The 70,710-nt window shown below is 47.6% G+C and overlaps 1 protein-coding gene across 2 annotated transcripts; it reads right to left on the bottom strand.

Annotated features, from left to right (window-relative positions):
• Positions 1 to 29,026: 29,026 nt before the first annotated feature.
• CDH5 (cadherin 5) lies at positions 29,027 to 68,397 on the bottom strand. Of its 2 annotated transcripts, none has more exons than XM_066242840.1 (12): positions 68,240 to 68,397; positions 52,216 to 52,435; positions 47,016 to 47,304; positions 45,870 to 45,986; positions 44,760 to 44,924; positions 43,840 to 44,027; positions 42,241 to 42,491; positions 38,711 to 38,853; positions 36,598 to 36,722; positions 36,160 to 36,265; positions 33,195 to 33,440; positions 29,027 to 31,170 (listed from the first exon to the last, which is right to left on the bottom strand). In XM_066242840.1, exons 2-12 carry the CDS (start codon positions 52,414 to 52,416, stop codon positions 30,653 to 30,655), a joined length of 2,349 nt encoding a protein of 782 aa, XP_066098937.1. In that variant the 5' UTR covers positions 52,417 to 52,435; positions 68,240 to 68,397; the 3' UTR covers positions 29,027 to 30,652. The 2 variants fall into 2 exon arrangements, with proteins under 2 accessions (XP_066098937.1, XP_066098936.1); XM_066242839.1 differs by lacking the exon at positions 68,240 to 68,397 and adding an exon at positions 57,578 to 57,809.
• Between the last annotated feature and the right edge of the window lie 2,313 nt (positions 68,398 to 70,710).

Raw genomic sequence — 70,710 nt, 5'->3', positions numbered from 1 at the left:
CTGGTTTTCATTGGGGTTGGTGGTGATTTGTCTACTTTCAATAGATTGGGTTATGACTATTTGCCTGTCTGTCTGTCCATTCACAAATACAAGTGTAGGACACTTGGGGAACATCAAAAGGAGAAAGACCATAAAACTAGTCATTGTTAATATTGAGGTTTCTTGTTCTTTTTTTAATTGTATAACTCTATAAATGTCCTTATTTGGTATGAGTTTGCTGTTTATCTCTCCTCCCTACACAGCCAGCCTGATGCCCACACAGTGACAGGGCTTGTCACGGGGTTCGAGAGATGCAGGAGGCCAGTGAGCCAGCCAGACGTGTGAGGACAGACAGATGTGTGTAGAGAATGACATACAGACTGGAGGGAGCAGAGGAGGACATACTTTGTCATACTTTTAGTGGGTGCCTACCATTGCATCAAGTGGTTGTACTATATATTTTTTTCTTTTTTATTGAATCTATTGGGGTGACATTGGTTAATGAAATTATACATTTCAGGTGCACAATTCTACAGTCCATCATTTGTATATTGTGCTGTGTTCACCACCCCATGTCAAATTTTCTTCCATCACCATCCGTCCCCCTTCTACTGTCTACCTTCCTCTAAGTCCTCCCACACCTTTTCCCTCCTGCAATCCTCACACTGTTGGCTTTGTCTGTAAATTTTTTTTAATATTTCATTTATTGATTTTAGAGAAAGAAAGAGAGAAAGGCATAGGGGAGGGAAGAGCAGTAAGCATCAACTTGCAGTTGCTTCTCATATGTGTCTTGACTGGGCAAGCCCAGGGTTTGAACCGGGGACCTCAGCATTCGGATCAATGCCTTATCCTCTACACCATCACAGGTCAGGCTCTGTGTGTAAGTTTTTTTTTTTCTTTACTTAATCCCTTCACTTTTTACAACCAGCCTCCCAAACCCCCAACCCCTCTGACAACTGTCAGTCTGTTCTCCTATGAGTGTTTCCATTTTGTTACTTTATTTTGTTCATTAGATTCCACATATGAGTGAAATCATATGGTACTTATCTTTCTTTGACTGATTTATTTCACTTAACAATACTCTCCAGGTCCATTTGTGCTGTCATAAAAGGTAAAATTTTCTTCCTTTTTTATGGCTGAGTAATATTCCAATGTGTAAATGTATGACAGCTTTTGCATCTACTCATCTACTGATGGGCACTTGAGCTGCTTCCAAATCTTGCTATTGTAAATAATACTGCAGTGAACATAGGGGTGCACATATTCTTTCAAATTAGTGTTTTGAGTTTCTCTGGATATAGTCCCAGAAGTGGAATTGCTGGGTCATAAGGCAGTTTCATTTTTAATTTATTGAGGAAATTCCATACTGTTTTCACAGTGGCTGCACCAATCAGCATTCCCACTAACAGTGCATGAGAGTTCCCTTTTCTCCACATCCTTGCCAACGCTTGTTGTTTGTTGATTTATTGATGTAAGCCATTCTGACAGATGTGAGATGATATCTCATTTTGGTTTTAATTTGCATTTATTTGATGATTAGTGATGTTGAGCATCTTTTCAAATGTCTGTTGGCCATCTGTGTGTCTTCTTTGGAGAAATGTCTATTCAGATCCTTTGCCCATTTCCTAATTGGATTGTTTGTTTTTTGGTGTTGTATCAAGACACCAATCACATTTTTTATGAAACTATAACAACTGTTCCAAAAATTTTATGGAACCACAAAGACCCTGAATAGCAACAGTGATCTTGAGAAAGAACAAAGTTGGAGGAATCATACTACCTGTTATCAAACTATACTGCAAGGCCATAGTAATAAAAACAAATAGTATTAGCATAAAAACAGGCATGTGGATAAATGGAACAGAATAGAAGGCTCAGAAATAAACCCATGCTTATTTTTTTTAAAGATTTTATTTATTGATTTTTAGAGAGAGATAGAGAGAAAGTGGGGGAGGGGTGGGAAGCATCAACTCGTAGTTGTTTCTGGTATGTGCCTTCACCAGGCAAGCCTGAGGTTTTGAACCAGTGATCTCAGCATTCTAGGTTGATACTCTATCCACCGCACCACCACAGGTCAGGCATAAACCCATGCTTTTATAGTCAACATTTAACAAAGGAGCCAAAAACATACAATGGGGTAAAGATAGTCTATTCAACAATTGGTGTTGAGAAAATTGAACAGAAAGGTGCAAAAAAAAAAAGAAAAAAGAAAAAAAAAGTTGGGCCACGTTTTAACAGTATACACAAGAATTAACTCAGTGGATTAAAGACTTAAATGTTAGATTTGAAACCATAAAAATTCTAGAAGAAAACACAGGCAGTAAAATCTTGGACATTTCTTAAAGCAATGTTTTTTCTGGTGTATAACCTCAGGCAAGGTAAACAAAAGGAAAAATTAACAAATAGAACTACATCAAACTAAAAAGTTTCTGCACAGCAAAGGACAACATCAACAAAATGAAAAGACAACCCCCTGAATGGAAGAACATATTCACCAATGATACATCTGATAAGGAGTTAATATCCAAAACTTACAAGGAACCTGTAAAACTCAACACCGAAAATAAATAAATAAATAAATAAAATAAAAACAAAGCAATCCAATTAAGCAATGTACTATATTTTATGTAAGCAGCCCTCGATAGCTGGCATTTAGTCTGTTTTCAGTTTTTTACACTTCTAGACAACACTGCCATGAACATCCTGTGGGTAGCATTGTGCATGTTTGTGATGATTGTTTATGTCAATGTGCACATATTTTGGGTTTTTTATTTTCTGTATAGGGTCAGACTTTCAGGCGGGGCATCTCTTGGGCATCAGAGAAGCATAGTGGTGTTTCGTGTCTACTTGGCCAAGGGCAGGGTAGCAGGTTGGAAGGAAGTCATGCAGTGGCCTCTCAGGACATTGCGGTGCCTGAGAGATGCCGGGTGTCAGACTCTGGGGACTTGTGTATGACCCCTGTCACAGGATACGGTCAACTTATCATTTCAGTTGTCGAGGGAATCTTGTGATACTAAAGGGTGGAGAAGGGGAGGTGGGGGCGGGAAAGGCCAGCCATCAGGATGGTCTGCTCTCTTGGTGGAATATCTGTTTAAAACACTCACCAGACCTTTTGAGAAAGTTACTTCTTGCTAGTATATCCCTTTTATGGAATTTTGTCAAAAGGATCTTTCCAGCCTTGAATTACATAACAAAGGGCCTGGCTCTCTAGACAGCCCTGTTTGGGTTGGGGAGCCAGCGTGCTCTAAAAAGAAAGGCGGGTCGGGAGGAAAACATATCCCAACAGCTTTACAACGAGTTTTCCTCTTGCCCTCTGATTTTTGCCAACAGCCCCCTTGAATGTCTCGGTGGCGTTAAGGGGATTTTAAGGAAGAGGTCTTGGTTCTTCGTTGGTGTGGGGTGGGGTCAGGGGTAAGGCTTTCCTAGAGCCAACAAGCTCGGAGGCAGCACTCAAGTAGAAGGTTGGGGAAATACATGGAAAACTCTAAGCGGCTCCTTTAGCAGCTCTTCTCAGAGGACTTGGAGCATGTGTGTGAGTGTGTGTGTGTTTTTAATGGTTCCATTCCACTTTACAGATAAGGAGACCAAGGCCTTCTGAATTTAAGTGACTTTCCAGAGGTGCACAGGTGGTTAAGCGGCACCAGGTAAGATTATGAAACACTAAAATAGGCAGAAAAGATTACCAGGTGTCCTAATTGAATATTAGGTGTTATCTGGTACATATTTATTTGTTTCTCTAGAAGTCTGTGTCTCTCATGGTCTCTGAGCTATTTTATTATTTGGTAGGTTGTACAAAGCTGATTGTAATCAGTTGATTATAATTCTTTGAGATACATTTGAATTGTATCAGTTGAGGTCAACTGATAGCCTGAGGGTGGGGTGGTCAAAAAGCTATATTATGGCCCTTCAGATTCTTCTTGAATCATGTATACTGTATTTTTGGTTCCCTCATTGATTAAGGCATTTAATAAAATCTTTGACATACATCCCTCCATCCACCTAGCCTTCCTTTCATCTGTTTACCTTCCCATCCTTTCCATATTCACTATCCCCCCCTTACCTTCTTATCCATTCACCAATTCATTTATCCACCCAGATCCTCGTTTATCCACCCATCTATCCATCTGTGTACTCCACCTGCATCCAGCCCCCTGTATGTACTGATGCTTACTGCAGGCCCAGCACTCTGCTGTGTACTGGTGAGAAAAAAAAAATGATGTGGAAAACCAGGTCCCTGGCTTTGAGGATGTGCTCCTGGAGCGTCAAGTTCAGTGAAGATTTCACCAGCTAGATGGGACTGGGTGATGTCCTAGGAGAGAGAATACGTAACTTGTGTGACAGCAGTGGCATAGCTGCAGGGAGACTAAGGGGCTCCAGGGACGCAGGTAATTTGGAATATTGGGAGTGAAGCTGAGTGTGAATGAGTGTTTCATGAGAGAAGACTGGAATGGCAGGTCTGGAGTGGTTTTCAACTCCAACCAGCAATTCTCCAACCCTCCGGACACCAAGCGGCTGTCCAATGACCCGGTTCGATTCTGATGCTAACTACCCAGAGTTAGCACCCAGCCTCTTCAGATGTTGGTTGCAAAGTTGGTTACAAATGAAGAGTTCTCATGATCCCCAACCTGTGTTTAATATATAATTTGCTAGAGTGGCTTACAGAACTCAGGGAAACGCTTTACTTCTGTTTACCAGCGTATTGGAAAGACTACAACTCGGGAACAGCCAGATGGGAAAGATGCATCGGCAGGTACAGGGGTGTGGCACCCCGATGTGCTCCCTGGGCGTGCCCCCGCTCCGCACCTCCCTGTGCTTACCTACCTGGAAACCAGTCTCATTGAGTTTTTATACAGCTTAATCGCCAGCCCCCAGCCCCTCTGTACCCTTCTAGATGTCGGTGGTTGGGGCTGTAAATTCCAACCCTGATAAGACTTGGATTTTCTGTTGACCATAGCCTACCTGAGGCTGTGTAGAGGCCCCACCCTCACTCACCTCATTAGCATAAACCCAGGTAGAATCTGAAGGGCTTGGTATGAATAGCAAAAGACACTCCTGTCACTTAGGAAATTTCAGAAGTCTTAGGAGCTCTGTACAAAAACTGGATATGATAACAAAAAAGATGCTCCATCACTCTACACGCTCAGGAAATTACATGGGTTTTAGTTGCTCTGTGCCAGGAACTTGGAACAGAGACCAAAAGTATTTCTCATTATTTCACAAAGGCCTTGGGTGACAGGCTAAGGCCTTGACGAGCAGGCTGAGAGCCCCGGGGGCTATGTAAGGGCTTTAAATCAGAGGTGGCTGCGGTCAGATAAGTGTTTTAGAAAGCTCTCTGGCTGCCTTGTGGAAGATGGTGTGGGCAGTTTGTGCAGAGGAGATCAAATGGTCACCTCGGTGGAATAAGGACGTCGCCGGTGATGCGCTGGGCTTGGCCTAGCCACCCCTCTTTGGCCTGGACCCAGATCCAGACCTAATTCTTATTCCTGCCTGCTGAGGCTGAGGCAGGCAGGCTGGGCGTTGTGGCATGAGGAAGATTTAGGGGGTTTCTTCCTTTTTCCGGGCAGACATGGGCTTTTATCAGTTGCTCACTGCCTTGTCTGTCAAGGGCACTAGGAAGTATCTTGGTTCCATGCTTTCTCCCTCTCCTATCTGCATGTACAAAGCCCATTAACTTCCCATAAGTCTCACCGTGATGTTTGCTCTGGCTCCGTGAAATCTCCATCCCAGTGGCTTGTCAGCGATCCCTGATAGTGTTCAGCCCAGGTGGAGCTGTTACAGTGAGCCAGATGTGGCCCCAGCCCGCAAAAAGCTCGCAGCCTGGCATATAGATTTAGCTGGGGTCCCACCGATCTGGACCAAGACACATCACACCTCAGGCTGCAGAGTTGGGAGACTTGGGTTCGAGTCTCTGCCTACCACTTCCTGGGGAAAGTCACTCAACTTCCTCTCGGCTTCTATTGCTTCATATGTAGAAGGAGAAAAATTACCGATCTTTTTTTTTTTTTTTTTTTAGATTTTTTTTCTTTTTTTGTAACAACTAATGCAATTAGCTGGAACCAACTTGAACCATTTTAAGCAAAGAAGAAGATTTTGCTAGAACCTAAGTCTGGGCTTTTTGAAGTCCTGAAGTGGGGAACAGAGAAGCAGATGGGAACTCAGGGAGGACTCTGCCTCTTGTCTCTGTACCTCTCTGCTCTGTCTCCTAATGTTTCTCCCCCTGCCGGCCTCTTTCCCCATTATTCCATAATAAGTCCATACTGCAGCTTAGGACTGAGTTAAAACACCTCTGTTCTAGCCACAAGCAGACCTAATTGACCATCTTTCAACTACAAGTCCAAATTTCTAAGAGAAAATCTGATTGAGCTGTATTATATGTTCCTATTTGGTCCAACCAACGATGACCAGAGGGTTGGGGTTACATAGGACAAACATGGCAGTCTGTGGATATATGCATAAGCAGAGAAAGTAGGGACTTGTGAACTAGACAACCCTTCCCCTAAAGGTGTTACAACAGGTTTGTTGAGAAGATGAAATAGGATAATGAATGTAAGCGTGAATAGCACGCATACAATTTGGGCTCTAATAATGGTAGCGGCTATTGTTCATGCATTACCTTATTTAATAAGCACTTATTTATGGGGTATATGGATTGTAATAGATCCTACAACTGATGCTGAGGACAAAGCTTGAAAAATGAGAGTCATAAAAGTAACAGTGTTTCACAGGGTTGTCTTCAGGATTGAAGAAATGCTACATGCAAACTGTTGAGTACAGACTCTGACTCACAGTAACTTCTCAGGAAATGTTACCTGCCTAATTGCAAAAGGACAAAATAAAAAAAACTTAGGGCTTTTTCTATATGTTTTTTGGTTCCCTGGTCACAGGGCTGAGACATTTTTTTGTCACAAAAATAGATTTCAGTGGTCAGGATAATGCCAGGTGCTAGATTTGAAGTTTCAGATGCTGCATTTGGGTCTAATTAAAAGTTTAGAAAAATGACATTGGCACCTTCTGAGCTCAAGCCCGAAAGTGAGTTATTGAGAGTTAGCTCAGTTAATAATACCCATTTGCAACGTGTGATTTTCTTTATTTTCCTGACAAAGAGTGAATGGCCCTTCCCACCTTCAGGAGAATGAGTCGTGGTGTTGCCAGATGAGGGAATACAATAATGAGCATGAACATGATGCAGCTACAAGCGAAGTGCGGGTGAGTCACAAACACAACGCTGAGCGAAAGAAGGGAGACAATGAATGATTCTATTTATACAGAGTTCCAAAACAGGAAAAGTACATCTAAGGGGTTAGAGTCCCGGCAGAGTTTGCTGTTGACGAGGTATTGGCTGGGAGGGGGCTTCAGGTGTGCTGCCTCTGCTGTATCTTGGTCTGCAACCTGAGCACACAGGTATATTTTGTTTGTGAATATTCACTGAATGATACACTTAAGCATATATTAATATACATAGGCTATAGTTTGATTAAAAAGGTTTTAAAAAGCAAGAAGAGTACCCCATCTTGCCCTGGTTGGTTGGTTCAGTGGTAGAGTGTCAGCCTGATGTGTGGATACCACAGATTTGATTCCCAGTCAGGGCACACAGAAGAAGTGACCATCTGCTTTTCTATGTTTCTTCTTCTCACTTCTCTCTTCTTCCTCTCTCTTTCTCTCTCTTCCCCTCCTTCAACTATGGCTCAATTGGAGCAAGTTGGCTCTGGGCGCTGAGGATGGCTCCATGGCCTCCACCTCAGGTGCTAAAAAAAAAAAAAAAAATGGCTCCAGTTGCAATGGAGCAAGGGCCTCAGATGGGCAGAGCATCGTCCCCTAGTGGGCTTGCTGGATGTATCCCGGCGGGGGTGCATGTGGGAGTCTGTCTCTCTGCCTCCCCTCCTTTCACTAAAAATAGAAAAAAAGAAAAAAAGAGAAAGAGTACCCCATCTTTATGAACCTGCCCAGGCGAGAGGGGAGACAGAGGCTCCCAGCTTGAAGATGGGGGAGGAACTGGGGTTCCAGGCAGACAGGGCAAAAGGGAGAGGTGCTGCTATTTATTCAGGCTGTGGGAGAACTTTCTCTGCATGCTCGGTGATAAAGATAGTTTCACTTCTTCTGAATACCATTTTGTTTTCTTTTTTACTTTTAAACATCGTGGTGATGTGACTCTCCCAACAGAGGGAGCCCCCCTTAGCGGTCTCCGTCACCTGAAGCCGATTTTGGGGGTCCGCCTCTGGCAGGAACGGTGTCTTCCTTTGTCATCCTGAATTTTTCCCTTTTATTTCCTATCCTTATTTTGTCTGTTGCCCTGATTTGCCCACTTATTTTTTAAAAAATTGAGATGTGTGTATGTTTCCTTTGCCCTGAGTATATTTACTTGTTAGAGAGCACATTTCAGTCTCTGTGTTTTTAAGCGGCTTTGATTCTTTTTGGAAGAAGATGGCATATGAAGAAACCAAGTGGTACAAAACACATTTACCGGAAACCTGAGTGTGTCAGGTGAAATTTCCACTGTTCATTTCAGAGGGTAGTTACAGGAGAGGGGCCGTGGCTCGAGAGAGGCTGGCCCGGCCCATAGTAGGTAACGGGTGAACTTGTGAGTCATTGGCCAGGGTGGGCATAGGGAGGGGACCGCATGAAGTCTTGGGCAGCACAAAAAGCTCACTCTGGACTGGGTCAGGAGCTCTGGGTTTCGAGCCAGAAAAAAGCTGGGCTCAGTTCCCTGCTCTGCCACTTACCTGCTGTGCGTCCTGGGGCAAATCGCTTGCCCTCTCAGAACCGTGGTCCAGTGAGGTAGCCTGGGGTCTTTCATCCAGAGCAGCTGGCAGAATGCAAAGGAGACTCTTAACTTTGCTTTTTCCTTCCTGCCCTTGTTCTCTCTACCAGAGTTTCCGGTGAGCCTTGGGAACCACAGGAACAGCTCCATGTCACCCCCACACACACATACACAGAACAGGGAACCCCAGAACCCTACTCAGCGACTGTGGGGGGCTTCGCTGCCTCCTGTGTCTGCTCCTCTTAACCAGGCAAAGCAGCTGAGGGCCCTAGGAAAGCTGTGAGGCTGTGGAGTGGTCTGGACAGACAGAGAGGATGCGGTCCCTCGTTTCCTCCCTTAGGCGACAGTCTGCTCATTGTTGGAGCTGACCAGGATGGTGGACTTGAAGTGCTGCTGGGAGATGACAGGTACAGTACACTAACCATGTCGCCTGAACGCGTATAGTGCGCGATCAACTCCCCCAGCCCGTGGCAGCAGCAGAGCCTGTGCAAGGGGGAAGGGCAGGCCAGTCTGATGGGCAGGGGAGCCTCGTGAGTTCGGCCCTGAGGGGAAGAAGCTGTTTCGCGGCACATCTGTTTGGACTGTTGCCTTTGTCATTTTCACCTCCACATTGTAGCCTCGGAGCTTCTGTAAATCAAGCCATGTCCTGGCTTAAGCTCTTCAGTAGTTTCCCAGTTTGTGACAGGACCAAGTCTACCCTGGAAAGGGCAGTCAAGGTCCCTTCTGATCTGGTCCCTGCCCACCTCTCTCAGTCCTATTCCAGCCACTCTCCGCCTCAACCCCTGGGCTCTGGCCACCTCTGACATCCACAACCTCACTTTGTCAGTGGCTTTGTTGACTGTGTCTTTCTTCAGGTTGAATTAATAACTCCTTCATGTGGGGCCCCCGAGTTACGAACGGGATAGCTTCTGTAGGTTTGAAATTAAATATTTATATGCACATAAAGGTAAAAATAAAGACTATGTTAAGACAAACACCTTACCAAGCTGCCTTGAATAGGTAAATGTAGCTGTTCCGACTTACCTACAAATTCAACTTAAGAACCAACCTACAGAACCTACTTCATTCATAACCTGGGGACTGCCTGTACTTCACATTTCAAGATGATAGAAATTGCATCAGATTTTCTTGTGTGTTGGAGGATGCTGCCGTCTCATTTCTGCGGGCAGGAACCGAGTCTGGGTCGATACTGTGTCCCCAGCTCAGGGTCTGGTCAGGGCTCTGTAACACTTGCTGCACAGGTGCAGCTGGAGCACAGAGACGCCAGCAGTGGTGTTGGAACAGGGGTCTGCCTCCAGAGGTCCTTCAGGTGCGGAGCTGGGTCGGCCCTTGCAAGAATGGCCCAGCTGCGTTGTTGTACTTTTCTCTGTCCCTGCCACTTCTCAGTGTGGCACTGCTAGCTCTCCTCCTCCTTCTGTTTGGTACTACTGAGCTTCACAGAAGAACTATAGGTTTCTTGAGAGAACAGTATCCATGCTTACTAAATAAATAAGCTATTTTCACAGACAATTCAGCAAAACCAGGTTTGGTGAGAAGACCGCTTTCCCTCTCCCTGTTGCTGGCCGCATAGAACTCCTTTACAAAACATACCAGAGCACCCTTTTTATATTGAGATAATTGTAGGCTTAGAGAAAAATTGCAATGATAGGGTTATATATGTCCTTCTCCCAGCTTCTAATGGCAACGTACACAGCCACAGTACAATGATGAAATCACGGAATTAACATTGGTACACTTATGTTAGTGGTTCTCAAACTTTTTGAAGTCGGGGCACATTTTAAAATCCTAAAAATAATTGTAGACACACTATATACAAATTTCTGAGAAATATGTTATAGTAATTAAGTCATATATTAAAGAAAATAATATAAAGTTCAAGCATGCTTTTATGGTAATTAATAAATGAAATACAACAAAATTAAATTTATTCTGACATTAAAAAACAGTTTTATGTTACATTTTTTGAGTTATGACTTTTAGAATTCATAAAAAGAGGGATTAAAAAATAAAAAACAACAAAAAAGTTATTTTTTCATATATATAGATACATTCTTAGTAAGATTTAGTAAATTCGCCAGGTCCCAGCAAGAATGTGTTAAATTTTCTCATTCTTGTGTTTATGAGAAACATGAGCCTGATGTGTCCTAGCAATTTCTTCAATGTTTGGGCATATATTTGAAAGGCAACTCTCATTTCCTTGTCAATGCATTGAAGAATTCCTCTCTTTTTACTCTTTTAATTGTGTTGAGTGCAGAAAACCCCCACCATACATATCATCTTAACTTTACACCAAACAAAGGATAGAAGAAACTTGCCTTCAGTCTCTCCGGGGAACATGAGGGTAGTGTAAACAATCCAGCACCACAGCTTAATAGCCTTTTACAACCTAATCAGGCAAGTGAGGTGGGGGGTTGGGCAGACTGTCAGGTTACAGACAATTCCCTATTCCCCTGTTTCCCTAAAATCTAAACTCCAAACACCCTGTTGGATTTTTGGTCCCCCACAGGCACATAGTTCTCTGGACTCCCATAGGGCGCACACTTTGAGAACCACTGCCTTATGTGCATTTCACTGCGGATCAGTCACTTAGTATTCCTTCTCTGTTTCAGGACCTGCTTCAGGACCCCCTCGGGGCTCAGCGTTGCTGTACCTCCTGAGAGTTCCAGTCTGTAAGAGTTCTGACTTCTTTCCGGGCTTTCACGACCTTGACCTCTCTGATGAGTGCTGCTCAGTTACACAGAAGCTTTTTACTGGCTTCCAGTTCCGGGTTGGTTTCCAGATGACTGGAATTCCTGGAGTCTGTCTTTTGATGAGTTCCAGATAAGAGCTGCTTTTTCTCTCCCCCTCTTAGTCCATGTGCTTCCTTTGGGATTCTCTGGAGTAAAAGTCAGAGGAGGGAGGCATTATGTGGAGGTGATTAGTGCCTCTTGACCTTGGGTGGTCACTGTCATTTCAGAGTTCCCGATAACATCTGCAGTCAACTGTGCAGTTAGCCAGGCACAGTGGCCTCTGAATGGATGCAGATTCCTTCTTGCTCCTCCTCCTTTTCTGCATATCTTTCTCTATTCCTCCTGTCTCCTAGGTGCCCCTGGGGCACTTCTGCCGATGAGGCACTCACCAATGATGGGGTCATGTGGCCCAGGAGGTGGGGGATAGCAGCAGGGTTCTGGGAGAGGGGTTAAGTGTGGTAATAAAGTGTCAGTCAGCTCAGCCCCTGTCATATTCAGGGAGTCATTCTCTGCTGATGAGACTGGGCTTTCTGAGGCATGCTGGATGAATATGCTAAAACCTATTCGCATTAATTCACTTAAATAGTCCTTCATTTATTTGACCAGAGTAAGCCCTGGTTGGTTATTGTTTTTGCTGTTGCTGTCATTATTATTAAGTCCTAGGTATGAGGACATAGGGATGAATCAGACTGAGGCCTTGTCCTCAGAGTGCTCTCAGAGAGAGAGAGAGAGACAAACCATAGAAAACCTCAGCGCCATGTGATAGGGGCTGTGTCAAAGGGACATACTAAGTTTGTGGGAACAAGGGGGAAGGCGTGCCTTCATTGTGACAGAGGTGTGCAGTGAATGAGGCAGATGGTGCTGAAGTATTTAGAAGAGTTAGGCTGGCAACAGGGAAGGGGCTGATGCTCCAGGTAGGGGACTAGCCTGTGGCTACCTGAAAGAATGAGAAACTTCCCACACCTTTACCTCTGCATTCATGCATTCACCCATTTGCTCTGAGTCAGACTCTGTGCTGAACACAGGGCCACCAAGGCGTCTCATAGTCAGGGCAGGGAGACAGACTGCTAACACGAGAGCAGAAGTATACAATAAAGAGAGGAATGGACATGGAAGGCTTCTGGGAGGAGGATATTTGAGGTTTGACTTGAGGAGGATTTGAGCAAGGGAAGAAGTAGAGATGGTCACTCTTTTCAGAGAGAATAGCATGTGCAAAGGCCCAAAGGTCATGTGTTCATTTACTCATATTTATTCATTCAACAAATATGTATTAAATTCCAACCATGTGTCTGTACTATGCATAGAACACAAAATGAACAATTATGGTGTTTAGACAGATTGTTTCAGTCAGCTTAGGCTAAATTATGCTTTGGTGACAAACAACCCCCAAATCTCAGTGGCTTACAATGCTGAAGGTTTATTTTTCACTCAAGTTATGTGTCATTGCTGCTGGCAGAGAGAAAGATGGTGGAATCAGGAGCTTGCTCTTGATGTTTCTGCTCTGAAGTGACAAGTGTCTCTTCCACACACGTTATATATATTTTCAAAATTTTAACTGCATTTATTGGGTGGAATTGGCTAATAAAATATACAAGTTTCAGGTGCACAACTCTACAATATGTCATCTGTATATTGCATTGTGTCATCTGTATATTGCAATATGTCATCTGTATATTGCATTGTGTATTTACCACCCCAAATCAAGTCTCCCTCCATCACCTTGTTCCCACCTCTGTCCTCCTCCACCTCCCCCACCCTCATCCCCTCCTGCAATCCCCACACTATTGTCTGTGTCTATAAATTTGTTTTTTTCTTTGCTTAATCCCTTCACTTTTTTCTCCCAGCCTTTCAACCTCCATTTCTTCTGACAGCTGTCAGTTCGTTCTCCGTATCTATGAGTCTGTTTCTATTTTGTTTGTTATTTTATTTTGTTTATTAGGATCCACGTATAAGTGAAATCGTATGGTACTTGTCTTTCTCTGACTGGCTTATTTCATTAGCATAATGCTCTCCAAATTCATCCCTGCTGTCTCAAAGGGTAAGATTTCCTTCTTTTGTTTTACGGCTGAGTAGTATCCTATTGTGTACATGTACTACAGCTCTTTTATCCATTCATTTACTGATGGGCACTTGGACCGATTCCAAATCTTATAAGTAATGCTGCCATCAACATAGGGATGCATATATTCTTTTGAATTATTGTTTTGGTTTTCTTTGGATATATTCCCAGAAGTGGAATTGCTGGGTCATAAAGCAGTTCCATTTTTAATTTTTTGAGTTGACTTCATACTTTTTTTCTACAGTGGCTGCACCAATCTGCATTCTCACCAATAGTGCATGAGGGTTTCCTTTTCTCTACATCCTCAATATCACTTGTTTGTTGATTTATTGATGCAAGCCATTCTGACAGGTGTGAGGTGATACCTCATTTTGGTTTAAATGTGCATTTCTCTGATGATTAGTGATGTTGAGCATCTTTTTAAATGTCTATTGGCCACTGTATGTCATCTTTGGAGAAATGTCTATTCAGGTCTTCTGCCGATTTCTTAATTTGATTGTTCTTTGGTGTTGAGTTTTATAAGATCTTTATAACTTTCGAATATTAACCCCTTATCAGATATATTGGTGAATATGTTCTCCCATTCAGGGGATTGTCTCTTCATTTTGTTGATGGTTGCCTTTGCTGTGAAAAACCTTTTTATTTGGTGTAGTCTCATTTGTTAATTTTTTCTTTTGTTTCCCTTCCAGAGGTGATATATCAGAAAAAAATATTGTTATGAGAAATGTCTGAGATTTTACTGCCTTTGTTTTCTTCTAGAATTTTTATGTTTTCAAGTCTAACATTTAAGTATTTAATCCTTTTTGAGTTAATTCTTGTGTATGGTGTAAGAAGGTGGTCCGGCTTAATTTTTTTGCGTGTATCTGTCTGATATTCCCAACACCATTTATTGAATAGACTATCTTTCCCCTTTGTATGTTTTTTCCTCCTTTGTCAAAACTAATTGACTATAAAGGTGTGGGTTTATTTCCAGGCTTTCTCTTCTGTTCCATTGATCTATAAGTCTGTTTATATGCCAGTACTATGCTGTTTTGGTTACTATTGGCTTATAGTATAGTTTGATATCAGGTAGTGGGATTTCTCCAACTTTGATCTTTTTTCTCATGATCGCTGTTGCTATTAGGGGTCTTTTGTGATTCCATATAAGTTTTTGGAATATTTGTTCTAGTTCTGTGAAACACAACATTGGTATCTTGATAGGAATTGTGTTGAATCTGTAGATTGCTTTGGGTAGTATGGACATTTTAATGATGTTAATTCTTCCTATTCATGAATACAGTACATGCCTCCATTTATTTTTTTATCTCTTAATTTCTTTCTTCAGTGTCTTATAATTTTCCAAGTACAGTCATTTATATCCTTGGTTAAATTTATTTCTAGGTATTTTATTCTTTTATTATTATTTTTTTTGGTGGGCCATTAGCTTTAATCCTAGCTTGCACCCAGTGGGCAAGAAATACACACAGTGGGAAAACACTTCCCTTTCCATTCAGGGCTCCCAAAGCCACTGACTTATCCAAGTTTTCCTAGGATCAAAGGTTTGTATCACCAGCCTTATTCACCTCTGTTCCCCATCTCCTTCTCTCTGCACAAACTGGCTTCTCCTTTAGCACTCCGCCATCTTGGCTGCTTCTCCTCTCCTCCACGTGGCCTTTCTCTGCTCTCCTCGGTATTTTTTCTTTTTGAAGCAACTGTGAGTGGTATTATTTTCTTAGTTTCCACTTCTGATAGTTCATTTATTGGTGTATAAAAATGTGACTAATTTCTGAATATTTATTTTGTACCGTCCTAGTTTACTGAATTCATTTATCAGTTTTGTTAGATTTTTGTGGAATCTATAAGGTTCTCTATATTCAGTATCATGTCATCTGCAAATAATGACAGCTTTATTATATTCTTTCCAATTTTTAAAATATTTTATTTATTCATTTTTAGAGAGAAAGGAGAGAGAGAGAAGCAGAGAGGAGCAGAAGGCATCAACTCCTATTATGTGCCTTGACCAGGCAAGTCCATGGTTTCAAACCAGTGACCTCAACATTCCCAGGCTGATGCTTTATCTGCTGTGCCACCACAGGTCAGGCCTATTCTTTCCAATTTGGATGCCTTTTATTTTTTTCTTCTTATCTGAATGTTATGGCTTGGACTTTCAGTACTATGTTGATTAAGAGTGGTAATGGTGGTTATTTCTGTCTTGTTCTTGATCTTAAGGGAAAATCTTGTAATTTTTGCTCACCGAGTATAATATTGGGTGTGGATTTGTCATGTTTGACCTTTATTACATTGAGGTATGCTCCCTCTATTTCTACTTTGGTGGGAGTTTTTAACTGTGAATGGGTGCTAAATGTTATTAGATCCTTTTTCTACATCTATTGATATGATCAGGTGGTTTTATCTTTCATTTTATTTATATAGGGAATCACATTAATTGATTGCAGATATTGCATCAACCTTGCATTGCTGGAATAAATCCCACTTGATTATGGTGTATGAACTTCTTAATGTATTGCTGGATCCAGTTTGCTAATATTTTGTTGAGAATTTTAGCATCTATGTTCATTAGGGATATTGGCTTATATTTTCTTTCTTTGTAATTTTTTTTTTTTCTGAAGTGAGAAGCCGGGAGGCAGAGAGACAGACTCCCGCATGTGTCTGATCGGGATCCACCTGGCATACCCAACAGGGGGCAATGCTCTGCCCCTCTGGGCCGTTGCTCTGTTGCAAACGGAGCCATCCTAGCACCTGAGGCAGAGGATATGGACCCATCCTCAGTGCCTGGGCCAACTTTGCTCCAATGGAGCCTTGGCTGCAGAAGGGGAAGAGAGAGATAGAGAGAAAGGAGAGGGGGAAGGGTGAAGAAGCAGATAGTCGCCTCTCCTGTGTGCCCTGGCTAGGAATTGAACCCAGGAGTTCCACATGCAGGCCAACGCTCTACTGCTGAGCCAACCCGCCAGGGCTCTTTCTAATGTTTTTATCTGGTTTTGGAATTAGGATAAGGCTGGCCTCATAAAATGAGTTTGGCATTCTTGAGTTTTTGGAAAGTTTGAGAAGGGTAGGTATAGTTCTTCTTTAAATGTTTGGTGAAATTCAATTGTGAAGCCAGCTTGTTCAGGATTTTTGTTTGCTAGGAGGTTTTTGATTCTGGTTCAATTTCACTACTTGTAATCTGTCTATTCAGATTTTCTGATTCTTTCTGATTCAGTTTTGGAAGATTGTACATATCTAGGGATTTGTTTATTTTTTCCACATTGTCCAATCTGTTGGCATATAGTGTTTGCAATATTTTCTTAAAATCCTTTCTATTTCTTTGGTATCAGTTACTTCTCCCTTTTCATTTCTGATTTTATTTATTTGGATCCTCTCTTTTTTTCTAGTCAAAGGTTTATTGACCTGTGTATACTTTCAAAGAACCAGCTCTTGGTCTCATTAACCTTTTGTATTATTATTTTTAGACTCTATCTCATTTATTTTTGCTCTGATGTTTACTATTTCCTTCCTTCTACTCAATTTTGTGCATTGTTTGTTGTTCTTTTTTAAGTTCCTTTAAATGTAAAGTTAGATTGTTTATCTGAGATTGTTTATTTGAGATGGTTTATTTGAGATTTTTCTTGTTTTTTGATGTAGGCCTGTAATGCTTTTCCCTCTTAGGGCTGCTTTTACTGTGTCCCATAAATTTTTGATTGTTGTGTTGTCGTTTTCATTTATTGCAAGGTATCTTTGGATTTCTTCCTTGACCTCATTGTTAACCTGTTCATTGTTTAGTAACATATTTAGCCTCCAATGTGTGTGTGTGTGTGTGTGTGTGTGTGTGTGTGTTTTCTTGTGATTGATTTCTGTTTTCATACTGTTATGGTCAGAGAAGATGCTTGATATGATTTCAATCTTAAATTTATTGAGACTTATTTTGTGTTCTAACATGTGGTCTATCTTACAAAATGTTCCATGTGCACTTGAGATGAATGTATATTCTGCTGCTTTGGGGTGAAATACACTGAAGATATCAATTAAATTTAGCAGATCTAATGTGCCATAAGGCTGCCATTTTCTTGTTGATTTTCTGTTTGAAAGATCTATCCATTGATGTCAATGAGGTATTCAAATCCCCTACTGTGACTATATTGCTGTCATTCTCTCCCTTTATTTCCATCAATATTTGCTTTATATATTTAGGTGCTCCTACATTGGGTGCATAAATGTTTTAAATGGTTATATCCTGTTGTTGGATTGCTCCCTTTATCATTATATAGTGTCGTTTTTGTCTCTTACTGTAGCCTTTGTTTTAAAGCCTGTTTTGTCAGATATAAGTATTGCTACCCCAGCCTTTTATAAATTTCCATTTGCATGAAATTTGTTTCTCTATCCTTTTACTTTTAGTCTGTGTGTATGTTTTGTTCTAAGATGGGTTTCTTACAGACAGCATATATATGGGTCTTACTTTCTTATTCATTCAGCTATTCTATGTCTTTTGATTAGAGCATTTAGGCTATTTACATATAAAGTGATTATTGATAGGTATGTATTTATTGCCTTTTTATTCTTTTAACTATGTTCCTATTTTCTTCTTTTTCTTCTTCTTTCTTTATTTCTTCCTTGTTCCATTTTTCCTTTTTCTCCCTTCTTCTTTCTTCTTCTTTCAGGCCCTTTAACATTTTTTATAATACTGGTTTGGTAGTAACAAACTCCTTTAGCTTTTTCTTGTCTGGAGAGCTCTTTATTTCTCCTTCAATTTTAAATGATAGCCTTGTTGGATAAAGAAGTCTTGGTTGTAGGCCCTTGTTTTTCATCCCTTTGAATATTTCATGCCAATTCCTTCTGGCCTGAACTGTTTCTGTTGAGAAGTCAGCTGATAGTTTTATGATTCTTTCTTTGTCTTTAACCTTTGCCATTTTAATTATGATGTGTGTTGGTGTGGGCCTCTTTGTGTCCATCATGTTTGGGACTCTGTGCTTGCTGTACATGCATGTCTTTTTCCTTCACCAGGTTACGGAAATTTTCAGTGGTTATTTCTTCAAATAGGTTCTCAATCCCTTGTATGCTCTCTTCTCCTTCTGGTACCCCTATGATGCAGATGTTGTTACACTTCATGTTGTCCAAAGGTCCCTTAAAATCTCCTCATTCTTCTTAATTCTTTTTATTATTATTATTTTTTGCTGTTCTGATTGGTGTTTTATTTTCTACCTTGTCTTTTAAATTGCTGATTCGATCCTCTGCTTTATCCAACCTACTGTTTATTCCTTCCGGTGTGTTCTTGATGTCAGATACTGTATTCTTCATTTATGACCTTTTTTTTTGGTTACTATGTCATTTTCATAATATTGAACATTTTTATAACCATATCTGAACTTTATATTACTTACCTCCATTTCATTTAGCTCTTTTTCTAGAGATTTCTCTTGTTCTGTCAGTTGGGGCCTGTTTCTTTGTCTCCCCACTTTGGCTGCCTCTTTGTGTTTGTTTTTGTGTATTAGATAGTCATGCTATGACTTCCAGTCTTCATGGGATGGCCTCATGTGGTAGGTGTCCTGTGGGACCCAGTGGTGCTATCTCCTTGGGTGCTCCAGGAATGTCCCTTGTGTGGGTTATATGGGCCCTCCTGTTGTAACTGGGTCTTGATTGCTATTGGCTCGTTCATGTGTTTGATCGACCCTCTAGCTGACTGCCTGTGATGCTCATCTCCCACCATGGCATGCGAGCGGCTGTGCAGGGGCTGACCTCATGAAGAAGGGTTCACTTCAGCAGGGTTTGGGGTCTGTTGATATCACCCTTTGGATATGCTGCTTATGTCCTGCTCTGATGTTGTCTGAATCTGACCACTTGGTGTGTTGGTTCTGGGCCTCTTGGGAGGAACTCTGGTGCTGGCCAATGTAAGATGCTGCCTGTGACTGGCGGTCAGAAACCTGTTTGGAGCTACAAGCAATCCACAGATTTTGGCTCCCCCTGCTGGGCGTGAATGCACACAGGAGGGCCAAACTGCGCCCCAGGGCTGGCTTCTATCAGCACTGGGTCTGGAGGCGGGTCTGTAGAAGTCCCAGAGCACCTGTGATTCCTTCTCAGGCTGCCTCCACCTGCCAGGCTCCTGTTAGGCTCAGTCACTGAGAGACCTCTGGTAGAGTCAGGAGGATGGGGCTAGTAGATCTCCTCTGAAGCTTTGGGGAAGGTGGTGGGTGTGGCCCCCAATCCAGAGTCACAGGACTCACTCTTACCTGGATTTTGCCCTGACCTCAGCAGGTGGAGCCACTAGGAGCCAGGAGGATGGGTCTGCTGAAGCTGAGAGGGTGGGAGGAACCAGTCAGGTACACAGGACAGTGGGGACTGGCCACTGTCCCAAAGCCAGACAACTGAGTCACTGACACCCCTGAGTCTGTCTGGACCTCTACACTCTGGCCAAGGCAGCTGACTTCTCAGCAGGGCCTAAGATCCACAAGGTGGGGCAAGAGGGAATCTAGAGGGTGGGGCAATTGCTTTCCTCCAAGCTGATGCCACACAAAGGGGACTGATCCACCTAAGAAAGATGGCAACTGCAGTATTGGAGAGTGACTCAGCACAGGGATCCTGGTGACTATCCCCCTGTGTCTCTCCCCAAAGAGCCACAAATCCCATATTATCCTCATGTGACTCTAGTCTGCTTTGTCCCCCCTCTGCTCAGGGTGAGTGTCTGTGAACAAAATTTGGGGCATTGGCCCTTTAAGAAAGTGCCTCTGTCTTTAGCCATCTCTTCCTGGCAGAGAGAAATCCTGTTGCTTTTCACAGCCGAATGTCATGTGTGCCTCTTCCAAGCTCTGGTGCCCTGGGCTGGGGAGCCCGGCTTGGGGTTTAGGCCCCACACTTCTCTGGAGGAACCCTCCCACAGCTAAGATATCCCCCCAGAACCGTGGCCTCCCCACCTAGGAGCTGTACTAGCTCTTTTTGGTCTTCATACTTCCTACCAGTCTCTATGTGGCTTCTTCTCTGAATCCTGGGGTATAAGACTCCTCTTTAGCTAGTCTGCAGTTGGTTATTCAGAATGATTGATTTTCAGTTTAGTTGTAATTCCAATTTGGTCCTGGGAGGTGAGTGTAACTTTTCACCTACTCCCCTGCCATCTTGATCTCTGTCTCTTCCACTCACATTATATTAGATAAAGCAAGTCCCATGACCAAGCTTGACACCAGTGGGCTAGGGATGTGTAATCTTCCCATAGAGAAGGGAAGTGCATATTTTGATCAATAAGACCACCTACTATATGTCTGAAGAAAGGCTAACAGTTTAATTTGATGGAGTGCATGGCGTGAGGGCAGATATGATGTTAAAAAGATGAAAATGTCAAAGAGAAGCTCGATCATGCAGGGCCTTGGGTACCAGGCTGAAGAGTGTGGGGTCTATTGTCTGGCCATGGAGGGCCATGGAAGGTTTGAAAATTGTGTTGAGTTTTAAGCAAGGTATTATTTGCACTTTAGAAAAATTATTTCAGTGGCAGCAGGAGTGTCTGGCAAAAGTTGAGGCTAGAGATAGGAAGAGCAGTTGGGACATTTTGGGAATCCCTTCGTAGAAAGAATGAAGAGGCCCCCAACTAAGGTTGGAACAGTAAAGAAGGAGAGGGATTCAAGAAATGTCAGGTGTAGAATCAAGGGAATTTGGCACACCATTCAACAGATATTTTAGAAAGAAAATGGATAAATAAGTACATGCCCTTGGACCTTGTGCACCAATGAAGTGATCAATAAATTGATCACTTATAAAGTGAGACTGACCGTGATCAACTATCTCTCCATTTTAAAAAAGTTGTTGAGGTTTTAAAAAAATTTACTTTTAATTTACATATAGTAACATTAACTTTTTTTTTTTTTGGAGTACAGTTTTATGATTTTAACAAATGCATAGAGTTGTGTAACCACAAATAGGGTATTGAACAATTCCTTCACCCGGGAAGTCTCCCTAATACAGCTTCTCTTTGTTAGTCAAATCCTCCCTTCCCTTTGATTGTGCTGCACACCCCTCACTCAAAGTCAAATCGTCCTCCATCACCTTCTATCTGGTTTTCTTTGTACCCCAACCCTCCCCCAACTCCCTCCCTCTCCTTCCTCGCCCCCTCCCCACCCCTCCACCCCACTCACTGTTACCATCACATTCTTGTCCATGTCTCTGAGTCTCATTTTTATGTCCCTTCTATGCATGTGTTCATATAGTTCTTAGTTTTTTCTGATTTACTTATTTCACTCCATATAATATTATCAAGGTTCATCCATGTTATTGTAAATGATCCGATGTCATCACTTCTTATGGCTGAGTAGTATTCCATAGTATATATGTACCAAAGCTTTTTAATACACTCGTCCTCTGACGGACACTTGGGCTGTTTCCAGATCTTCGCTATTGTGAACAATGCTGCTATAAACATGGGGGTGCATTTCTCCTTCTGGAACCATTCCATAATCTGGAGATGTTTTCTCGGAACATATGTACCCTGATTTATCAATGTCACTGCATTAAAATTAATAAAAATAAGATTAAAAAAACCCTTTAAATTAAATATCAAATTTAAATAAAAATCAACAACAACAACAACAAAATCCTCCCTTCCCAACTCCTGGGAGCCCTAATCTGTTCTCTGTTTCGCCTTTTTCAGAATGTGTGAATGGCATTATACAATATGTAGTCTTTTGCATCTACCATCTTTCACTTAGTATAATGCATTTGAGATTCACTCAGGTTGTTGCATGTATCAATGTTTCCTTTCCTTTGTTACTCAGGATTTCATTGTATGGCTTTACCACAGGTTATTTTATTTTTATTTTTAAAACCCCAGATCACTTTTCACTCTTTGGCTGCTTTATGTGCTTTCCCAGGTGGGGATTTTCTGTCCCCTGCTGAGTGTCCTATGCCTGTAGATCTCTCTCTATTCAGCTAAGTAAAGCCTTCTCTGGTTCCCTGAACTCATAGAGCTTTGATATAAAGACTCACTTCTTGTTCAGCATCTCTTCTGAAAACAGAACCCCTTGTACAGCTTCTTATGTGACATTAAACACCGAGCCAGCAACCATTCATTACTCAGGACTCGAGCATTGTGAGTTAACTGCACTCTCTACACCCTAGGCTACTAAAGCACATTGCAGAGCCCTGTGGAGCCCTGCATGCCGGTGCATATTCAGTTTTCCCAGATGTCCCTGATGGCCTCTGGATGGGCTGTGGGAAATTGGTCCTAGTTGCTTCTCTTATTTCTTTGAGGAAGAGTAAAGCACTGCATTTACTCTCATTTATTCTGTGCATTGCAGAATCCTGTGGGAGTCACCTGGCTGAGCACCGGGTTTTCCTTATCTTGTGGGCTGAGATTGATCTGATCCAGGGAGTTGCTGGATACTTGAGGTTAAGGAACTCCAAAGGCTAAGACAGGGGTCCCCAAACTACGGCCCGCGGGCCACATGCGGCCCTCTGAGGCCATTTATCCGGCCCCCGCCGCACTTCCAGAAGGAGCACTTCTTTCATTGGTGGTCAGTGAGAGGAGCATAGTTCCCATTGAAATACTGGTCAGTTTGTTGATTTAAATTTACTTATTCTTTATTTTAAATATTGTATTTTTTCCCATTTTGTTTTTTTACTTTAAAATAAGATATGTGCAGTGTGCATAGGGATTTGTTCATAGTTTTTTTTTTATAGTCCGGCCCTCCAACAGTCTGAGGGACAGTGAACTGGCCCCCTGTGTAAAAAGTTTGGGGACCCCTGGGCTAAGAGGTACAGGCCCTACGTGACCAAGTTCTAAGAAATGCTTCCAGAAGTTAAAAAATTAAAAACCCAGTAAATTAATGAATCCTCCAATAACAGTTTTGCCAATTTCAAATGTAATGATTTCAAAAGCAATTTAGTTAATTTTTAAGAAAGTGTCTGTTGCACTAATAGTAAACTCAAACATTATTTTTAAACATAAACTTTTAAACTTTAAGAAATGACATTCGGGACCAACTTATCGAATTCATTGTTTTTTAATGGAAGAAAGAGTTTATAAATTAACATTAAAATAATATCTTTTCTGTTTATAAACAATGCATGATGATAGAAAATTTGAAAACCACAAAACTATGAGGGAAAGAAAAATTATTCGTAATTCTAAAACCTGAAGATAAGTGTCTACTAGTAAAAAAAAATGAGAATCTCACTGTAACTAATACACTGGGTTCTGCCTTTTTGCTTGCTCTTGAATTCATCTCATGATCACCATGTCACAACATGACTTTTAATGGCTGGCCAGTATTATTTTAGGTATTTGCTATAATCCACCTAACCTATCTATTATTGTCAGACATTTCTGTTTGTTTTTTTTTTCATTTTTGGGGGTATATATCCTGTAATTAATATTGTGGCAGATATACTATATCTTCTAGGGGGATTGCTCGGTAGTCTGGGGTTTAGGTTTGGAAGATCAGAGACTCAGCTTGAGGACAACAGGATTTATTGTAACAATTCTTGACCCGGTGGCTGGAACCAGGGCCTTTCGGGATGGCCATGGTTTCCGGCCCAGAGTCCGTGCTCCAGGACCGGCTAGGCAAAATCAGGGCAGGGCAGAGCGTGAACAGTAAGACAGAAGGAGCTCCTGGTGCCAGGAGGGATTATGGGGTTATTGCGACCCTCACAAGCCCAAGGTTCTGGCAGCCAGGGTCAGCTGCTCCTGTGATTGAGGTTCTGGGTGGCAGCAGGGCTGCTAGAGGCCGCAGGTACCCCATTCCCTCAGGGAGGCAGGGAAAGAGGTCCTTGACTCCATTTCTCATCAGAGCCTGGCCTGAGGGGAGGCGTGGGGTGGGAGCCCAGGCAGGTCGGGGTGTGGGACTCTGTGGCTGCCTTGCTGATGCAGATTCTCTGTCACGGTCCAGGACCCTAGGAGTCTGCCCTGTGTCCCGCCCGGGATGCCAGTGAAGGCCGAATGTTCGTTGTCTGTTGATGCTGTGTGTCCTCTAGTGGTCGTTTCCCCACAGTGAGCCTGGGTGGTGGTTACTGGCCCAGCCTCCAGCCTCTATGTCTGAGGAGGTCTTCGGCAGGTCCACATTTTCCTGGAAGCCAGGAGGTAGGTTCTAATTCTACCAGTGTCTTTAACCTGCTGTCTCTGGCCACATAATGCCCCTTTTTGGGTCTCACTTAAGTCATGCTGACCTCAAAGGTTTGGCCTCTGGGAAGGAAAGGTCTCTGAGCCTCTGCTACCCCTGCCCACTTTGGTCAGGTCCGGGCTTGGCTGAGGCAAGTGGTTTGTGCAGTGCGGTAAGAAGATTCCAGGGAGCGCTGGGTCTGTGCCCTACCATGATAGGGCTCCACCAAGGGCTCCAAATTTAGAGGTGAGACCTCTGCCTTCACAAGGATCACACCTCCTGCCTCAGGGCAAATAGGAAGCGAAGAGAGGAGGTGGCCGAGAGATCAGAGCCAGGCCCCACTGGAGGATTGCGGGCATAGCAAATACCTGACCTAGAGTTGACTTGAGGCCTGGGAGACTTCTTGGAGGAGGCAGAGGTAGTGGAAAGATCTCATGGATTCCAAGGATTGGACAACTAACTGTAAGCTCAGGGAGCTGGCACTTCAGACAGTTAGGAAAACAGCTCAAAAGTCAGGATGGGGGGTGGGTTACATTAGCAGGAATGACAGAATAAAGAAACCCTCTCTTTTGTAAAAGTAGTGAGGACAGTGGAAAAACTGTCAAAATCAACATTTCCAGAACCCTGGAATTGAATGAAGACTCAGCAACAATTTGGGAGTGTTGATTCAAGAAATTGGCTAAATCTTGGTAAGAACAGCGAACTTTGACATGTTTTAACTTACTCTAGTCTCAGCCCCCTCTCTCCAGCCCTGTGGTAGCCTTCAAACTCAATAGCCCTGCAATTATGGGACGATAAGCAGCAGCCTCACAGTCACAGGAAGGGACAGGCTAAGGTTGGAGCTCCTCCAGAGCCCAATTCCCAGATAATTTTCCCTAGAAGACCTCAAATTTTTTTATTTTATTTTATTTTACTTTTTGTTTTACTTTTATTTTTTTAGAGGGAGTGGTATTTGTTGAAAACAATCAGTGGTAAGTGTGTAACATAGAAGCTGTCTGAGGCAGTGATAACAGCTAGGGCAAATGAGACACTGACCAAAACTCTTAAAAAGGAATAACTGGTAAAAAAGCTGTCCACAAAGGGCTTTGAAAAACCTTGGCATATTCTTGTGAATCTATTTAGGCCACTCACATGCATAAGGCTGTGCACATGCCCAGGAAAGACCTGGGGAGTCTCTCTACGCTGACTGACAGCTCTGTGCAGCCAGGAAGTGAAGGCTAAGGCAGAGTTGTAATCTGCCTGCACGAGCATTGAAGGACCTCCCCAACATACACAGAGAGCCCCTCGGCAACCGCTGAGGGACCTATCGGTTCTGGCCATCTAAGAGAATGGATCTCTTACAATTATTGGCTGACCACTACTAAGCAGAGACTTCAGTGGCTATGCCCAACAAAAAGTACAAACATTATGCTATTAATTTAGCAAAACCAATAAACAAAGTGTAGCAGCAACAAAAACCAGTAACAATAATAATCCCTGGGGCACAAGGATCTGGTTCCCACAGTTGCCATATTATATTATTTAAAACATACAGTTTTCTGAGAAAAATATGAAACATGAAAAGAAATGAGAAAGTATGGCTCATTCTTGGGGGAAAAAACCTCCAATCAATAGAAACTATCCCCAAAGAAACCCAGATGTTGAACTTATTAGACAAAGACTTTAAACTGGTTATTTAAAGTATGTCTAAAGAACTAAAGAAACCCTGGCTGGATAGCTCAGTGGTTTAGGGCATTGACCCAAAGTGCAGAGGTTGCCGGTTTGATATCCAGTTGGGGCATGTGCAGGAATGGCTTGATGTTTCTGTATCTTTCTCTCTCTAAAATCAATCAATAAAAAATTTTTTTTAAAAAAAGGACTAAAGAAAAGTATAAGAATGATATCTCACCATATAAAGAATGGAAATTAATTTAAAAGAACCAAATAGAAATTCTGGAGTTGAAATACAATTAGTAAAATAGCCACTCAAAGCGCTTAAGAGCAGATGTGAGTTAGCTGAAGAAAAAAAAATCAGCAGACTTGAGGGGCAGGTCAGTTAAGATGATCTAGCCTGAGGAACAGAAAGGAAAAAGATGAAGAAAATGAATAGTCCCTTAGATTTCTATTGGACAGCAGCAAGTATTCTAATATATGTATAATTTGAGTCCTATTATATAAGAGGAGCGAGAGACAAAGAGATGGAAAGAATATTTGAAGAAATAATGGCCCCCAACTTCCCAAGTTTGATAAAAATATGAATGTACACACCCAAGAATTTAATCCAAGTAAAATAAGACTTTATCTTAGAATTTATCCTAGACACATCATATTGAAACTACTGAAAATCAAAGGCAGAGGGAACATTGAAAGCAGCAAGGGATAAACAACTTAGCACATACAAAGTTTCCTCTATAAGTTTAACAGTCATTTCTCATCAGAAGCCAGGGAGGCCAGAAGATAGGGGGTTGACCTTCAAAGTGCTGGAAGAAAAAGCCTATAAACCAAGAAGTTTATATCTGGCAAAACTTATCCTTCAAAAATAAAGGAGAGATAAAGATATTTACAGATAAACAAAATGATCAGAATTTCTCACTAGCAGACCTTCCCTATAAAAAAATACTAAAGGGAGTCCTTCAGGCTGAAATAAGAAGACACTCAACGTTAGCTTCAATACACATAAAAAAAAAAAAAGATTAGCCGTAAAGGTAATTGTATAGGTAGATATAAAAGACACTTTAAATGGATATTTTCTTGTTTGTAACTGTTCCCTCCTATCCTATATGAGTTAAAAGACACCTGCACAAAGCAATAATTACAAATCGATGTTGATGGGCATACAATGTATAAAAAGTAATATGTATGACAATGGTTGTACAAAGGAGGGGCTGGTAGTGGAGCTATGTAGGAGCAGAGTTTTGTATTAAGTTTGTACAAATTCTAACTATATTGTTCTAAGATTTAAAATAGAATCCTCAGGGGAATCATTAAGACAATAACTAAAAAAAATAGAGTAAAAGATTTGACAAGATAATTAAAGTGCTACACTAGGAAATATCTAACATAAAAGAAGGCAGTATTGGGATAATAGAGGGACAAAAGAACATAAGGCATAGAAAAGAATTAGTAAAACAGCAGACACAAATCCCACATTATTGGTAATTACGTTAAATAGAAAAGGATAAAATGCTCCAATCAAAAAGCAGAGATTTGTAGGCTGGATAAACTGCCATGATCCAACTAGATTTTGTCCACAGAAGGTGCACTTTATGTTAAAAGGCACACGCATAGGTTGAAAGTAAAAGATGGAAGAAGATAGACCATGTAAAACTAACCAAAAGAGAGCTGGAGTGACTTTTCTAACATCAGAAAAAAAATACACTTTAAGGTAGAAATTGTTCCTAGATGCAAGAGGTACATTTTATAAAGCTAAAAGGGTCAATCTGTCAAGAAGATATGGCCCTGACAACAGAGGCCAAAAGTACGCAAAGCAAAAATGGATAGAATTGAAGGGAAAATAGACAATTCAGGAATAATAATAGTTGATTGCAGCACTCCACTTTCAGTAATGGAGAGACTAACTAGAAGAAGATCAACGAGGAAATAAAAGACCTGAACAACACTATACACCAATAAACCCTAATAGACCGTCTATAGAACAGTCCATCTAATAACAGCATTCCTCTTGCACATGGAACGTTCTCCAGGAAAAAACATATGTTAGGGCATAAAACGATTCTCAGTGAATTTACAAGGATTGGAATAATAAAAAACTCTCTTCTCTGACCACAATGGAACGAAATTAGAAGTCAGTAACAGAATGAAATTTGGAAAACAGGCGGATATTAAACAGTACATTCAAAGTATGAAAAAAAATCACAAGGGAAATTAGAGTAAAAATTGTAAATGAGATAAATTGATTCCTGAGAGTTTCAAAAGGTAGTGTTTGTACAGAGCAGAAATATCCTTCCTGGGGGACTTGCTGCTCTAGAAACCCTGCTGACGGGGGTCTCAGGGCAGGGCCTGGGCTGCAGTGGGCTTTCTCTGCCAACCTCTAGTTCAAGATCTGAGTCTGACTTGGAGGCATCCCCTTCTTGTTTTGATTATGAGACTTCCCAGCCAGAATTCCCATGTTGGGGTCCACACCTGCCAATAAAGTGCCGGCTGCTTGCTGTTGCCAGCCAGCCACTTGGAAATTGATTTCCTCCCTTGTTGCTGGTGTAGCTAATCTCCCTGGTTTTTCGTTTGCTGGATGGAAATGGTATTGTGGCTTCAGTTGTCAGAGGCCCTTGCCTGATGTGTAGGTGGGATTGGGGGGCATATACAGAGACTGGGTGATGGTATAGGGCTCTGGGAGGGGAGGGGCTGGACTAGGGGTCCCTGTTGGCAAATGTCCCCTGGTTCCTTAGGTCCCTCTGATGGTTGTTGTTGGTGGTGGTGTGTGTATGTTTCACATACACTCTCTCAGCTCTAGAAATGGAAGAATTCAAAATCTTTATTAGGTATACAAAACAATACAGTACGTCTTATGCACCAGTGTGGTCAATATATAGTCATTATCCCTAGAGTAATTATGACAGTGATCAGAACTAGAAGGTTACAGAAATTTGTTTACTCAACTAAAACACTTCACTTAAAATTGTTAACCTAAATAGCAACCTTATTATGTAAAAAAAACACATATGTTTGTGAGAGCTAGAAATTGTAAGTATTATTAGTAAAAAATGATTACCCCCCCCCCCCCAGTTATTGGTTAAAAATAAAGCTAGTGTTATGTACAATCCCTTGATGTATAAGGGGCCTTGCCCGGAGGGAGCCTCAGTCATGACCAGTCGTGAATCGGATGGAGGGTTTGCCTCCTCTCCTGCCCCCTCCCTTTAAGTGATGCCATTTTTCCCAGGTGAGTTTGCAGTGGAATGTTCCATATGTGGCTGAAAGTGGGAGACGCACAGAGGACTACAGGGCTTGGGTAGGACCTTCCGCAGGCTGTGCCTGACGAATGGGGCCCTGCTGGGGTTCCCTGAGATGTGGCAACATGAGGTGTAAAGGCAAATGGCGTGGCTCCATTCTGCAGTCATATTTGCGTTTGGACGTTGGTCAGAGCTGCTCATTCTGGTGGGTCGTATCTTGAGTGCCTCTAAGTCAAGAAGAGATGAGGAGGAAAGAGAGGGAGAGAGAAAAAGAGAGGATGAATGAAGGACCCGGCAAGGCAGAGATGGGGAGAGGTGTTCTGCTCCAGGAACATCTGTTCCCACTTCCCAGGCAAAACAAGAGGAGTGTCAATGAATCTCAAATTGGGGTCACCGCTACTCTATGCCCTCTTCAGAGGGCGAGGGTGTGGAGGTGGCCCTCACACGCTGATCTGTCACATGTGGTCTCCACTGTCCCTCCGGGATGAATTCACAGTTGCTTCAAAGTTCAGCAAGCCATTTCCCTGACTTCGGTTGAATTTTCAATGCTCAGTACAGTACAGTTAGTTCCTGGTGTGGCTGGCATGTGGGGTCCCCTGAGGACCCAAGGCGGATAGCTGCAAAGGGCCACCCCCTCCCTCTTGACAGGCCTGGGGAGGGGCTAAGAGTGGTAGGGGGCTTGGGAGGGTGTGAGGAAGTTGAGGCAGGGCCGGTGTGATGGACAGTCCCAGTCTTCCTTTGGATGAGCTGCAGGAATGTCACCCACAGGTCATGCTGTCCTGCCATTTGCCTCTAGGAAGACAGGCCCCAGGACCTCGCCATCCTCACCAGGGGGTTCAGGGACCTCAGGGGAAGACCTCTCTCTGGCAGTTGGACATAAGCCCTTTGAAGAGCCAGAGAAAAAGTCTTTGATTTGGGCCTGTGGTCCCTGGTGACAGGGTTATGTGGATGGCCAAGTCCAGACAGACCACTAGCTTGGATTTTCCAGTATTTTTGGGGTCGCTATCACTGAAATATGTTCCTGGACATTTCAGGACCTGGAATTTTCTCCCCAAGGTGGTGAGGCCTCTGGGACCCACCAGGAAGGGCTGCTAGGCTGGGGCGTCAGTGCTGTAACTTGGGGGCTCAGGGCCTAGTGTCCAGCTGCTGGAGCTGCAGCGCTTTGGGCCCCCAGGCCCAGAGACACGCGGCCTCTAGCACAGCAGCTCATCGTGGGGGTCCCTGCCATACAGCTCAGCCAGCATCTTGAACCTGGGCCCCCAGTCGTTGAGGAAGTCATAATCGATGTCTGAGTCAGATGAGTTAGTCCCCAAGGAGCTGAGGGACTCGGCGATGGATTCGGAGCCCTCATAGTCGAAGATGTGCAGTGTGTCAAAGGGCAGGCCGCTGCCATCGTGGTCCGCCTCGTCCTTCTTCACCTCGATCACAGCGGCCATGTCCCCTGGCTCCCCGTGCGTGGGGAGCGTGTGCCGCGGTGGCTTCTGCACCTGAGCGTACAGCGAGGGCCGCAGGTCCCGCCCCGGCCGCGGGGGTTTGGCCCCGCCGTGGCGCACCGAATTGAGCACAGACACGTCGTAGCTGGTGGTGTCCATCTCGCCTCCACCCTCCTCGTCGTAGGTGACCAGCTGCTCGTGGATCTCTGGCACACTCTTGCCGTGGGCACGGGCTTGCTTCCGGAGCCTCCGCCGCAGGAAGATGAGGAGGGTGATCACTGCCAGTGAGCAAGCAGGCAGTAAGAGGTGTGAGCCATGGCGCAGCCCCTGGCTGGCCAGCGTCCGGGTTCCACCTGTACCCTCTCTCTTCCCTGGGGATTCCTCCAACTTCCCCGTGACACCCTAGCCCAACACAGGTTTGATTTCATCCAGAGACCAGGTGGGTCCCTCTCCCTACCTCCCTGGGACAGTCTCTGCCCCCAAACCCCACTTCCCAACGTGGTCCTGACTGGCTGTCACCAGGCCACTGGTTGGGCTGAGGGGGAGAGAGACAGAATGGGGTTCCCTCAAGTTCATTCTCTCCCGCAGTCTCAGTCTCAGCCTCCCCTTCCTGCACCCCCCCAATCCTTCCTTCTGGACCAATGTGGTGCTTCCTCTGTCACTTCTGAAGGCCAGCAGGCCAGAGGTCAGGGCAGAACTGGGGAAAGAGAGGGAGCTGGGATTGGGAGGGCGAAGGTTCCGAGGAGCCGTTGCTTCCTCGATGGCTATGACAGTGGGTGACGGTGGGTGACAGTGGGTGATGGTGCCGCCTGCAGACACAGCACTCACTGCAGGAACAACAGTCACTTGTGAGCACCTGCTGGGTACGTGTTGACATGATACTGGCACATTTTCATGTGAATCACTCAAGGCAGGTATTCTTATTCTGCTTTCCAGTTAAGCAAACTGAGCTCGGGGAGGGGAGGCCGAGTGACTTGCCCAGAGCCTCCTGGTTCAGGTTCTGCGGTGTTATAGATGGCAACCCTGCGCAAGGTTCTGGGGGGCATGGATCTACGAGAGTCTCTAACCCCTGAGGAGGGGAGCACCAGGTGGTGCAGAGGGCTCCTAAAATTAGGCTCAGATCGTTCCCCAGGCTCTGTCCTTCTAGCCTTGAGACACTTAACAAGCCGTTACATACAGAAACAACGTTGAGATTCCCTCTCTGATCTGTAAGCAAAACCGAAACAGTGTCTCTGCTCTGTTTATATCTGGTGAGGTGGTTATAAGGTTAAGTGCACTTTCATGTGTGGTGGTGATGCCATTATTAACATTATTATTAATTATTACTCAAAGGGGAATCTGAGGCTGAACACTTTGCCAAAGAAGCCCCCCAGTAGAGGAGCACACTCAGGGGCCCTCCCAGGAGAGCTCCTGGCTGGAAAAGCCAGGAGCAGATAATGGGGGTCCTATCGCTGTAGTGCATAGGGTGCTCTCTGAGTCCCTGAGGGTATCTTCTGGAGGACTGGCCCCTGTCCCATCCATGGCAGGGGAAGTGCAGGAGAACTTACACCTCGGGGAGGAGCTCCCAACCACCGGCTGGTGGGAGTTGGTGGATGAACACCGGCTCTGAGTGCGACACTGCCCCCTGGTTCCCAGCGGGAGGAAGCTCCAGTGACCCCTGGTGGGGATTTGCGCGAAAATGCGCCCTTGATCGGCTGCCTCCTGTCCCTCTCTCACACACCCCCTTCCTTCTGGGTTCCGGGAACACCTCCCAAATAAACCACTTGGCCCCCAAACCCTGTCCCAGGGTCTGCTTCCCTGGGAACCCAAACTAAGGCAAGGCCTAGAATGCTCCTAAAATTCTGGAGGCCCAGACAAGAAAAAAAGAGATATCGAGGTGGGAGGTACACTATAAAAGGAAAGGAAAGAAAGCTCCAGGGAGGGTCCAAACTAGACGTTGATAAACTTTGCATTTCTTTCTAAAAGATGGACTGGATCCTCTGTTTTCAAAATAGGCTGTATGTAAAGAAATGCCTAGGACAGTGCCTGGTACACAATAAGTGTTCGAATGTATGTTGCATGTCACGCAGAAAGTATTTTAAAGTGGGGGAGGGGCTCTGAGCCACATCCTCCTCCTTGCCCTTGTCTACCTCCGTCCGCCCGTCCTTAGGCACCCAGAGAGGTGGAGCTGGCAGTTTTGTGACCCGCTGGGGCCCACGGTAGATGGCTGGCCCAGGGCTGCACCGGGCTAGAGGCAGGATTGGGCCTGGGTCCCTGGCCCCTTCCTTCTCAGCGCCCCCTCCCCACCCTCCTGGGCACTGACCTGCGATGGTGAGAATGCAGAGGAAGATGGCTACCAGCGCCTGGACGCTGACGCCCACCTGGGCAGCTAATTCCTCACAGAAGGTGAACTCGCCGCGCTCGTCGCACTTGCACACTGTCACGGCCAGTGTGTTGGTGCTCGTGAGGCTCGGGCTGCCGTTGTCTGAGATGATCACGGGCAGGTAGTGGACCTTGGTATGCTCCCGGTCAAAACCCCCATACTTGACTGTGATGTTGGCCGTGTTATCTGGAAGCACCAGAGTCTCAGAGTCAGATTGTGTTGCCTGGAGTGCCCGTCCCCTTGTCCACACTGACAGTGTGGCCTGCCTCCTCCTGAGAGTCCTCCCTGATTGTGCCAGCCCATATGCTGCCTGGGGTGTTTCTGTGTCCTTTTCATTCCCTGCCTTATGTGTCAGTCATTTGAGCACAGGTCTGTCCCTCTAAAGAGGGGTATTTTGGGCAGCTCCTTTGACTTAGCTTTTAAGAATGGCTTGGCCAGAATGTAAATAAAGTCTTTGCCTTCCGTTTCTGTGGGCAACTGATATGCCTGACCCTTTCCTCCCTAACTTCACTCTAATAACAAGAGACTCTCTTTCAGCTCACTTAATGAAGGTATTATTTCAAGCTTTAATAAATAATCAGGGGTGGGGAAAGTTTTAAAAAGTCTTAGCATCAGGCCAACTTCTGAGGCTCTTTCTGTTGTTATTCCTGCAAATTGTTTAGAAAGTCAAAACAATGCTATGTTTCTGGGGGCGCTGAGGGAATGATTATATATGGAATTGAGAATATCTGGGGCAGGCTGGAACTGGGACTCTGCTTTGGCCCAAATATTGGCTCTCCCTCCCAGTTCCAATCAGTGGTTTCCTGTACAGGAGAATTCCCTAGGGAGCTTTTAAAGCCTGATGATTTTCAGACCCCCTTACCTCCGCCCAGCTACCTCCCTTCCTTCCACATTTCTGATTCAGTGGCTTTGGGCAGAGGCCTGATAATCTGCCTTTTGTAGGCTCCCTGAGAGGTCATGATGCTTACGGTCAGGGGAGGGTCCCTGCCCCAGGATTTGGAGGGCGTAACAATCTCTGCCTCCCCCATGTGGTCTTGACTGGCTGTCAGGATTTGGAGGGGGGATTTGATGGACTATGGACTAGGACTAGAAGGGTCAGCCCACTCTGAAAGGCAGACAGAAGCAAAGGAGGCTATCTTTTAGATGGCAAATTAAAGCCTGTTGTATTTCATTATTAAATAGCTTTTTGTCTATTGTGATTGAGGGTCAACGGTATGGCCATTGACACTTTATGGGAGAAATGAGAGATTTCTCATTGCACTCAGTGGTGGGATTCAGCCAGTTTGCAGCAGTTTGGCAGAACTGATACATAATTTTTTGTTGAGTTCGGTGAACCGGTTGTTAAAATGGCACTTGTAATCAGGGTTCTCTCTAAAGTGGCCGCCTGGGCAGCTGCCCAATGGAGAAATCACAAAATTACATTCCTTACTCTTTTTTAACATTCATCTGTGCAACAGCGTGTTCTAAGCACCTGTAGTCAGTCAATCATGTTCATTTATTCTGTCAATAGGTGAAAAAAATTTGACGGAACAAAGCTTGTAATATTTGTTCACTCCATAAAACTCATTGTACATTTGATAAAATACTACATTTTAATTCCTCGTGTTTGTTACTTCAGTAGGAAGGATGCCAATCAAGAAGCAATATGGAAATATCTTAACATCTATTGTTTTTTGTCAGGTATTATATTTAATATTTTTTCATTAATATTTAAAAACTCTTATAATTTAGTTTTGTGTACCTCTTTTATTGTTCTTATTTAAGTGTTAAATGCATGAAATAATAAGCTACCTTTCTGTATATCTTTTTTTATACTTAAAACGGTCATGAGGGCAGAGAATTGGCTGTTAAATTATTTGAATCCCACCACTAACTATGCTCATTTAATACTGTAGCAGCACATTCATGCTCTGAGTGAATCCAAGACCAACAAGCTTGCCTCCTGGTTGCACATGGGGTGTCTCTGGGGTAGCACTTAAGCTTTTTACTCCATTGTGGACCCCCTCCAAGGTGGGATTGAGGCGGACCTTGGGGATGGGGTATGGGTATCTTACTACTAAAGACAGCTGAAAGTTAAATGGTCTGTCACTGGTTGTCAAGACGTCATGGCTACCTTTCCTGTCCCACAGGAGACTGTGGCTGACCCTCTGGGCCTGCCCCTCCTCTCTGCGGCCCCACTTCCTCAATGGACGCGATGTTTCTATACAGGGATCCTCATCAATCACAGTTTTGCCAATCAGGGATTCTACCCTGTGCTAGGCAAAGATTGCTCTATTTAGTTTTAAGTGTTTTTTGTTTTTCTCCCTATTTTTTGGAGGAAGCTGCTGAAACTATGGAAACCTGTCGGCTGTTGGCTGGAATTCAATCAACTCAGGATAAACACTCTCCTGAGCGCATATTCATCAGAAGATCTGATTGGCTCTTGCTGACAGCACGACTCTCCGTGTTGCGATTGGTGGACCGGATCCTACTCCAGGCCCCTGGTGGTAAGTAATTACTATAATTGAATTAAGACAAAGTTTTCTGTATCCTTGGTATTTCGGATTTCACATGTCCAGTGTTGACACTTCGGGAGTGACCTCAAAGTTCCACATCTGAGAAGGAATCCCTTGGCTAGTTCATGAACCAAGCTGACTGTCAGAACCGTGTAGCCAGTATGCTTAGCATCTTATGGGAAATGGCAGGCCATGTGGACTGGACAGTTTGGCCAGGGCACCTCTGACCGTGGAACAGACCAATAGGGTATGTGGCAGAAGTTGTATAAAATATGCCTCAACATGAAAACCCCAGGGAGGGCCGATCCCCCATTCACTGGCTTAGTCCTTGACCCTGGCACTTCAAGATTCAAATAACCTCACCTCTGACCCCTCTAAGAACCAGGCTGAGTATTTTGATGCGTACGTACCACGATTATCTATGAGGGTGAAGTTGCTGTCCTTTTTCATGGAGAATTTGAACTTCACGTTTCTTGGTGTTATGTCCTTGTCTATTGCTGAGATTTGTACCACCAGCTGGGGTGTGGAAAAAGGGGGATGGTCAGTGATGGTGTTGGGGTGGCCTGGGGTTCAGTGATGGAGACTTTGGGTTTAGACCAGACCATGGCTGCCTCTTACTTGCCACCCTAACCTGAATGATCTCCACAAAGATACTCTTTGTACCAGACCCCTCCCTGACAGTCTATTCTCCACATTTTTTTCCTCTGAGCCTCAGTCTCTCCATCTATAAAGTGGAGATAATGTCACGTTCCCTCAAGGCTGTTGTGCAGGTTACATTAGGCAGCTGACGGAGTGAGAGCCGCTGTCCGGGCAGGCCCCGCCTCCCCTCCCACCTGAGCCGGACTCACCTTGCCCTGGGCAGCGTTCTCGCACACTTTGGGGTGGTAGGGCTGGGCGAACTCTGGGGCATTGTCATTCTCGTCCAAAACTTCGATGTGGACCTGTACAATGGATTCTTTGCCTGTGGGGTTGTCTGCAGGGGGAAAGGGCTTGTCACCACAGTGGGCTCAGCTGATGTGTGGATGGGGACTCCTGGAGGGGGGTGCCTTTTTAACAGGAGGGAGGGGGCTGAGGGCCTCTGGAAGAGATGCCAGGAATAGTGTTCTGGATGAAAGGAGTGGAGGAGGTAGGGACCAACCTTCATGCAAAGGATGCTTACTAAAAACTCCTTGTAAGAATTAAAAGGTAACCTAAGTGAATTTTAAAAGGTTTTAATGAAATCAATTGAGTTAACTATTAAACAGATCTAATGATTTGATTAAGTAATTAAATTAATTTAAACAAGTATAATTTATTAAATTAATTGATTAAAAAATAATTTAAAAGGTAAACAGCCTTAATGAGATTGGGTTAATAAATCATACCACTTTAAAATATTGGAATATTTGGCCATTTATATAATGCCCATGTAAATTACATATAAAAAAATGTAATAGCCTGACCAGGCGGTGGCGCAGTGGATAGTGCATCAACCTGGGATGCAGAGGACCCAGGTTTGAAACCCCGAGGTTGCTGGCTTGAGCGCGGGTTCATCCCGCTTGAGCGCTGGCTCAGCAGCTTGATCACAGGGTTGTTGGCTTGAATGTGGGGCCATAGACATGACCCCATGGCCACTGGCTTGAGCCCAATGGTCACTGGCTTGAAGCCCAAGGTCTCTGGCTTCAGGCCAAGGTTGCTGGCTCTGCTTAAGCCCCCCCCCCCCCCCGTCAAGGTACAGATGAGAAAGCAATCAATAAACAACTAAGATGCCACAACCAAGAATTGATGCTTCTCATCTCTCTCCCTTCCTGTCTGTCTGTCCTTGTCTGGCCCTCTCTCTGTCTCTTTCTCTGTCTCTCTCATTTAAAAAAAAAGTAATAAAAAAAAGACATTTTAGTACCATGAGAAAATGGGTCTGGAATAAGGTTAAGTAAAAATGCAGAATATGACTTTATACAAATATTATAAACTTACTTGCATAAAACTATGTATAGAAAAAAAGACCACAGAAGGTACAGTAAAGTGCTAACAGTAGTTGTCTCTGAATGGTAGAAATGGGGGGTGGATAATTTTCTTATTTTCTGTATTTTCCATATTTTAATATAAACAACAAATAATTACTTGTAAAGTTTAAAAACTGTATGAATGCTATTAGATGGGGGTAAAGGGGGCAAAGGTTGATCTGGAAAATGTAGGAATCCGTCAAAATTGGCCTGGCTGTCATGTTGGGGGATGTTGGAGTCTGGGGCACCCAGCAGGAGGCAGGGCCTTCCAAGGTGGTACTGAGGGGGCCTTGGCCAAGTCACACCCTCTCCCCGTTTCTGGGTGGCGGTCTCCTGGGTAATGAATGTGGGAACGTTAATGCTTCTCTGAGGGCAGCTGTGATTTTCTCATCCAGGTTAAGGGCGCAGAACTCCCATGCCTGCCTTTCCCTTCGGCACGTTACACTAATTTCTGGACAACCTAACAATCTTGAAGTTAGAAGCTGCTGCAGATTTTAACTTCAACTCACTAACTGGAACATAAAGAGTCCCGCCCCGCCCCGCCCCGACCTCCAATAACCTTTTCTAAAGTCCACAGTAAGAAGAATCACGTGGCACTTGTTCAATGCATATTCCTTGGCCACATTTCTGGCTCACTGGAGCTGAAGCTCCAGGGAGGGTATCCATGTAGCCATGTGTTAAGAGGGGCCCAAGGGGTTCTCACTGCAGCTACATCGGCTGCCTGTTGATTAGCAGTGCATCTTAAACTGTACTGCGCATGAGGCTCTGATTCAGTCTGGGGCTGAGGCCTGGCACTTGGCTCTTACAACAAGGTCTCGCAATATGGATGCTGCTGGCTCATCCACACTTGGGGTTGAAGTGGTTGTTCAGTAGGAGCTTATAATGCCTCCAGAGACCCACAGTGGCAGATTATGCCAGTTTGTAATGAATGAGGGAAAAGGAGAATCACCCAGGTACCCTGGCAGATGGGGCTACTCACCTTTATTATCCAGTTCTTTGGCCTCCACAGTCAGGTTATACCAGGGGTGGATTTCTCTGTCCAGTTCTTTCTCGTTGTAAATGTCCCCCCGGTTGGTTATTTGGAAGAAATGGCCCTTGTCGCTGTTCCTGCGGATGTAGTATCTGCCGGCAGGGAGAGGGAGGGGTTCATGGCTTTCTGTTGTTCTTGGCCGAGTTCAAAGTTTCAGCATGAGAGACCAGGCCCTTCCGGATCTGCCCCTCGCCCCCGCCCCCATCCTCCTCTCTGCACCCTATCAGCCCCGCTGCACCCTCTCAGCCAGAGGGCTTCAGAGGAGTGCGGTGATCCCTGTGGTCTTAGCGATGTTGCCTTCACGTCACCGGACTGAGGGTGGTTCCCGAGACTCCATCAGTGACTTTCAGAGCTGAGACAAGTGGCACTATAATTAACTATACTACAGCTGGGATTGTTTTTTTGTGATGAATAAAAAATAGTTGAGTGAGACCCCAGGGGGAATAAAAAAGAAAATTAAAAAAAAAAAAAAGGAGCTGGAAGGGATAAGAAGTGAATGAACGAAAATTAAATTTGTGGAGTAAAAATTTGAACAGTACTTCCCAAAATCAAAAACAAAGGTATGAAAAGATGAAAAAAGGCAGGAAAAAAAATACCATTATAGCATGGATACATATTTGGAATACGCCAAACATATATATTTGCTACTACTGAAGAAAATTCCAGAACAAACAGGGCAGAATAAAAAGATTTATAATAAAAGAAAACTTTCCTGATCTGAGGAAAGACCCGAGTCTACAGATTAAAAGAGGTCATTGATATTAGGCATAATTAAAAAAAATCAGTATATAAGTGCTGCATTTCCCCATGTATAAGATGCACCCTAATTTGGGGGCCAGAAATTTGAAAAAAAAATGTATTACATAAAGTTATTGAACTCAAGTTTTATTTATCATAAAATTCATACAACTCCTCATTACTGTCAAAACTCCCATCCATTAGCTTGTCCTCATCTGTGTCTGATGATGAAGCACTGTCTTCAGTAATGAGCGCAAAAACGAAAAGATGGGAAATGCAAGTAAAAAACCTACACCATTGTATAAGACGCATCCAGTTTTTGGACCCCAAAAGTTTTGGAAAAAGCTGCATCTTATACATGGAGAAATTCGGTATGTCCTGTTGACAGTTTTGATTTTCAAGGCTATATGAAGAAACTGAAAGGAGTCCAGACAGAAAATAAAATGCATTCTTATAAAGAGAAACCAGATTCACCCCAGAAAGTTTCCATAAAACTAAGTGGTAGAAGACATTGATGGGAGTTTTGGAGTGAAATGTCTATAACCTGAGTATTATATGAGCACATCTAGGTGTTATGGACATAAGAAGGCAAAAGAACTATGGTTTTTGTAAATATACAAGAAATCAGGAAGTGTATCATCCACAAAGATGTGTCTTAAAAAACTTTTTTTGAAAACTTTATCTAATTTAGAAAAGTCTCAATGTAAAGCAAAAACTTGGGTTCAGAGGAATTAAAATGAAACTGTTGATTTATTCTTATACATAGGAAAGCAAAGGTGTGTATGTGTGTGTATGAGAGAGAGAGAGAGAGAGAGAGAGAGAGAGATTTTTAACTAGAAAATACAGGTCCAGGAGAACATTTATAATTTTATAGATGGAAGTAAATCTTACTGATAAAAATAAAAATGACTGTACTATATGCAAATATCTAGGAGAAAAAAAATACATGGCTGGCGGGGGGGGAGAGAAAAAGCCCATTAAGTTTGAGGTTTGGGTAGTGCAAAACAAGATAAAAGAAGTAAATTTATACCTATTATTTATGGTGAAAAATGTAAATAGGTCAAACACAAAGCATGCCAGTTTAGATGAAAAAGCAAAGCCAACTATGTTGTAGTTTTGAAAGACAACTTAATGCCAAATGAGCTAGAAAAGTTAAAAGTAGAGGTTGGAAAATTTCTATCAGGCAAACACAAATGACATGAAAACAGGGAACACAGAAGTGAGGGCAAAACGATTAAGCGGAACAGAGTGCCTTAAGGATAGGAGTTACAAATTGTAATGAAGGCCCAATAGATATAAACTGTTCTTAGCAGAACAGAAACATTAAACTACATAAAGCACAAGCCTGGCTATTCTAGGAACAAAATGAACCCAAGGACAATTGTATCACATCATAAAACAAGTTAAAGCAAAAAATACAAAATCTCCTACCACTTGTAAATGAAAGCACTGTCTCTTAAATAAACCCTTGGATCGAATGAAGAAATAAAAGCCATCATTCCAGACTATTTGGAATAGAATGGTGATGGAAACAGCCCCAAAACTGATGAGATGTGGCCAAAATGAAGGGATAATATACGGCTCACAAAAATTAGGGGATATTTTATCACTTCATATTTCGTTGTGAAATATCCCCTAATATTTGTGAGCAGTTTATTTTGTCCTTAAGAAGACCTGATAACATTGAAACTAACTCCTCCCCCAAATTGATATGTAAATATAATTCTCATTAGAATTAGAATTACAAAAAAACTGAATAAAGTTCATATGAAAGAATGTTTTAGAGTGCATAAAAATTATGTAAAGTAAAAAAACAACAACCACGGAGGGAGGGGCTTGCTTTATACGTACTGAGTTTCAGCAGAAAGCAGAAAGGCTTTGCCACAGAACAGAGAGAGTAGAGGGTTCAGGAAGAGACTCAGGTACATACGGGAACTTAGTTTGTATAGAAGTCAGAAAATGAAGAGTTATTTAAATGGTGCTTGCACAACCCCTCTGGAGTAAAATGGGACCGTACTAAGTTCACACTGACTATCAAATGTCAAGTGGCCCTAGAAAGTGTGAGTTAGAACTGTGTCTTTTGTGCCGGAGGGCGGAAGAGGGGAGTCTAGTTGAGATGGAAGAACAGGTAGTTAGTGATGGAATGGGCATGGTATGATCCAAAAAAAAAATTTTTTTTAAACAATCAAAAACTAAAAACCAGGCAAGCAAACCACAAACCGCCATTTAATGTACCTGATGTTTGTGTGCTTATGAAGAGAGAAAGGCATGACAGGGCCACATCAGACATGAGTGTGGTGAACATGAGTTATCCGGCCGTGGGGTTACCGATGCGACTTAGTCGATCTTTGTGTTGTTTCTCTGTGAAACGAACACTTTTTTCCTCTTGTGTTTTGGGAAGACAGATTTGATAAAGCATGTTAGTGGAGAGGATTCACAGATGTCACCTAGTTGGTCCCCTGACTGTCAGACCGCCCCAGGTGGGGCCTGTAGGAGCCAGGGTCCACAGAACAGGCCCTTCAAGGTCGAGCAGCTCTGATGGCCAGGGCTGTGCTAGGTGGGTGCCTGGGCAGGACAGGGTCCCAGATGGCCTCGTGGGTTAGTTGAAGAGCTTCTGCTACTCGTCCTGTCTCTGCCGTTTCTCCCCACACGTGCTGGGAGAGGCAGGATTGTCCTTAGCCGGCAGAGGCACCTCAAGGCCAGGATTGTCACCATCACCACCCGCCTCACACCCTCCTCACCCAATCTTCTTCCGAGCGGCGTCCGGGTCCACAGCCAGCACTGAGCCAACCCGAGGTTTCTTCTGGTTCTCCCGCAGCTGGAAGTGGTAGAAGGGATTCTGGAAGACGGGGGGCTCGTCCACATCTATAACATTGATGATGACGCGGGCGGTGTTTTTGGCGGAGGCGCTGCCTGAGTAGCGCAGGTTGATGGTGGGGTCCGTGGCCTCGATGGAGAAGCTGTACCGCGGGATGCGCTCATAGTCCAGGGGCTGTGGGAGGGAAAAGTGTGGGAGTCCTCTCAGAGCCAAGCACGGGCTGTGTGATGTGTGCAGCCATCCTGCGGGGTTTTCTGGGATGATACCCATTTTACAGATGAGGGGCCTGAGGCCTGGAGAGGGGATGTTTACAAGGTCATCGAGAGAGTGGCTGGGCCACTACATGTCAGGTACTTCATGGCTGGACCCTCAAGCCTGGCTCTGTGCCCTGTCCACAGGGACATACAGGGACAGCCCCAGGCCTGCTCTCAGTGGGTATAGGCCTAGTGGTTCTAGCCACAGCTCCTTAAGGACGAGTCTTATGTGTTTGCTGAAGAATCTTCTCCTGCCTTTGCCCACTTAGTCCTCTCCTCCTTACCCCTCCAGCAGCCAATTAGAAGGCAATCAGAGTTCTCGCAGAGCCCGCCCCTGCCCCGCCTCACACAGGACCTCGCCCCTACATGGGCTGCTATAGGGCTTATCCCTGGCCCCCCTTTTTGCCTTTGCACATCTTCCCTGCGCGCTGAGCGCTTTGGTACTGTGGAGGCTGACTGGCTCCCTCAGCTGTCTCCAGTCCCCAGCGCAGGGCTGGGTCAGAAACGGACTCTGGAGAGGTCTGGCTTGCGCAGTGGGGTTCTGAGTGTGCTGTCTGGGGTGGGTTGTCCCCTGACCCAGGACCTTTCATCCTCTGCATGGACATTCTGAAGGCATTTTGTGCCGCTAGCAGGACCTTCCCTCCTCTTCCAGACTCAGTAGGTCTGACTGCTCTGGCTGTCAGTAGCCACGGCCATGACCACTGCTCTCTCCACAGCACTCGCTGTTTCCTTCTGTGCTGATGGCTTTCTGCTCGAGCACCTGTAACGCTACCAGCACTCCAGTGGCTGGTGCCCCGGGCAGGCTGGGAAGTGCCAGGGAGTGAATGCCCCCAGGAGCAGCCCTCAGTCCACACCCAGCTCCTGGACTCTCAGCTGCTGCAACTCTGAGTCAGCTGTCCCCCAGCTGTCCCCAGCTGGACTGGGCCCCTACTGCCCACAGTGAAAACCTGCTCACTGAGGAATGCCACATTATCCTTCTCCTTGTCATATGTCACTGCTCCTGGGGCTTCCTGGGACCACCTCCCAAATAAACTATTTATACTCACATCCTTGCCTCCCAGTCTGCTTTGGGAGTAACCCAGCCTAAAGCACTGACCCTTCTCTCCTGCCTCCCCTGTCCCAGCCTCTGTGAGCACACGGCCAGCTCCAAGCTGACCCAGATGTGCACCTCTGACGGCCTCTGACCTGCTAGCAGCCCCTGGGCGAGGTCTGGGGATGCTGGGATCCCCCGACCCCACATGCGTCCCCGTTGCCCCAGGCCTACAAACCTTCATGGGCTTGATGATGCCTTCATTGTGGATGGGGTCTGTCTCGATGGTGAAGGTGTCCCTGTACTCCCCCTGCACGATGCTGTACTTGGTCATCCGGTTCTGGGGCTCGTCTGGGTCTTTCACAAACAGGGAGCCCAGGGGGCTGCCCACACGGAGGTCTTCAGGCACCATAAATGTGTAATTGCCTGGTGCAAATGGGATGCCCAAAGGACATTGGGTTAATGAAATAGGCAAGGCAATTGTTCTTCCTACTACCCTAATATATTCTGATACAGGAATGGGCATGGGGAAATACTAATAATGAATAGCAATAATGCTATTAGAATTTGGGGTCCCAAGGCAAAGTGATTCTTTATCCATCCATCCATCCATCCATCCATCCATCCATCCATCCAAACAATCACCCACCCATCTGGTTATTGAGCACCTACTGTGTGCCACACATTTTGCTAGGGGAGTTATCAATTGACAAGAGAGACAAGGAGACAAGTCCTGTTTTCAGGAAGCTTATGCCACATCCAACAAGGCCACCTCAGGAAAACTGGCCTGTCCTTGCGGTGGCTGAGCCTCTGAATGACACCTCAGCATTAGAGGGTGCAAGTAAAGAGCCATTTGACTTCCTCCCCAGCCCTGCCCAGGGCATGTGAAAAGCTTTGTCAGATATTTTTGGGGAGAGTCAGTCTGTGGGTGAGGTCAGTGTCTCGAGTCAGGGGGCAGGAGGACAACCTTGGGACTGTGTGCAGGGATGAGGAGCAGGGCCCCTCCCTTCACCAGATGACTTCCCTGGGCCTTAGACCCACCCTGGGTTGGCGGAGATGTAGAGGGAACCCCCTGTCGCTTTCCCGAGAGCCCCCAGGTCACCAAGTGTGGAGCACCCCAGCCTCTGCCCTCCCCAGGGTCCCCGGGGAGGAGCTTACGCTGGGAGAAGATGGGGAAGTTGTCATTGATATCCTTCAGAGTGACCAGCACAGTGGTTGTGCCCGACTCCCCACGGAGGCCCTCGGCATCGCGCGCTTCCACCACGATCTCGTACTTGGCTTGCGTCTCTCTGTCCAAGGTATTGGTTTTTGTGTAAATGAGTCCTGAAAAAAGTGTTCCAAGAAGAGCCATGTTAGCTGGGGAACTTACAGAAAATGCTGAGCTCCAGCCCTCTCGGGGACCAGCTGGCTTAAAGGTTACCTAGGTCATTCCAGTGTCCATTGGACACTGGGGTTCCCCACCCAGGGCGGGGGGTGCCAGCCCAGAGCCAGAGGCCTTCTCTGCTGAGACACCAGGGCTGAGAGACACTGGCCAGCAATGCCAGCCTCCACGCCCTGCACTTCGAGGCCAAAGCTGCCCAAACATTTGACCTGATGTTAGCTGTAGCTACCTGGAGCATTATGTTGGGAAAGCATGAGGCCACCTCCAGGCTCAGCACAGAGTGAGTGCTGTGATGGATTAGTGATGTCTGCTTGGTGCCTCACAGGGTGCAGTGGTGTCTATGCTGTGTATTGGCCGTGCCTCCAGGCCTGGCCAACTGCACTTCTGTCTTGTTCCCAAGACTCAGTCCTTACAGTTTTCAAAGTAGTACAGTCACCTTGAGTGGATCATTACAGTGGGTCATGTGTTCTCTACACATTACTAATTCAGACTTCATAGCTACCATGCCACGCTGTGGGGCCCGGGAACTGTGGCTTGCAGAGGTTAGTTGACTTGCCTGGGGTCTTTAGAGAGGGTGAGTAGGAGAACTGGGTTGGAAGCCAGATGTGTCTGAATCCACCCCAGGGCTGCTAACTAGCTTTGCCTCCTGCCTCCCGTGTCACTGCTTGGGTCCTGATTTTTGTTCTCTGGACTGGAGTCCATGTCTGAGCACCTGTCTGCTTCCTCCTGCCTTCACCATCAACCTTGTCTTCATATGTGATACCGACTCCCTCCATAGGACAGTGTGGTTCAGTGGTTGGTGACCTGTCAGACTGGACTTCCCTCAGCACCTGCACCTGGGTCATCCGCCACCCCCCACGAGCCACGGGAGGGTTAGTCACACAGACCAGAATTATCAATGGCAAAATATTTGTCTCCTTCCAGGATTTGGTACATGACAGAGGCGTGGTCTGCCACAGTGGGGTCATCTGCGTCCACTGCTGTCAAACGGGTGACTGTGGTCCCTGTGGAGAGACAATGCAGGGGGTTGCAGCCTTGTGACCGCCGGCTTCTCACCCCATTCCCAGATGAGGGCAGATGGGACTCGGGGTGTCCCTGGCACCCACTGCCCCCAGGTCTCGAGGGAGAAGAGTCTGCTTTGTTTCCTGAGGCACAGGCACGGGGCAAAGTGCTGGCAGGGGTGGAGGCCCAGCCCGGTCGGCCTCGAGGAGGGCGGACAGAAAAGCTAGTTTTCATTTACGGGGAAATGAGTGAGGCATGTACGGGTGGGTCATGAGAAAGACCCTAGAAGAGTGAGGGGGCCTCTCCTCCCCAGAAGGGTGGAAACAGAGGAATAGGAAAGTGCCCCCAAAGGGGTGGGTGTCACAGCTCTTTTCTCCTTCTATGTTAGGACCCCCATACTTAATGGGATGGTCTGATCCTGAGGCCTTGGCCAGGGACCTTTTTTAGGCCCCGCGTGGAGGCTTGGGTTGAACTGGGTTACTAACGAACAGTAACCTCGGGCAGCCGGTGGTCGAGGCTGGTGACACACCGTGGGGTGAAGGCTCTAGTCCTCCTCCCTCTTCTCCTGCATGGATGCCAGAGATGACTCTTCTTGCCTTGGTGGCAGAGTTGGCGTTATTCATGTGCAAAAGCTATGCTCTTGCTGTGTCAGTCCTGAGAGTCAGAGCAGTGGGTGGGGTTTGCTCTAAAGAGTCATGAGACATGTGTGTCTCTGATGGTTAAGGGTTAGTCCACGATCAGGGTCAGGGCTCAGTCCATCCCTAGGGTCAGGGTTCAGTCCACGATCAGGGTCAGGGCTCAGTCCATCCCTAGGGTCAGGGTTCAGTCCATGATCAGGGTCAGGGTTCAGTCCACGATCAGGGTCAGGGCTCAGTTCATGGTCAGAGTCAGGGCTCAACCATGACTAGGGTCATTACAGTCACTGCCCTGAACTCACTGTCCTGGCCCCAGGTAGTGAAGTTGCTGATAGGGAGGTTCCTTCAGGTTGGGGATGAGAAAGGAGAGGGGGAAAGGCCGGACTGAGCACATACCCACAGCCGACATCTCGAGCACAGAGGCGTTGAAAAGCCGGTGAGTGAACACAGGCCAGTTGTCATTCACATCATGGACCTTGATGGTGAAGCTGGAGGGAGCCTCCAGGTTTATGTTGGTGTTCTTGTCCACCACGAGGGCGGTGAGTTGGTACTCGGGGACCTTCTCTCTGTCTAGCCTTTCAAAGGCGTACACGTCCCCGGTGTCCTCATTGACCCGGAAGATCTTGTCGGCAGAATCTCCTTGGAGCACGTACTTGGCATTCTTGCGGCTCACACTTGATTTGATCTATGAAAGAAGGGGTGTTCTGAGCTAGGAATGGGCCGGGCAGTGGTGGCTGTGTGTGTGCGTGCACATGTACGTGTGGAAATGCATGTGTGTACATACGTGAGTGTGTGTGGTGCTGGCCAGGGATCCTAAATGTGACACTGCAATTTTTTTTAAATGTGTAGTTGACATATAATATTATATTAGTTTCAGGTGTACAACATAGTGATCCAACATTTATATTTCTTATGATGTGATCACCACGAATAAGTCTAGTAACCATCTGTCCCTGAACAAAGTTATTATGATAACAGTGACTGTTTCTCTTGTGCTGTCCGTTACATCCTCATGACTTCATTATTTCTCTATAGCTGTTCCCCTTTACCCTTTTCATTCATCACCTCCCCCCCCCCACCCTCCTCTCTGGCAACCATCAGTTCTCTGTATCTATGAGCTGTTTTTTTTTTTCCCCTGGTTTGATTTTTTTTTTTTTTCTTTCATTTTTCTGAAGCTGGAAACAGGGAGAGACAGTCAGACAGACTCCCGCATGCGCCCGACCGGGATCCACCCGGCACGCCCACCAGGGGCGACGCTCTGCCCACCAGGGGGCGATGCTCTGCCCATCCTGGGCGTCGCCATGTTGCGACCAGAGCCACTCTAGCGCCTGAGGCAGAGGCCACAGAGCCATCCCCAGCGCCCGGGCCATCTTTGCTCCAATGGAGCCTTGGCTGCAGGAGGGGAAGAGAGAGACAGAGAGGAAAGCGCGGTGGAGGGGTGGAGAAGCAAATGGGTGCTTCTCCTGTGTGCCCTGGCCGGGAATCGAACCCGGGTCCTCTGCACGCTAGGCCGACGCTCTACCGCTGAGCCAACCGGCGAGGGCCTGATTTTTTTTTTTTAAGATTCCATATGGAAGTCAAATAACATGGTGCTTGTCTTTCTTTGACTTATTAACCTTAGCATAAGAGCCTCTAGGTCCATCTTTGTTGTTGCAAATGGCAATATTTCAGTCTTTTTCACGGCTGAGTAATATTCCATTGCATGTATGTACCACATCTTCTTAATCCATTCATCTATGGATGGGCACCCAGGTTGCTTCTGGGTTATGGCTGTTGTAAATAATGGTGCATGAACATAGGCATGCATATGTATTTTCAAGTTAAGTGTTTTTGTTTTTTTTTTGGATAAATACCCAGAAATGGGATTGCAGGGTCATGTGGCAGTTCTTTTTTAATTTCCTGAGGAACTCTTGCCTCTTTTTCATAGTGTCTATACCAGTTTATACTCCCACCAACAGTGCACGAGGGCCTTCCTTTCTCCACATTCTCCCCAACACGTGTTATTTGCTGTCTTTTTGATGACAGCCATTCTGACAAGTGTGAGGTGGTATCTCACTGTGGTTTTAATTTGCATCTCTCTGATGATTGGTGACGTGGAGCATCTTTTCATATGTCTGTCGGTCAAGAAAAGAGTGGGTCTCAAGACAGAAAAGGAAGCATCAGGAAGGGTGTGGTCAGATCTCATGAGGTCTGGAAATGGTCCTAGGATTTAGCAACACGCAGGCGTTGGAGCCCTCGGTGGGAACAGCATCCAGGGGCAGTGGGTGAGAAGCCAGACAGCAGAGCAGAGAGAGGAGTCTGCAAGGCGAGGATGTGGCGACAGAGTGAGGACACTTATCTGGGGTGGGGGGCAGTAGGGAGAAAGGCAGGGTACCAGCTGGGGGTGGTCGAGCTTCCTGGCGCAGGGCTGCGGTGTGCAGGGGCAGGTAGGTGGGTACATGCGGAGGGCCTGAGGACCTGCGGCTGAGTCATCTGATGGACAGGGAGGCTCTGTGACCTGTGGCCTGCAGGGACAGTGGGGATTCAGGAGGACAGACAGTCTGGGGCCCTGGGTGAGTTGCTGAGGATTAGGATAAGATGGAAGTTTCAAACTTGGTTCTGAGTGGGCGTTTGAGGATCTATGAGGATACGAATAATGATGGGGAGTGAGTCAGCTTTTATCTGTCTTATTAGAATTCTGTGTAAGATTCCACTTGAATCTAAGTTTCTGTTTTCTTTCCCTCAAACTTTTCTTTAATAGACTTTATCTTTTAGAATTGTTTTAGAATTAAAGAGCAATTTAGAAGATGGTAGAGAGAGAGTTCTCATACATCTTGCTCCCATTTTCCCTTCTATCATCTTACATTAGTCTGGTACCTTTATTATACTCAGTGGACCACTGCCAATACATTATTATTGACTAAAGTCCATAGTTTGTATAGATGTTTAAAATTTTTACTTAATGCTCTTTTTCTGTCCTCATCATGTCTGTTTAAGCTCCTCTGGGCTGTGACAGTTTCTCAGATGTTCACTGTTTTTGATTGCCTTGACAAGAGAGGAGGTACTGGTTTCGACGCCTTTCTATTGGAATTGACCTGACATTTCTTTCATAATTAGTCTAAGGTTATGGATTTTGGGGAGCCCTTCTCTTTAAAAATTATCACTATATTTGGACATAATGTCTTAATGCCCAGAGCCACACTGACCCGTATTTGTGGACTCAGAAGTCTGCCCAGTGCTCAATCCCATTGTCCAACTGGCTCTGTAAACAAAGGCTCCATCTCTGGCCATGGTAAACAGGGACTTCCCTTCCCTCAGATGATGTCTTTGGGAGCCAGGAGGTGATCCTTGGAGCCTTGTCCTTGTTTCTCCCAGCCACCCTTGTCCCTAACCAAGATGGGGGCTATATGGGGCTCCTCTGTCCCCCAGCCCAATGCCAGGACCCCAGTGAATGCTGGTGGCAGGTGACGGCAGGCCTGACACTCTTTGTGCTGCTTGAAGACCCTTGGGTGAGCCCTTCAAAGGTTGCTGCGTCAGACTGCGCACGACACACGTGTCCACTGCTGTCTGTTGATCCTCCCTGACTCATCCAGCAGATTGCCCTCGGGGGCCTGGCCGCTCTCTCCAGCAGTGGATGATGATTCATGGCCTGATCATCCCATTACAAAGGATGTGGGTGGTTTGACGGCATTTTCCTCTATGACGCAGAATTCATATTTGTGTCGGGAATTAAGAACTCGGTTTACCTGGGGCTATGTTCTCCTAGGGCTGTGTCCTGGGCAAGGGTCTTTTCCCTCTGAGAAGCCATACTGAGGGGTTTAGGGTTTAAACTTCCCAGTCATTCTTGGGAGTCCCATGGGCACAGTCAGGTGGCCGTCGCAGGGTCTTTGAGTGGGTCCCCCTCTGCTGCTGTGGCTTTTCTGATGCGAGGCCCACCTGGTCCCTCCTTAGTCAAAGGGTGCTCTCCAATCTATTTCTCTATAACCACAGGGCGCCTCTATCGCTGCTGTGTGCGGGGTTCTTTGTCTAATGTATGCTATCCCTCTAGATGAGGGTGGGCAAACTATTTCTGTGAAAGACCAGATAGTAAATATTTTCAACTCTGTAGGTCCTACAGTCTTCATCACAGCTGCTGAAATATACCATTGCAGCACAAAAACAAACACAATTTGAAAGTGGATTACTCTGTTCCAAAAAGCCTAATTTACGAAACCAGGAGGTGGGCCAGAACTGAACAGGCTGCACAGGGCTGAGGACCGTGTGACCTGCCACTGTGTTCTTCACAGACCTGGCCTCGTGCTTGGCACCATAATTTCTCTCATTAGCCAGCTATTATTTCTTTAGCCAATCATGCTTAGGTTCTGAGAAGTTGGCACGGTGACATTTTCTGCACTTGAAAGAAAATTTTCAAGTGCAGAATGGAAAACTCTCAAAATATCTAGTTCATCTAGCTGTCATTGCGTGTAAAATTCCACCACAAGAGCCATCCTTTTGAATACGAATGGTTGGTTTTGACATCAATAACAGCATGGCACAGAAAGACAGTTCAGTTGTCACTCTGAGCTCTAGGAAGGGAACTGGGGATGAACAGCTTTTCAAGGGGAAGGAAGTAGGAGCAGGCTTGTGTTAGGTACTCTGTTGTGGGTATTTTAGAAGCAGAAGAGCTGTGTATAGTGACAGAAAACTAGGGAGTGGGGATAGTCTGAGAGAAGGGGTTTTTTGTTTTGTTTGTTTGTTTGTTCTGAGGAAGTTCAAAGGCCTAGACCAAGGATGGCAAACTATGGCTGGGACGATTAACTATCAGATGGGAAAATACTGTGGCTTGACCGGTTCTTCCCTAAGCCCTGAACTGGTCTTCTCAACCTGTGCATGGGGTGACCCTTTCACCAGTGATATTTAGTCTACAGACCAAGGTCTGGGAGAAAATGAACCATAACATTTACCATCATTTCCACCACAACCATATCACTAACATCTCATCACCACTACCACCATCACTGTCATGGGCACTATCACTACCACCACCACCATCAGCTTTCCCTGCCTCATCATCACCATCGTTATTACCACCACCACCAAATTCCCCTGGCTCATCACCACTGTCACCATTATCATTATTACCTCCATTGTCACCACCACTACCTTCCTCTTCCCCATCACCATCATCACCATCATCACCATCATCACCATCATCACCATCATTATCAGCATCACTGACACCAGGACCTTCCTCTTCATCATCACCATTTGACAATCACCCCACTATCACCATCACCTCCATGATCACCATTACCACCACCACCAACTTCCCCTTCCTCATCACCACTGTCACCATTATCATCACCACCATCTTCCTTTTCCCCATCTTCCTCTTCCCCGTCACTATCATTTACCACCACCACCACCATCACCAGCATGACCTTCCTCTTTACCATCACCATCATCACCTATTCTCATCATCACCACATCACCTTTCCCTTCATTATCTTCACCACCATCACCAGGACATCTGCCACCTCCATCATCTCTCTACCACCAGCACCATTACTCTCACAACTGTCATCCCCACCTCTATGACCACCACCACTGGGGGCCGCCTGCTCTGGGTGAGCCTTACCTTGCCCACATAATGGGGCAGCGAGGTGTTTTTCTCTTCAACAATGTGCATCTGGTTCCAAATCCAGTCTCTCTTCTGGCGCCGGTGGGTGGGGAGCATGCTGTGAGTGTCCAGTTGGGCAGGGTTAGTGCTCGTGGCAGCTGCAGTCAGCAGGCCTAGGCCGGTGCCCACTGCCACCAGCAGAATCAGGGACAAATACATCTTCCCAGGAGGCACAGAGCTGGGGAAAGAGAGAAGACTCCATCAGGGACTATTGGTTACTACCCCGGCGAGTGAGCAGTTCCCAGGGACAACCGAATTCCCTTTATCTGCTCTCTCCTTCATCCTTCACCCTCTGCTGATACCAGCAGAACCAGACTCTTCCTGCCGCAGTGAGCTCCAAGCCTGGGAGGGGAAGACAGATGCAGAATTCCTATTTAAGAGTCACATGTGCTAATGTAGAAGCAAGTGCAGGTGATAAGCGGGTCCAGAGGAGGGCTATCGGGAAGGCTTCCTGGAGGAGAGGGTGATGCTGATGCTGATGGTCCCTCCCAAAGCCTGTGCAGTGGGCACCCAGTCATCCTCATTTACTCAAGAAAATCAACATGCAGAGAAGTTGACGTTGGAGCAGGTGGTGGGGCTGACAGTGGGAGCCAGCTCACATTTTTCCGGCTCTTATTGCCTGACACTGTGCCAAGCACTTCATGTTATCTCATTTAATCCTCCCAACAACCCTCAAGCGGGGAGCATTGTCACGCTCGTTTTACACATGAGCTGAGGAACAGCGATTTAGTAACGTTTTGGAGATCACTCAGATTGTAAGCAGCAGAGTCAGGATTTGAATCTAGTCTGTCTGGATCAAAAGTTCAGGCTTTTTCCTACTACTCCTTTTTGTTAATTTATATTTCAATGAACAGTCGAAGTATGATGTTATATTAGTTTCAGGTGTACAATTCAGTGATTAGATATTTATGTAACTTATGAAGTAGTCATCCTAATAAATCTAGTATCCATCTGACACCATATATAGCTAATACACCGTTGACCAACTAGATTCCCTATGCTGTAGTGACATCCCTGTGACTATTCTGTAACTACCATTTTGTACTTCTTCATCCTTTCACCTTTTAAAACCTCTCCCATCTGTCAACCATCAAAATGTTCTCTGCACCTAGGAGTCTGTTCCTGTTCTGCTTGTTTATTTTATAAGATTTCAGATATTAGTGAAATCCTAGCATTTGTCTTTCCCTGTCTGACTTATTTCACCCCACACCATACCCTCAGTTTCACCCATGTTGTTGCAGATTGCAAGATTTCATTCCTTTTTATGCTGCGTCATTTTCCATTGTATCTCTCTACCGCTTCTTCTTGATCCGTTCGTCTACAGGCAGTCCCCTGGGTTATGAATGAGATAGGTTCTGTAAGTTTGAAAATGCGTAAGTACTGATATGCACAGAAAGGTAAAAATAAATATTATGTTCAGACAAACATTTGTCTAAACTGCATTTAATAGGTAAGTGTACCTGTTCAGCTTACAGACAGATTCAATTTGAGAATAAACCAACAGAACCTGTCTCGTTTGTAACCCGGGGACTGCTTGTACTGATGGGCACTGGGTTGCTTCCGTATCTTGTCTGTTGTAAACAATGCTGCAGTAAACATAGGGGTGTATATGCCTTTTCAATTTAGTGTTCTGGGTTTCTTTGAATAAATACGCAGAAGTGGGCTTGCTGGATCTTTCTTTGTCACTTGTTATAGACTTTGTTTTAAAGTCTATTTTGTCTGGTATAAAATTTGCTGCCCCAGCTTTTTTATTTTATTTTTTTAAATTTTCATTTTCATGAAATGTCTCTTTCCACCCTTTCCTTTCAGTCTCTGTGTGTCTTTTGATCTGAAGTGGGTCTCTTCTACACAGAATATGTAAAGGTCTTGTTGTCCATGTAGCCACCGGATGTCTTTTGATTGGAGCACTTCATCCATTTGCATTTAAAGTAATTGTTGACATGTATATTGTTATTTTATTTTTCATATGTTTTATTTTTTTCTTCTTATTAAGACCCTTTCACATTTCTTGTAATAATACAGGGTTGGTGGTGCTGAACTCCTTCAGCTTTTTCTTGTCTGGGAAGCTCTTTATCTGTCCTTTGATTCTAAATGATAGCTTTCCTGGGGAGAGTAGTCTTGGTTGTAGGTCCTGGCTTCCCACTACTTTGACTCTTTCATGCCAATCCCTCTGGCCTGCCAAGATGCCTTTGAGAAATCAGTTGACGTCTTATGGGAGCTCCATTGTAGGTAACTAACTGCTTTCTTCTTGTCACTTTTAAGATTCTCTCTTTGTCTTTAATCTTTGGCATTTGAGTTATGATGTGTCTTGGTGTGGGTTCATTATGTTTGGGACTGTCTGAGCTTCTTAGACTTGTGTGTCTGTTTCCTTCACCATGTTAGGGAAGTTTTCTTTCTTTTTTTTTTTTTACAGAGACAGAGAGAGAGTCAGAGAGAGGGATAGACAGGGACAGACAGGAACGAAGAGAGATGAGAAGCATCAACATCAGTTTTTCATTGCGATACCTTAGTTGTTCACTGATTGATTTCTCATCTGTGCCTTGCGGGGTGGGGGGAGGGCTACAGTAGACTGAGTGACCCCTTGCTCAAGCCAGCAACCTTGGGTCCAAGCTGGTGAGCTTTGCTCAAACCAGATGAGCCCATGCTCAAGCTGGTGACCTCGGCGTCTTGAACCTGAGTCCTCTGCATCCCAGTCTGACGCTCCATCTACTGCGCCACCACCTGCTCAGGCGGAAAATTTTCAATCATTATTTTTTTCAAATAGGTTTTCAGGTCCTTGCTCTTTCTTCTCCTGCTGGAGCCCCGTGATGCACAATGTCGGTACACTTGAAGCTGTTCCAGAGCCTCCTTACACTATCTTCATTTTTTTAGATTCTTTTTTCTCTTTGCTGTTCTGATTGGGTGTTTCCTACAATACTTCCTTATCTTCCAAATCATTGATTCAATCATCTGCTTCCTCAACTTACTGTTGAGTCCCTGTAATGGATTCTTCATTTCAGTTATTCTAGTTTTCATTTCTGAATAGTTCTCTTTTTTTAAAAAAATGTTTTCTGGCTCCATTTTTACGACTCCTAGGTCTTTGTTGAAGTTCTCACTAAGGGCATCCGCTCTTCCCCTAAGTTCACTGAGCATCCTTAAAACCAGTGTTTTGAATTCTGCATCTAGGAGATGGCTTGTTTCCATTTTGTTTAGCTCTTTTTCTGGAGTTCTGTTCTGTCTTTCATTTGGGATATGTTTCTTTGTCTCCTCATTTTGGCTGCCTTGCTATGTTTGTTTCTACATATTAGTTAGAGCTGCAACATCTCCTGCTCTGGGTAGAGTGGCCTTACATAGCAGGTGTCCTGTAGGTCTCGGGGTGCAGCCTCTCCTGTCCCCCGAGCCATATGCTCCAGGTGCACCCACCCCCGTGTGGGCTGTGCACACCCTCCTGTTGTAGTTGAGCCTTGATTGCTGTTGACACAGAAAAGGGAGGAATGTACCCCCAGGCTGATCAGCTGCTAGGGCAAGAGTCATGACTGCAGTGAGCACAGTGGAGTAGCTGCTGTAGAAGCCTAACCCCATGGAGCACGACTCTCTTCAGCAGGTCTGGTCCCCAGTGAGTCTGCCACTTGAGTGTGTTGCTTTGAAGGTGGTTGGGTGGTGCTGTCTGAAGCTGTCTACCTGGTGAGTTGGTGTTGGAGCCTCCTGGGAGGTTCAGGCCAAGGTCAGCCACCTCCTGTGCTCTCTGCCTGGGGCCACCGACACAACCTACAAAGCAATCTGCAGATGAATGCAACTTGTTTTGCTCTTGGAGGTGCCTGGAAGAACCAAGCTGTAAACTGAGGCTGACTGCCACTAGTGACTAGTGACAGGCCTGGGGTCACTTAGCAAGAAGTACAGGGCATGCCAAGGCCAGAAGCTGCTTGTTTGGGTTTGTGAACCTCTGAGAGGTTTTAGAAAAGTCTACAGCTAAAGCCAAAAGAGACCTTTGTGTAGAAACAGCACTGGAAGCATCTGAGGTCCGCTGCAGGTTGGGTGGGGTGAAGTCTCAGGGAGTCACGAGGGCTGAGTGACCAGTGTTAGCTAGGTTGATGGAGACTCAGATATGGTGCCTGCCTGCCAGCTCTGTGGGGGGAAGGGCTCCGCAAAGAAACAGTGGCCCCTGCCAGCACTTCTATCAGGGAGAACACTGACCCTCTAGTCCCCTCCTCAGAGCCAGACAACTCAGTTTCTCCCCAAATGTCCCTGGTGCCTCCGAGCTGCTGCCCCGGCACTGGAGCTCAGAGTGACCGAGTCTGAGTAAGTCCCTGTGGGCCCTTTAAGAGGAACTCCTGGGTCTCCAACAGCCTTCCGTCTCTCTGTCACAATCCCTGCCGGTTTGCACAGCCAGGAGTTATGGGGACTTCTTTTCCTGGCTCTGGGACCCTGGGCTGGTGAGCCTGGAGTGGAGCTGGGACCCCTCGCTCCTCACTCAGTAGGACCTTTGTAGCTGAGATATTTCTTCCAATTTTTGGCCACCAAAAATTGGAAGAAATATCTTCCAGTTGAGTTGGTGTTGGGCCAGCTCCTTCTGCCCATCTACCCCTCCTACCAGTCACGATGAGGCGTCTTCTTTACATCCTCAATTATAGGACTTCAGTTCAGCTAGATTTCAAGTGGTTCTGAATGATGATTGTTCTGTAATTTAGTAGTCCTGTAATTTTGATGTAGTTGTGGGAGGATGCGTCTACTGCGATTATCTACTCCATCATCTTGATCGGAACCTAATGTTCTCTCTTGTCTCAGCAGCTGCTATAATGTGGGACTAAATAAGCCTGTCCGCTGGTCAGCCCGAGCGGCCCTGGGGCAGCCTCGCTTTGGTCTTTGAAGGCTCTTATGAAACCCAATGTCTTAACCCAGAGGGTCGGACCTCACCCCAGAACTCATTGGAGACGCCAGCTTAGGAGCAGTCACATGAGCCAGGGCGAGGCAGGGAGGGGGTTGAGGGGGGGGGTCAGCTCGCAAGACTGATTTTGATATTTTCAGGGCCCAGTGCAAAATTTAAATGTGGGGTCCTATGTTCAGACGTCATTAAGAATTTCAAGATGGAGACAGAAGAACATGAAACCAAGCATGAGGGCCTGTTAGCACAGAATCCCCACCGTTGCCCAGAGTACACGACCTTGAAGGCAGCCTTCAGATCAGCCTGGACTGGGGTCTGGCTTCATCCAGAATTCCAGGAGGAGGAAGAGGGGTTTCCCCACTGTCCCATGGTGGGTGGAGGTTCTGACCTTGGCCGGCTCTATGTCCTCTCAGCCCTGACCCCACCGGTCCTCCCCTGCTGGGTGCCTGTATCACTAACCTGTGGCCCCTGGAATGGTTCAGAGGAAGAAGGCAGGTGGCTGGTTGTGGGACCAGGATTCCTCCCTGGAGAGACACGGACTGGCGGGGTGCTGGGTAGGAGGCCTGCTGTCCCCTGCCCTGGTCTGGAGGAGAGGCTGGACTCTGCACATCACAGGGGCCTCCCAAACTCTAGTAACATTTCCTCGGAGACCCTGGCGCCAGGCTGGCCTACGTGAGGGCTGAGAGGACTGCTGATCTTAGCATCCCAAGTTCCCATCCGATGGCCCCTGTCACTGGCCCATGAGGAAGTAGCCTGCTAGGGTTGACATGGGGCAGGGCATGCCCCAGAATGCACGTGCCGTGTGCCCGGGGGAGACCCTCCTGGCCCTGCATCTCACATTCCTCAGAGACCTGGTGCCCTTTGACATCAGACCTGGAAAGAGCAGCCATTCCAGGCCAGAAGCAGTTAGTGAGCAAAGGCGGGGGGGGGGGGGGGCGGCTTGGGGCCCTTGCCAGGACGCTGGTTCTGACTCAGGGGTGGCAGCGGACATGACGCCTGTCTCAGCCTCTCTGGATCCACGCCCTGTGGGTCATTTCCTTCTTTGCCTAGAAAGGAACTGCAAGTCTTGGTTCTTTCTTCCTCCCTCAAGTGAGAAGTGACTTGGAAAAGAAAAAAAAAAACAAACAAACAGGAGTGAAATTGAGAAACAGAGTTTTTAGGTCTCTGAATAGGACAAGGTGCAAGCCTCAATGAGCATTGAGCCACTATATATACTGGGCCCCTGGGGTATAGCAGTGAGCAGGATGGAAGGGACCCGCCCTCAGGGAGCTCACACTGTGGTGGGGACACCAGGAGACTAAGTAAATAAAATATAGCAGCTAGTGATCAGAGGGGCTCAGGGGATTACAGTGGAGGATGCAACAGAGGGGGCAACTGGATGAGACAGAGGGGCCAGGAAAGGCCTCTTAGAGAGGTGACAATAAGCCAACATCTGAGTGTCAGCCCTAGGAATGCAAGGGAAGGAAGGAAATTCTAGGCAGAAGAGACCAGCAAGTGCAAAGGCCCAGGGGTACCACAGTGGGTAGTGTGTTTGAAGACTAAAAGAAGGCCCCTTGGATAGATAGAAAGGGGCACTGGGGGAGAGTGAGGCACAAGCAGAGGTGACTAGGTCAGTGTGGGGGGCTGAAGGATACCCCCCCCCCCCCCGCATCCTTGGCTCTAGAACCTGTACGTGACAAAAGGGCTTTTAGAAGGTATGAATAAGTTAAGAATCTTGAGATAGCGAGATTGAGGTGGGGGAAGAATTAGGAGAAAGGAGATATGACATCAGAAACAGAGGTTGGAATGCTTTGGGACCACAGGCTTCTGTGGGCGGCTTCCAGAAGCCAGAGAGGGCAAGGAAGTGGATCCTCCCCGGAGCCGTCAGAAGGAGTGCAGCCCTGACCTTAGGCCACCGAGGCCTCTTTCAGACTTCTGATCTCTAAGAGTATGAGATAACAAATAAGTAAACTGACGTTGTTTCACAATTCGGGGCGGCTTGTTGAAGCAGCCATGGAAAACTGATGAAGTTGGGTCCTGCCATTGGCTGTAGGGAGGGAACTGGCTGGGCGCGGGTGGATCGAGGAGGCAGCCACTGTCCCTCAGGTGACAGGCACTGCTGTCCCAGACCCGTTGAGGAGGGCATGGCTGCAGGATATGGTTTGGAGGCGGAGTCAGCAGGACTTGCTGGGGAAAGAGCTGTAGGTGGGAGGCACGGAAAGGGTTCAAAGAAACTCCAAGTCTTGGGTCTGTGCAGTTAGGTGACTGCAGGGCCTTTATGGAGACTCGGAAGAGTGGGCTGGCGGCGCATTTGGAGGGGAGGAAACCAAAATTGTCTGCGTGGCCTGCGTCAGTTGGGAGTTGCCTATTAAACTTCTCTGTGGCCTTGGCCAGCAGCGGCTGCAGACCAGCCTGGGACTGTGGGGAGGAAGCAGGCCTGAGGCCACTGGCAGAGGGTGGCCGGGTGTGAAGGGTGTTTAAGCTCACGAGGCTGGAACAGTAAGGACAGTGGGGAGCTGGAGGAGAGAGGTGGTCCACGACAGCACCCCCTGCCCCCGCAGGTGGCCCCCTCTCCGCCTGGTGAACTTGTCCTTCAGAGCTGAGCCCTAGTCTCTTGGCCTAGGGACTGTCCTTGGTCCTGGCCTTGCAGCCCTGCCCACCCCTGGGTGTGCCCCACTGCAGCCCGGCTTGAGGCTGCCGTGGGGTTGATGGCCGGGCCCCCCAGGGCGGCTCGGTCACAGCTTCCTCTCCTTCCTGGAGGAGCTCTCCCCATCTCGCCCCACGTCCATCTTCCCCAACCCCTGGGCCCGGCCACGTCCCACATGGGTCTCTCCCCTTTGGGCGTGCGCAGTGCAGGGTGACGGCTGTGACCACAGGCTCCACGATCCACAGACCCCCAGTCACACTGCTTTGTCACTGAGTGGCTGCACAAAACGCTCTACCTGCCTGAGCCTCAGTTTCACCACCTGGACGGTGGGAAACTAGCATCTACCTCGCAGGGTTGTTTTCAGGCTGAAGCAGAGAATGTGGGCAACATGGCTGATGAGCGGTAGCTAAAATGAAGCGTTCTGTGTATGAATCCTCGCTGACCCTCTGGTTCCTGCTCCTTCACATGCAGCCGTGCAGCGGGGGATTGGCCGGCCCCCAGCTGCCGGCCCCACTGCCCCCGCACCTGCCCTGACCTCTGCTCCGTGCGCAGGGGCTGGACCCCTGGGCCTCCCGGCTCCGGCTGCTGCCGCCGGCCAATAGGGGCTCGAGCAGGAGCTCCAGGGATGGGAGAGAAGGGGCTCTCTGCCGCTTCTTGTTTTTTGGCCAGAGCTGCTTGTCTCCATGGTGACAGCTCCTCTCTGTCAGCCCCTTCGCAGTTCTGTCCCTCCCTGGATTCTAGAAACAACCTTCCCTCTTCTGTGTCTCTGGCCCTGGGTGGTCGCGCCTCTCACTATTGCTGGTCTCCGTGTGCCTCAGTGTCCCCCTTGTCCCCTCAGTTGAGCTCCCAGCTCTGTAACTGTTCCCTTCACAAAGTCCCTCCATTTGAGCCCCTGGGGACAATACTGTCACCTGCCAGGACCCTGTCCGGTACAGTGAAGAGGAGCAGAGCTTTCTCCTCGTGGTCCCAGGGCTGACAGCAGCCTTCGGCCAGACAAACAAATAACCACGCTGGGCTGAGATAAAGCAGAGGTCACCAGTCCCAGGCTATGGCCACGTGGTTCACGGGGACATTAACCCCTCAGTGGGCTTTGGCTGGCTCCACCTACAAAGTGTTCTCTGAATGTGCAGAAAAGTGCCTTGGGTTCAATCTGTGTCAAGCAAGGACCCTCATGTGAGCCCCGTAGCCTTGGCACATAGGACTGGCCCAGACCCCACAGAGTCACCCTATATCACCAGTGTGTCACCTGCTGGGGTGGGCAGGGAGGTCTGTGTGCTCAGCTCTATGTCAGTGAGCAGTTAGTGCGGAGGCAGGACCTTGGAGATGGGGGCCTTTGGGAGGTCGGGCTTACAAAACCCCGTCCCTTTCCTCTGTTCTGGACCCTTGAGTGCCATCCTGAGACAGCCCTTCCTTGCCTGGAGAAGTGGAGGGGACTGAAATTCCTGTTGTTAGTAATCCCATTTTGCACAGGTGAGGTTCAGAGAGGTGGAGTGAGTCCTCCCAGGTAACACAGCAGCAAGAGGTGGAGCCAGGGTTTGAACTGCGGCTGCCTTTCACCCCACACAATGCTTTTCTCATCACTTCCCTGCTCCGTGGTGACAGCCGCGCAGTGATAATCAACAACTGTTCTCCTTGCTGGGCTCTCATAGATGCCATCTCATTCCGGGTCCACACTGTCCCCAGGAAGTAGGAATTATCAGCTCCATTTCACGGAGGAAGAAACCGAGGCTCAGGACAAATAAGTCAGAAGTGGTAGACCTGACACCCTCAACCAGATCAATCTTTTTCTACATCCTGGACTCCTTCTCCACTTGATCTCAGGGGGACCTGAGGGACACTTCCATGTGAAGAGCCATGCTCACTTGTGTCTTTTCTCTTCTGTGTTAGAAACTTTGCCATCAGGAAGGGTGCCCGGGGGGAAGGGTTTTCACCAACAATCGCTGCCACCCCTCCTGCCAGGGAGAGGAAGTCAGGTGGCAGGGCTGACTGTACCCACAGCTGGAGGCAGAATTTTCCACGGCGGCACCCCTGGAGGTGCCGTCAGAGCCGCAGCTGAGGCCAGGCTTATTTTAGCCCTTCACTTTGTCACAGATAGGAGTCGTGTCTCTCGGCTGCACTCAGAGAGTTTTCAGAGAGATCAGGGGGGCTGGGGGGGTTGCATATGACAGATACGCAGAGGGTTGGAAGATTCTGGAAGTGATTTTCATGTTCAAAAATTCCTAGCCGAGCAGCCTTAGGAGCTTGTCTAACAGCCACCTCGGGGGGAGAGAGGACTCACAGACGGTGTGCTGGGGAGGTCAGGTGCTGCCCGCGTCCCTGCCACCCAGGATCTGGGACAATGCCCATCCCCGGAGCCCTGTTAGAGACCTTTGGGGGCAGCTTCTAAGGGACTTGTGGATAGAGATGGGCCCTCTGTGCCTTCGGCTGGTCTGAGAAGGTCTACAGGGCCCAAAGTGAGAGGACAAAGCGTGGCCAGAGCCCCTGCTGAGCAGGCATGGCGCCCAGGAGCAGGGGAAGGGGAGCCCCGGAAGGTCCAGGGGATGGCTAGATCACCTGGGTTGGGGTGGCAGGTTGGGGCTTGGGAGAGTCCCAGAGTCGGGTCTATGTCCACGCGAATGGGGTCCCTGGGGTTAAGATCCAGATGCTGGGGGGGGCACACACTGAGGGGTGGCTCCCAAGGCCGAGCCAGTGGGGCCCTGCGTCTCCGTCTGCTTCTCTGCAGTTACCTGTCTGCACCCCAAGGGGGCTGGGTGAGCCTCCAGGAGTAGCCCTATCCTGCTGGGGTTCACACCCACCAGGCACGGCCGCGTCCTCGTGGCCTTCACACTTGCCGTTCTCTCTCCTCTGCCTGGATTTAGCTCACATGTCACCCTTCTCTGAAGTCCTCTCTAGAGCGTTGGGGTTACAGTCACTCAACAAACATCCATCGAGCACCAGCTATGTGGCAGGCACTGAACTGCACACGGGGAGCAAACGCGGGCTGCATCCTGGGGGGCGGGAGGGGAGACGGACACGACCATTTTGTAAGAAAGACAGTGTTACGGGTGACGTGTGCTTTGGTGTAGGAGCGCAGGAGGCTGTGAGAGGCAGGGAGGGGCGGGTCTCAGTCCACGAGTGAGTCCTGCCTCTGTCCTGCTGTGGGACATCAGGCCAAACTCCCTCTGCTCCTTTTCTCTTTGTGGCCCCCACGTGTCGCTGGAGTGTGGCCTTGAAGGGACTGTGAGGTCTCCTTAGCTCTGTGTTCTTTAAAAGCAGGGGTTAGCCTGACCAGGCGGTGGCGCAGTGGATAGAGCGTTGGACTGGGATGAGGAAGGACCCAGGTTTGAGACCCCGAGGTCGCCAGCTTGAGTACAGGCCCATCTGGTTTGAGCAAAAGCTCACCAGCTTGGACCCAAGGTCGCTGGCTTGAGGAAGGGGTTACTTGGTCTGCTGAAGGCTCGCGGTCAAGGCACATATGAAAAAGCAATCAATGAACAACTAAGGTGTCGCAACGTGCAACGAAAAACTAATGATTGATGCTTCTTATCTCTCTCCGTTCTTGTCTGTCTGTCCCTGTCTATCCCTCTTTCTGACTCTCTCTCTGTCTCTGTAAAAAAAAAAAAAAAAAAAAAAGGCAGGGGTTAGGGGGGTCACAGGGCACAAAGGAGGGGAGGGGAGGGGAGGGGCTGGAGATGCTCCGTTTGTAGCTATATTGACCCTCGGAAGCCTGGACCCAGCTGGGAGCCACTCAGAGGGCAGCCTGGCAGATACTTGAGTTGGTCCTGCCCTGACCATCGGGCAGACCCCTACTCCTCGACCTGGCCAGGGCCCTGCTCAAGCCTGAAGTTTTAGGGGCTAAGTTTGGGCTTTAGGAGGGGGGGGTTATTGAGTAGGCCTAAGGTCTAAAACAAACAGGAGTGAAATTGAGAAACAGAGTTTTTAGGTCTCTGAATAGGACAAGGTGCAAGCCTCAATGAGCATTGAGCCACTATATATACTGGGCCCCTGGGGTACAGCAGTGAGCAGGATGGAAGGGACCCACCCTTGCAGGGAGTGGAGGAAGCTTCCAGGTCAGGGATACACATATGACATCCTTAGGCCTCATGGATATAGCACACCCTCAAATGTACCTATGCAAGTACACACCCCTTCCCAGGAATCTGCCGCACCAGCTCCTGCAGAGCTGCTCTTCGGGTCTGGCCCCTCTGCTCCCTCCCAGCACACCCACTGTCCGCTGGGACAGGGCCTGGCCGCTGAGTCCAGCCCTAGGCACAGCCCCAGAGCGGGGACTGGACACTTAGTCCCGGCACAGCCTCCTGCAGGCTCTGGACTCCAGCCCAGAGGCCCCAGGTCAGGGATAAAGGCTGGGCCCAGACCATGCAGGAGGTGTGTCTTTTGGAGGGGACCCACTGAGCCCCCTGCTCCCTGTGTGGCCCTGGGCAGCTCTTCCCATCACCCTCCTACCCCACCACCTCAGTCCAGGGCCGAGGGTTGAGCCAGTGATCCCAAACTCCTTCAGGGACCGCCACATTGTCTGCTCGAGCCTTAGGATTTATAGCTGGGCCTTGGCAGCTGCAGCTGCTGAGAGGATGAGGGGCGAGGCCCCGGCAGCCTCGGGGCTGGGTGTGTTAGGGGTGGGGCCGGGCAGCTATGAGCTGACCCCCAGGGCTTTCTCCTTCCTCTTGGACTGTAGCTCAGTTCAGCCCAGGCACCTGCTCCTGTGGGTCCCAGACCTGATCCCCTCCCCTTGGGGATCTGCCCTGCCTTGATTCTGCTTAGAGCTGCCCACACTGACCGCACTGCTCCCCTGCTGACGGCTCTCCCTGCTGACCCCTTTCCCTGCAGGACGAATCTGGTTCCTGAGCCAGCGCTCAAGGCCCAGCATGACCGGGTGTGTGTCCCCTGCCCCCGCTCTGGCTCTCTGCTTCCCCACCTCCCTGCTCCTTCCCCCCACGAGGGGAACAAGATGTTTCTGGAATGCACAGTGCTTGTTCTCTCTCCAGCAGGCTTTTTGCATAGGCTGTTCCCTCTTCCCAGATGTCATTTCTCGCTCTGTCCCCTGAGAGAATGCTATACGTCCTTTCAAGCCCCAGGTTGCTTTGTCCATGAGGTCTTCGGATTGATTCCTGCCCCTCGCTCGGCTGATTGTCTCTGACAAGGCAGGTCTGGGTCTGTCTCCACTCCATCCAACATCCAGCTGCCTGAGCTCAAGGCTCTGCACCTCAATGTATTAGCGTCCCCACAGCTGCCTGCCTGCCTGCCTGCCTGCCTCAGTCTCAGCTCTGGTCTTGTCACTGCGTCCTTCCTCACTCACAGGGTTCAGAACAAACCTGCATATTCGCAGACACACCTTGGGTGGTCAGAGCAGTGCAATAGTTGCTATAACTCAGAAGCTCTCCCCTGTCCCCAAATAGCCTCCCTAATGGCCGTGATGGTATCAGATACACTACTTTTCAGATTTTGATCCTTTGGGGACATTGAGATTATCCTTCTCATGGATCCCTGCTGGACGCACCCTTACCACTGTGCAGGCGCCTCTGGCAGCAGGGCTGGCAAAGCAGAGCTCGCAGATCGCCTCTCTCCCCTTCCCGTACCCTTAACCACAGTGCTCACTCCACTGAACTTGAACTCAGCCCCTGAATCCTCAGTACAGTCTTGGAGTAGATACTACCAACACACCAGAGCTAGTTAGCAGTTTGAAACAAATCTGTACTGGGGTCTCCAGGCTCCACAATCATCCAGTTTGTGTCCCTGTTTCCTACTGGGCATCTCCAAGCTTCAAGGGGAGAACACCTTCCCTTCAGCCTTATTAGCCTCCTCTGGGCTTCCTGACTTTGACTGGGGCTCTGAGGCAGTCAGCGGGGCCAACAGAATGAGCTTGTTTGAACCTGCACAGTCGCTCATGAGCTGTGTGGCCTTGGACCCATCCCTTGCCCTCTCTGAGCTCTAGCTGCTTCGTTAACAATAACTGCCTCCCTGGTCAGGGGCATTCAATGAAAGCGCTGGGTTTGAAGCCTGTCATAGTGTAGATGGTCAGAAAGTGTCTTGACCCTCATCCACTCACCCTCTCCAGCCTAGAGGGTATGGACGTGACTGGCCGAGTCACAGCTGCCCTCACTTCCTCGTTCTTCCCTGCCCCCACCCCCATTACCCTCTGTTCTTCTCCAGAAGGAAATCTCATTCACCGCCTGCCTGGCTTGGCCTGGCCCATGGACCTGCTTCCTCGTCTTCCTAGTGTCTACACCTGCCAGGGCTTACTGTCGTACTGTGTGGCCCCGCACAGGCAATCTGGAGATCCTTTAGTGGGTTTAGGGATCTTTGAGTCCCTCCCTCCCCCAGAGAGAGAAGACCGAGGATCAGATTGTGGAATCAGAACCTGCCAGTATCCTATGGGGCTCCTGCTTTTCTTCCAGGAAGCCTTCTATGATTTCTCTACCCAACCTCCTCTTAGACCTGGGTTAGGATGGGCTTTTCAGTATCTCGCCAGCCAGAAGCCAAGCTCCTCAGGGCAGGACTTGTCTCCTAGAACATTTCATTCCCAGGGTTATTGGGCTCCTGGCTCATCCTGGTACCTGCTTCTATGGTTTAAATAGTCAGGTACAGTCCTGACTTCCCCGCTCTCCAAACTTGAGGGTGGTAGGGGCCGTGGGGTCAGAAGAAGCTGGCCTCACTCATATCCTCGAGTTTCCTGCCCCCACATCCTGCCCTTGTTCACCAGCACAATTGTTTAGGTCCAGACTGCGGGGCAGGCAGTTTAACCCCTTCAAGGCCAGTGGACACCTCCCCTCCCTCTTGACCCCAGTAAGCCAGCATTGGCAGGATGGCAAGGACTCAGTGGCTCCCCAGCCCCCGGAGGTCAGCTGCTGCCCTCCAGGCTGGGCCCATAGACGGCTGAAGTCAGGCCAGATGAAGAAGACCCAGCCCCCCACGCCCGGAAGATGAACCAAGGCTCCTGGTCCCGGCACTCCCAGCCTTCAGTGTCACTAGGTCCCAGCGCTCATGGCCTTCATTGTCACTAGGTCCAGCGCTCATGGCCTTCATTGTCACTAGGTCCCAGTGCTCATGGCCTTCCGTGTCACTAGCTCTCCAGACACATCCTGCTCTGAAACCCTCCGGCCAACCCTGGCCTCTGCAAGTCCTCTTCCCTGCTTCCCCCAGCAAACCTGTCTTCTCCTCTAGGATTCTCTCTGCCCCTCGATCGTGGAAGAAATGTCCTTATCAGGGTTGGGGCGCAAGCTTAGTGCCGGCCTGGGGAAGAGCTCCGTGGGAGTCCTCTCCCTGTCGCCTCGCCCCCCTCACCCGCTGGGGACCGACCGACCTCAGGGGCCGAAGCCTTTATGTCGCTCACAGTCATGGTCTGCTCTGGGGTAGCTGGTAAATTTAGCTGTGATTTCTTGAAAATACCATACTGTGACTTTCAGAGCCAGGTGTGAACATCGCCTCGTTAAATGGACTCATGAAGAGACCATTTCCTTCCTTTAATGGTACCTACTTATTTTCTCCCAGAGCTAGGTGAGAAAGCTGAGACGTGGAGAGGCTGCACGGTGCCAGAAAGAGCCTAGCTTTGGGGGTACGCGATGCTGAGTCAGCCCCCCGCCCCAGCTCTTACTTAACTTCTCCAAGTCTCACTTGCCTCCGCCGAGAAAGGGAGGAAGGCTGTGCCTAGCCCGTGGGGCGGTGGGTGCGAGGGAGACGCTGAGCTCCATTGTTTAAGAGCCTTCTCCGCAGGGCCTCCAGTTCCCGCAGTGGGAACCGGGAAAAGACTGCCTGTCTCCATTGTTCAGACTAGCAAACTGAAGTTTGGTAAGGTGGAGTAATTGTCCCAGAGTCCCACAGGCAGCGAAGGGTAGAGCTGGCTCTTACTCTAGCCCACCTGCCTTGAGGTCCTTTTGAGGGACTTCTCTAAAATACAAGGGCCGTGGATACCTGGGTGTAAGGGAGAAGGAGTGGGCCACCCCCCTGGCCCCATCTCCCGCAGCCCTGAGGGGGGCAGGCAGGGCCGGGGCTCCCACAGGCAGGGCCTCAGGTACCCAGAGTTAAGCCTCAGCTTGTCTATTTTGAAAATGGGGGTGCAGGCTGACCGAGGGGCTGAGGCTCCCCTTCCAGGGTTGCTGTCCCAGTCCCCACAGAGCCTTGGGGGCAGGGGAGGGCGGCAGGTCGCAGCTAACCCTCTCCCAGGGGGAAGGAGGGCTGGGTGCCTGTTCCCTGGTCCTGGTGAGCTGGGAACCTCGGGCGGCCCCCTGCCTTCCGAGCCTGCCCACCGGCGGGAGTCACAGCGAGTGGGAGAGTCTGCGTGTGAGAACCTAGCCCTCACCCCTCCCTCAGCGCTGGGAGCTCCCGTTCACGCACTTCCCAGCTTGCTCTGTGCTGGGAAGAGACCCCGTCTGCCCTGAGAACTGGCTCTTCCTTGGTGGTCCCCAACAGCCACCATTCTTCAGACGGGAAAGGCAAGAGCCCTCCTGTTTTGGGTACCTGGCCATGGGTCCGGTCGGTTGAGGTTGGGAGTCCTCACTCACCTTGCTGTGGGCTGAGAGGTGTCCCTGTTCCGTCCGACCGTCTGTCCAGGGCTGGGGGCTGGGAGCTGTGTGGAGCTCCGCGGACAGCCTCTCGAGGGGAGCCACACCCGCAGCAGCGCAGCAGCGAGGGAGGCCAGCCGCCACCCTTCCAGGTTTCCAGCTGGCCCGGGCCCACTTCCCCCTGGGATGGTTTCCTGTTATTGTTTCTTTGTGAAGGCCGGGTGAGTGGCTGCCTCCCACCAGCCAGCCTGTCCCCGCCGGAGGCCTACCCCGGGACCCGCCTGGGACACTCAATTCACGCCCGACTCCAGGCCCAAATCTGGGGCCCTGAGCTCAGTGCCCGCCAAGGGTCTTAGTTATCTTTCTTGTAACCCCGAGGGCAGGTGTCATCATTGCCATTTTAGAGCTCAGGACACGGAGCAAGTTTAAACAAGTCCAGGTCACCCAGCTGGGGCGTAGCAGCGTCAGAGAGCCAGCCTGGGCCTGTGGGGTTGTTTGAGTTTAGGAATATCAGATGGGCTCGGTGTCCTGGTTCTGTTCCCCAAGTGACTATGGGCCATTCATGGCTCCCCGAGCCTCAGTTTCCCCATCTGTAAAATGGGGATAATCAACAGGATTCAAATTGCAGCTTGGAGGCCAGGGCAGCTGAAGCAGGACCCGAGCTCATGGGGACCCAGGAGCTGGGTGCGCAGGTGGGTGTCTCAGATTCACACGAGCGTCCCTAGGAGGAACTTTTATAAACTGCAGACAGTGGGGCCCCTGCCCAGGCCAGCTGATTTGGAATCCCCCAGTGTTCGTGGCGGGAGTCTGCTCTTTGAGTAGCTGCCCCTGTTTTAACGTGGGGGAATGGCTGGTTGGGAAGTCCTGGACTGGTTCCACTGGACAGCTGGACAGCCCCGGGAGGGAGAGGGTTGGCCCAGCGGCACTTAGTAAGTCAGCTAGTGGACTCTAGTTTGGAGACGGGGCATGGCATGGGGGCATATGTTGGGGGAGGGGAGATAAAGATTTCTCTGTGTTGGGCACGGGCAGTTTGAGATGGCCCTTGGACACCCGGGTGGTGACGTTCAGGTTGGCTGATGGAGATGGGTGGATACAGGTGGCCTGGAGATGAGCTTCAGAAGCTGCGAGCTTCCTTGTGGCTGCCGCCGGCATCCAGAGGAGCGGAGGCGCTTACAGGGAGGGGGCCTGGGGCCTCTGAGATCTGGAGATCTTCTTCTAGTGAAGAGAACCCATCGAGGAAGAGAGGAAGTCAGGGGAGTCAAGTGAGTACCGGCGTGTCAGCTGGCTCTGCCTCGGGAAAGTGGATTTTGAAGATGCAAGTCATCGATGACTGTGGCCAGAGCCAGTTAAGTGGGAAGGAGTAGACAAGACAGGTGAGAGGGGGCTCGTGAAGTGGACAGTGAGGAAGTGGAGGTAGGTGTGATCACAGCGCTGGCCCCAAGACTTGTAGTGAATGGGAGCAGAGAAATGGAAGGCTTTCTGTTTGTTTATTTTTTAAAGTTAGAAGAAATTAAAAAATATATTTTTTGAAGCTATGTTTGTGTGCTGAGGAGAAGCCAGGTGAGATGCTGGATGCTGGAGGGAGAAGAGCGACGTCCCGGGAGGGGACAGTCCTGAGGGGGCCCTGGGTGGGACCCAGCGCATTCGGTCACTGTTTGTGGAAGGAACAAACAAAGCCCAGTGGCTCCTTCTCCAACAGGATTAGCTCTGCCTGCCCCTGCCGGAGGGTGGGGGTGACCCAGAGGAGTCAGGCCAGGTCAGTGTCTGTCCCTGCTGCTCCAGCCGCTCCCCCCTGCCTGGGCCAGCTGCCTGTCCTCGTGGCATACGTGCCCACAAGGTATTACTTCGTGCTGAGTCTCAGACCTGGTGCTGGTGGCAGGCTGTGACAGGGTCTGATCTGGCATAATCTGCCAATTTCCTTTGTGTTCCCAGTGTGTGAGGAAATTGACTCTGCCCACTCTTCTTGTCATATCATAAACAAGGGATGGCCGCGCAGATCTGTGCCCCTAGGTGGGGACAGGGTGGCCATGCAGAGATAGTCTAGGCCCTAGGAGGGAGGTTCGTGCCCCTGAGGATCTCATGCCTGATTTCTGCCACTACCCACCCCCTGCTCCAACTCCTCTGGAGGCAAAGGAGGTAATGGGAAGGCACAAGGCCAGGAAGTGCCATTAGGAGCAAAGGAGGCGACTGGTAGGCCGGCAGGAAACGGGGTGGTGTGCGCAACCTGATTAGCAGCTAGGGGAGGAAGCAACAATGGCCTGGGGCCGCCCACCCAGCTTTGCCGGGACAAAAGCTGCCAAGGGAGGGGGCCCTTGGATGACCTGCTGGAGAGGACTGGCCTTGGGGGCTGGCAGAGCCAGTCTGGATCCTCCCTGGCCCATCGCTTGCTGTGTGACCTGGGGCTGCTGACTTGCCTCTCTGAGCCTCTTGCTGCACCTGTGAAGCGGGTTACTGGGTCCACTGCTGCAGGA

This window comes from Saccopteryx bilineata, chromosome 9 (assembly GCF_036850765.1).
Source record: "Saccopteryx bilineata isolate mSacBil1 chromosome 9, mSacBil1_pri_phased_curated, whole genome shotgun sequence".
NCBI classification, from domain to species: Eukaryota; Metazoa; Chordata; class Mammalia; order Chiroptera; family Emballonuridae; genus Saccopteryx; species Saccopteryx bilineata.
This window is presented reverse-complemented; position numbering and strand designations above follow the sequence as displayed.

What these genes read in the sequence shown, in the direction of transcription:
- CDH5 (XM_066242840.1), bottom strand. Translation starts at nt 52,416, where the DNA reads ATGTATTTGTCCCTGATTCTGCTGGTGGCAGTGGGCACCGGCCTAGGC. An exon ending in TTTTGCCATTGATAATTCTG is followed by an intron (nt 44,925 to 45,869) that starts GTCTGTGTGACT and finishes CACTTTTTTCAG; the next exon opens with GACTCATTTACACAAAAACC. An exon ending in AGAACGCTGCCCAGGGCAAG is followed by an intron (nt 36,266 to 36,597) that starts GTGAGTCCGGCT and finishes TCCACACCCCAG; the next exon opens with CTGGTGGTACAAATCTCAGC.